At 40.2% G+C, this 72,089-nt stretch overlaps 1 protein-coding gene across 1 annotated transcript; it reads left to right on the top strand.

Annotated features, from left to right (window-relative positions):
• Window positions 1-17,494: 17,494 nt before the first annotated feature.
• On the top strand, window positions 17,495-62,535 carry tmtopsa (teleost multiple tissue opsin a; the record flags this gene model as incomplete). Its single annotated transcript, XM_083668186.1, has 4 exons — window positions 17,495-17,864; window positions 30,165-30,493; window positions 49,346-49,579; window positions 62,275-62,535. The coding sequence occupies 4 exons, from the start codon at window positions 17,495-17,497 to the stop codon at window positions 62,533-62,535; spliced, it is 1,194 nt and encodes a 397-aa protein (XP_083524312.1).
• Between the last annotated feature and the right edge of the window lie 9,554 nt (window positions 62,536-72,089).

Raw genomic sequence — 72,089 nt, 5'->3', positions numbered from 1 at the left:
CAGTAGATAGCAACACGTTCTTATATGCTAGCACCAGTGTTTCAGTCTTCATGGTTACCGCATCATGCTGTAGGACTTGAGGGTCATGTGACTTTAACTATGTTTCGGCAACATTGACCAATCATCAATCTTTCATTTAATGTGTGTTGTAGGTTATTAGGTTTAGAATGGCTTAATGTTCCTGTACCTCAGGAGCTGTCTGACTCAATGGCATGGACTGTATACTGTAGGTCTACTCTACATTTTCACATTGGGATGTTTTAAAGTTACTGTAAATAGTTAGTCATAGGTATCAGATTCAAGTTGAATTTGGTTTGCACTAGTTGGGATGCTTGCATTGGTCACCTCAGCAGCCCTATGGTACCTTTCCTCTCAAGTGGTTAGGAGTTAAGGAATACCATATATTATAAATAAATACATGAAGTTCACAGCTCTACCGTTCCTGCATTGAATAATGAAATTGGAGATGGGATTATGATTCAGTCTCTGTCCTCTCATACATTACAAGCTTTTCTCTGACACCACTGGGACAATTGTGATGAAACTTGGGTGTATGATTTTTAGCTACGGAGCTACGGTGAAAGATGCGCCTCGCCATACAGATGGTTTAGGAGTTTCAATGTGACGTCATCAAACACATCTTAATAGGGCGCAAAGTGGAGAGCTAGGAGTGTAGCCTAATGCTGTAGGCATGTAGCCTAACAAATTCGGGAATCATTTGAGAAATCAAAGCAAGCTGTAAGAAGCAAGACTGATAATAACTCAATAAGCACTACAGGTTCCAGCAGCTGTGAGAAGAGGCTTGAAAAGGAATGGAAATGGCTTGCCTATTCTCCATTAGTAATATGGTATGTGGTAATATGATATGGTGGTATACTACAGTATTGTATTGTGTGATATGATATGGTATAGTATGGTAAGGTTGAATAAATTCAAACTTGCATCACTGCAAAACAAGTTAACCACAGCTCATGTAGCCCAATTGACCTATTAACCATCTAACCCATCTCATTAACCCATCTTTGTTCAGTAACATTGTGATGTGCAGTTGGCTCACTAACCATATCTATGCACCTTTTTGCCACCTTGACAGATGGGATAGAGAACTTTTGTGTAACTTAATTTAATTCCCTTGGGTGTTTGAACAAAAGGTATTGGAATACATCTATGACCAAAAGTGTGCTATGTAAAATTAAAACTTTCCTGGGTGTTCTGTCTCAGTTAAATTATCTGGACACCCTTTAATATGGACTTTAATTTCACTGTGGGGAGTGGAGAGGAATGGAGGAGGAAGCAGAGGGAGAGTTGTTGATCTTAGCTAGATGGAAATCATTTCCCACTCCATCTTTGTCTTTGGACTCAACATTCCCGTCTGCCCTTTGGTTGGTGTTCACCGCAATGGACCATGTGTTTATTGTAGCATTTGGGCTAAATCTGATGCTTATCACATCAATGAAGCCTGTAGATTCATTGTGTGATGGAGGTTTGGCGTTAGTTAATCTTAACAGCTTGACTAACATTCATAATCATGTAAAGTGCTCAAACACTAGACCGGACTAGAGAGGAATCGCCCAGGTCTATGTGTAAACCAGGCCAGCTTTATGACTGGCATTCTTTGGGAAAGAAAGGGCAATACCTACACCATCGACAAATCATTCATTATAATTAAGTCTTTAAGCAGTATGTGGGTTTTCCCTTTTTCTTTTCATATAATATTTCATATTGCACGTACCTTCAACTGGGATTCATTAGGGGTCATATTTTCCTGCCACCAGGCGTGTTGACCCTGTCTGCCAGGACCTAAGCATCCCGCTCACGATCCACTTCTCTGTGGCAGCTGCCAGTCTGAATCTTTACCCATCACTACACCTGACGATCTCAGTGCCTTCTAGAACCTGCATTCTGCTGAGCTATTACAGTATGATGTTCAGTTAATCAATTGGGTGGAGCGACAGCAAGTAGTGAGAGGAGACAAAAGGATCAGATAGTACATTCAACTACTGGTGGCATTCATCTTGGTCACCGTCTGTCTGTTTAATGGTCCATTATGGTCTGTGTTTGCAATTGTATATGATTGCAATTAACATTCCAGCCCCCTTAGTGAACAATTAAATACAGTACAATATGATTACATAACAACAGTTTAATGTTAGCAATAACAGTGAGAAAAGGAACAAGTATGACAGTCCTTTTACTGGGCTCGTTATTATTTATTCCTTCTCTGCCCTTTTCTGAAATTAGGCAAACTGAAGGCAGATTAATTAAAACCAGAATTATCCAGAATATTTGTAATTGTTCCAATGTTCCCCTCTCTTATGATCTGTGGACATGTAGCTCTGAGTCACTATTCTATGGTCAGAGTAAACTGATTCTGACTGCATTGTTTAGATTGCATCTGCCATTTTGGTACTCTTGGGTTATTACGAATATTCCGCTTTTGAAATTCGCTATTGATTTTGTAGCTTTTGCTTTTCCCCCAATGTAACTCTGCCATTAGGGACGTGTTTTTAACTCTGCCTTGATGGACGTACCAAAGACAAGGGGTAGTAAATGTCTTCCAGTTCCCAGAATGATCGATGTGTCGATTAATGCATTGCGTAATAACCACCCCATCCTTATCATAGCAGAATCAATAATACAGCAGCTGTCAAAAATGAAATCTCATCTCTGAAACATGACGGGTCCGTTATTGATCCCAAAAAACAAAAGGCCTGTAGGGACCATTAGCATTGAATGCGAGGAGCGCAAAACGATTATGATTTATCCTTTTGCCCTTCGCTAAACCCGTTTATGTTTCCTTATGTTTATTACACTCTGATGGATGGCTGTGAACCACTGTTCTGTTATCTGTCCCTGATCTAGTGAGGTGTCAGGGCGGCTTCCATTCAGAGAATATGGAAGCATAGACTCCTTGTGTAACTTTTCTGTGTAGGTCAATTTACATGTGGTAAGTGAGAGTATGATGAATGGCTGTGTGGTACTCTGATGACCTAGAGAGATGTCTGTACCAACTGTTCTGCCCCTATTATATTCAAAGTAGAATGGTCTGCATATGGACCTGTCACCCTGGGCGAATCAGTCTGAGTTGAAAAAAGGAATCAAAGGGAAAACATCCTTAAAATGTGACCTGGTTTTACTTATTTGAATACCAGATATCTTTTATTTTCTTTTTTACTATGAAATCATTATCTGATAGTACTGTATGTGTCTTGCTAGTTTTCAACCGATGTGATAAATTGGATCAGGGGAGCACATTTCCAATTCTCTGTCTGTGGTGTCTGTTTGGCTTTATCATAGTTTAGTTTATGACTGATTGACATGTGAGTCTGAGTCTGATCTAGTTTCCAAGGGTCTAAATCAGCTGCTCAATGTAACAAAGAAAGCCAGCAAAAACTGCCTTAGCAAGTGGAGTCTCTGTATTTAGACAGAAGCAGGTAGTAAGAATAAACCTTACAAATATAATTTTGTATTATTTCTAATTTTTGTTTCCCAATTCCATGGGATAAACCAACTTTTAGTGAAAGTGCACATCCACCTCTCTGCATTGTGGTAGCCAAGTTAGCTACTCTGTTTTTGCTGGCTTTCTGAAGCTGTATTGTATATCGAGTTTAGAATGCATGTCACACACACGCACAGGCTCACCACCTTTCACCCCTTGTTCTGCCTTGGAATTTGACATAGTGACTATAGCCTCTTCTCTGTCTTATATTCTCATATTCTACACACTCATCCATAACAGATGCAGAGCCTGGCCCAGCTCAACCGATGTAGCCCCCAAAAAGTTGCACTATCACTGCCACATCAACTTCACTGCAATTCTGGAGAATAAGGATAGACAGACTTCACAAACAGTTTTATAAGCTGTCTATAAAGCACCATTTAGGCTGGATGACTTTGACTAATTGTCTTCATTTTGTTAAACTCTGGAAGTAGTTGGATGCCATTTTGCCAACTCTGGAGGCAGCAGTTAATGAAAATAAGCAACAGTTGTTGACGTGAAAAAGCTTCTTTTATTTTTTTAAATTTTTTTTTTACAAACATAGCTTAGAAAGTACAAAGTAACAAGACGGTTGCTATAGAAATGCTTTGAAGACCAGTGAGGGTATTGTAATCCCATGACCTCTTATTCCACCAAGTCACAATGATCATTCACAAACTCCTCCCAACTTGAGTGCATCATTCATAAACTCAGTCAGACACTTGTCTGAGATATCATACACTCAGACACTCAGAGTTATCATATGGATCTCAAATAGAAATGATAGGCTAAACTGGTGTGGATGTAGCTGATCCAAAAGACAAAGTAGCTTATATTTGTTCTCTTCCCTTACCTCCATTTGTGAGCTCCTATCTGAAGGACTTTTCAAACTGCATTGTCTTTAACCCCAACCTTTTAGGTTCAACTAGCCCAGGCTTAACTGGGCAATATCAAAGGCAAACCTAAAAGGTTGTTTCTAATCGTGCACCTGAGGTTGGGTTATCCCAACAGTACAAGTTTTAAACGTCGATCAGCCTAGCTAGGTCTTACTGTACCTGGCCCTGATCCAGAGCAAAGCCGGAAACTGTGCAGTGTGAAAAGTTAATGAAGTTCACACACAATCCTTCAACAGCACAATCTCATGCCTGTCATGGCAGGAGAGGTCACGTCATCTCTCAATCAGAAAATACACCCTGTGTCCTCTCCCATCACTCTGTCATGTCTTGGCTGATTGGACCAAGTTCATTTGCGTTGTCCCTTCATCTATCAAGGTGAAAAAAAGGTTGTTGCAAAGGTTGTGCCCTCCAAAGTATTCTCAACGTCTCATATGGAGGCATAACCAGCGCTGGGACAAGAGTTGCCCTTCGATCCATGTAACTCTGATTTAGATTTTGAGGTACTTGTTCAATGTTATCCACATTTGACTTTGGATTGCTAGTGGAAGTACTAGTGGAAGAGTAAGATTGAATCTTACCATGTGTCACTGTCAATGGAAGACGTGTCAGGATTCGGCCTACATTGAGGAGTAACACAAGTTTGATCCCATTTGTTGAATATGGAATAACAAGCTATGATATATGTTTTATCTAAAATAAGTACAGTACAAGTGATAAGCTGAGACCCTTTCAACCAATCAATCCCTGTACTTGTAGAAATCATATTGTTAAAGTCATCTGTGGTGTGGAGAGTACCTTCTGTTATCTTAATCAGGGGCTTTGACCGTATCTAAGCTTTGACCGTCTTCCCTCTTCTCTTTTTTTGCTATTTGTCTGTTATTCCGCCTGCTATGTTGCCCTTTTTCCCTTCCACTGTCCCTGAGGACATGATTAAAAGTGTCGGCCGTCCCAGTGGGAAATCATCCGTGTCATCTCTGGTGTGTCGGTGGTGGACAGTTTCTCTTGCTCACCACTGTGAGCACTGTGCAGACAGGCGGAGTAGGAGGACTGATGCTATTTTAAAGAGCTCAGAGTAAGCACTGCTCTAAACCCCTATCACAGTCTGTTCCAAGTCCCCCTGAAAGAGGCTCTTACAGAACTTCCAGTATATAGACCTGTGCCTGCCAGAAATGCTTACCCTAGCAGTTCTAAACTCAATTCCTTGAGGGCTTTGCATGTGTGTGCGCTATTGTTTAATGCGCATTGTTCCATGAACAGAAGTGATTTGTGGTTGTGCAACGATACACAAAATAATCCCCAGGTATATAATGTATAGAACTTCCATATAGCCAGGGGCAGTAATCTGGGCGACTTGATTATTGTAGTCCAACATTAGACACCTGATTCCAATTACCAACTATGACGGATCATTTTGATCTCATGGATGGTTAGTCCTTGCATCCATAGCTCAGTCCATGAATTTGAAAGTGGTTACATTTCTCCAGTCCCATCCTTCAGCTGTATACCAAAAAAGGTGGGGAGACCGGCAGAGAAAAAAACAAGTGCCATCCAATGAAGTCTGGAGGCAATTGCAGACAAGATGTTTCTGTACACTTAAGAATACATTCTGCTGCTGCCGTCAGCGGTTACATAATCAATTAAGACAAATTAGCCAGTTCTTGTGGCAGCTATACATGCCCAAAGCATAACACCCCCTCCACCATGTTTCACAGATGAGGTGGTATGCTGTCGATATTGGGCAGGTCCTTTCTCCACACTTAACTCTTTCCATCACTCCGGCACATGTTAGTCTTTGTCTAATCTGTCCACAAGACATTTTGCCAGAGCTCTGCAGGCTCTTTTAGGTATTTTTAGCAAACTGTAACCTGGCCATCCAGTTTTTTGTGGTTTGCACCTTACTGTGCATCCTCTGTAGTTCTGACATAATAGGGTATTTGTGTAGGTCAGTGACAAAACAATCTATTCAATCTATTTTAAAGTCAGGTTGTAACACAAAATGTGGAAAAAGTCCAGGGGGGGGTGAATATTTACTGAAGGCAGCATTTCTGGTTCAATGCATTGATCATATCAACTTGTGGATGTCACATCATTTCTTGCAATTGAACAAACATAAGACAGAGGTTTTAATTATTGGAGCAAAGGTGCAGAGAGAGATACTGTGCCCTAACACAAACGCCAAACCCCTAGCAAAAAAACTTGCCGTGCTTCTAGACCCTGATTTGAATTTTGAATCTCACATCAGTAATCTCACTGAAACCGCCTTTTATCACCTTAGAAATATTCCTAAAGTGCAACCGTTTCTCCCCCAGGCAGATACTGAGAGACTTATGCATGCTTTTATCACTAGCAGGCTTGATTACTGCAATGCTCTCCTTTCTGGTCTACCTAAAAAAGCTATACATAAGTTACAGATCATTCAGGATGCAGCAGCACGTGTACTAACCAAGACCAGGAGAGCACACATCTCACCTGTCCTAAGGTCCCTTCATTGGTTGCCTGTCAGTTTTAGAATAGATTTTACGATCCTTTTATTGGTGTTCAAATCACTCAATGGACTAGTGCCTGAATACTTGTCAGACATGCTTTTAATATATACTCCCTCTAGATCACTCGGGTCCTCTGTCTCTGGCCTTTTAGCTGTTCCCTGGGTGAGGACAAAGAACTACGGGGAGGCAGCATTTAGTGTCTATGGTCCTCACCTCTGGAATAGCCTGCCAGACGAGCTGAGGGCGTCACAATCTGTAAACACTTTTAAAAGAAATCTTAAGACATACCTTTTATCTTAGCATTCTCTTAATTCATCTTATTTTAATCTACCCTCTTCTACTGTGCTGCACTGGTCTCTCTGTTCTGCCATGTCTCGTATTTCCTATACTATCATTTCCTTATATTACAGTTTATTTTCACTGTGTTGTTGTATTTTCATTGTATTGTTAAGCACCTTGTATTGCAATTTTGCACGAAAGGCGCTATATAAATAAAGTCTGATTTGATTTGATTCTGCAGAGACAGTGCACTGAGGAAATGTATATTTGTATTGTTTATTGAGGGCCTTTGACCGGGTTATGGTTGCCATGAGCCCTAATGTTGTTAAATAGGTAAAAGTGACTTCAGACACATTGAGCAGAGTTTACGCTGCGAGACAATAACAATATACTGTGTCGTCTATGAGGCTACTATAGGGAAATTGCACAATTTAATAATTACACAATTTACTGTGAATCAGTTAAACACCTGATTGATTTGACAAAGCAATCACGGTTAACTACTGTACAGGTGTAGTTTAAACTAGGCAAATCTCAATTTTTGGAGAATGTGGCCCTTAATGTTTGAATGGCACCATGCCATTGTCATTTCACTTCTCCTCCAAAGACCATTTTGGGTTTATAAAATGGAAGTATATCCCTGAGGGTAAAGGAAAAGAAACTTCCTGCCTTAATTCCCGTCTTAACGAGATGCCAAAATGCCAAACTGTACATTTCTGCCTGCTCAGCTTTCACAAGCTTTGACATTGATGTTCAAGGTTATTGAGGCTTTAATGGTGCATTGTTAACTAATTTTCAGTTCCGTTGACAAAGAGTAATGACTATGAGTTGGAAAGATAATGTTCACTACTCATCGCACCATATTTATCATTAGTATACTTCAGTTCATTTTTATTTCAAAAGGCTCACGTACACACACTCATGCATGCGTACACACGAATGCACACACAAACACACACACACACACACACACACACACACACACACACACACACACACACACACACACACACACACACACACACACATGATACAATGGTAATGAATCTGTTTGTCAGAAGCTTGTTGAGATTATTCAAAGTAAATACAATCTGTAATAACCCTGATAGATTTGTATGCATCAGGTCTTTCCTCTTTTCACGACTGAATGATTCTTCGGTCTTGTATTTTGTGTAGGAGCTGGGAGGTGTACATTGGCTTACAGTAACATCTCATCATAATTTGATTTCTTTCGTGATAGGCGATAGCTGTCTTTATTAAAAGCCAGGCAGAGTGATTTTCTGCACTGATACACAATAACTGTCTGCTTGCTCACCTTTGTCATGAAGAAATGGCTGTCGGCGTTGGGCCCCGATTGCTTGATTCCATTGATTGATGGATTATGTTCATTTCTTTATTGTGTGGCAACTTCATACATGCTTTCTACCTCAAAAGTCTAATGTCTAAAGTTTCCACGCAATCTAACAGCTACAGACATAGTATGATGCTCTTTGGTCCCTATACTGTAGGACATAAAAGAGGTCAAGCGTTGTCGATGCTGTGACCTTGTACTGGATTAGTTTGTGTGCCTCAAAGACCCTGGACTAAATCCTGACTTGAGATTCATCTTCCTGACACAAATTGTTGTGTAAATCATGCATTGACAGACAAACGTCTCACACTTATTTGAGATTTTGCCCTTTGAGGCCCCCCATTTTGTGAACATAAACAAGCCACATTGTCATCAAAATAGACTTTAAAGAAGCTATTTATGTCAAACAGGGTTTGTAAAACATAGGAACATGACTTCAGTACATAACAAATGTGTTCAATACATTCCAAATCTGCTTAAAATTATCCCAGCTTTTACAAGGAAGATGCAAAATTGGAGGTTTAGAAATAACTGATGAAACAGGTGCACAAAGTCAGACATTGTATTTTTATATCAGTGCGACTTGTTGGTGTTCAAAATGTTACCCTGTGACCTATGCCTGAGGGGCTTAGGCCTTCCAGTTTCATGGAAGGAGTCAGATATAGAAAAGGTCTGATGCTATGTTAAGATTTAAAGAAACAGACAGTTATACAATAACTATAACTATAATAACAACAGACATGATTTTGAATTTACAAATAACCATTTACAATTGTATACAGACATCTATGTAGACAAGATGAGCACACACAAGGAGATTTATGTAGGAGATGATAACATTGGAGACAGAGGGATCAATTCTTCCTCCAGTTTGTTTTTGTTTGTACCCTTCCCTGAGATTACATTCATACATTAGTAGGGCTGCACTGGGGGTGTGGTAAAACATTGCAATTGACTGGTTATCAATTATCAGGTTTTTCTTAATTATGTTGAGCATTCTTTGGTCACTTGTAGAAGTCTTCCATTGCCTACCAGGCCTTTTGCGATTGCTGAGTTCACCAGTATTTTTCTTCTTTTGGATGATACTCCAAACTGCTGTTGTTGGCAAGCCTAAGGTTTTGGATTTGTTTATCTATATGAAATCTTTCTGATTTCTCAGCCCAATAATAGCTTCCTTGACTTGCAGTGACAACTCTTGGGTCCTCATGTTGACAAATACCAATAGTAGACTTGAAAGGAAAATATAAAGGCTAGAATCAATACTAGACATTGACAGCTCTCTTATGCCTGCACAAATGATATGACGAAACACACCTGACGAACCAGAAACACCTGTCATACTACTGGTTCCCTGAAGTAGGGGGACTATGTATAAAAAGGGTTGTAATTTCTAAATGGTGAAACCAATCTGAAAAAAGAAAACAATGAATTAAAGCTGAGAATCTCTACTTTAACCTCATACTTTTAATTAAATAGATAATTGTTCGATTTCAAAGCCAAGCCGAACTGTATGGAGTATACGCAGAGCTAAAAGAAGACAAAATGCTTCCTCTTTCCAATACTTATGGAGGGCACTGTATGTAGAAGTACCATTTATCTTTAAATATAACCATACTGTATATCTAGATACTGGAATGTAACGTCAGGCAGACAAAGTTGTGTATTTTTGAGTGCTGAGCTAAGCCACTTGCACTTTAGATGCCATAAGTTGTTAAGACGGTACTGGTATGAGGTATGTAGTATGTCATGTTGCTAACTCTGAGAAAAACAACTTCAGTAGTTGTGCCTGTTTGCACATGCAAATGCAACATGACAACCATTGATACTGGTGTACTCCTGAATATATCCCAATCCAGTCCAAGCATTATAATAAAACTCATTATTACATATCTCGGCTACTGTATGTGGCTAATGCTGCAGATCTTTGATACGTAGAGTCGCTTCTTAGCTACCATCAGTTTTAATATAAAAAACATACAGTGCCCTATGTAAAGATTGGGACAGTAAAACATTTATTAAAAAATGTGGTGGAGGGGGTGTTGGGTGTGTATGGCAGCCACTGGAACTGGCTCATTTGTCTTCATTGATGATTTAACTGCTGATGGCAGTGGCTGAATAAATTCAGTGTACAGAAATAATAAACAAATATTTTGTACTGTACCTACTGTATCATACTTCCTATGCTTTTTTAAATATGCCTTTGTTTTTCTCTTTTATTTTATTGTTGAAGAATACAGCTGAAATGTCAAAAGATTTCAGATTTCAACCTCTAGCACTTGTAACAACAGGAGCTGCAACAGGCACATCAAAACAGTCATATTTGTCAGTTGGCTCAAGAGTTAACACATACGAGTCCAGATAAATTGTGTGCCATGCCTGTCTCATTTATTAGAAGGTGAACATTAAATCCATATTATCATGTGTATTTTGGCCCCCCAGGCATATTAGGTTGCAGCACAACAGCTACTCGCTCAAGGTCGTTGTCAGAAAGAGTGGCGATGATTTTTCAACAGAGGGAGAAAGGTGAGGAGGTCAGGCCAACCCAGCAGGACTCTGGGCTACTTCCTCCCTTTCCCCCCTACTCCCTCCCATAATGTACATGCACAGCACAGTATTCCTCACACACACCATCTCTAGTCTGTGTGGTGTCCTTGTTTTCATTTTGTGCTTATGTAACTTACTGGATTTGAAACGTGGCCATCTGCACGCCTCAAGACTGTGTTATCCAAATAAGATAAAGCCAAGGCATTTGCTCTGGAAAATAACAAAAGTTGTTTGGTGTCAAGCAAGGTTATCAAACCACCTCTGTTCCACTAATACACACAGACATACAGTAGGAAGACACCTCTTTATTGAGTTGTTAATGTGTAGCCTCTACCTGAGTCAGTTATGGACTCTGACTTCCTTCCTTCTGTCAGACCCTTCACAAACCTTTCTTTCCTTTTTTTCTCCCTCTATTTTTTTCACCTCTCTCCTTGCTTTTGTTAAGTGACATGTATTCTGTCTCTGACAATATGGCAATGGTTTTCCCACATGCATACAGATATCCAAAGTTTTTATATGAGGGTTATTTTAATGAGGTGCACCATTACTGGGTGATAGCTTAAATTGTGTATATCGTAAGGCCTACATTATGCTAGCTCGAACATGACATCAAGGCAGTCATAATGTTTCTTAATCATGCCAAACAAATCAATTGTCATGATACAGGCAATGATTAAAGGTAAAACATGTATTTTTGCATTTTGCTGCCCTCGTGGCCACACTGAAGATTTGAAAACATACATACAACGTCTGTGTTTAATATATGAACCGTCAACAAAGGCAGAGCACGGTTACCGTGACAGCTGTAGTTATTTGCCTTTTTCTTGAGGGTATTACACCTCAGCAATTTCAACCACCAGGGGTCATCTTCGAGCAATTCTAATGGCTTACTGTAGCCCACCTCAAGGACACACGCTTTGAAGTCGTTAATATTGTGTTTGAGGGGAAATGTAGGCATACTATGTGGGAAAGTTATTATAAAACAATAACATTTCTGCACATAATGTGATTAAAGGCCTAATCAAAGTGAGTACTTTATTCTCACAGTAAACTGAGGTGTTTATTCTCACAGCAATCATATTGCATTTGTCTCCTTTACCAACGTCATTTGCAAGATAGGCTACCACAGACAATATATTTAAATTAAAGATTACATGTATTGCAGCTAAACTTCCCCAAAAGTAAATTGAAATAAATGTCAAAATCATATAATTACATCCTTGTAGTTTACTGCTACATCTCGTGCAACTGCTTGCAGTGGACGCAATTTGGCTGTCTGACTTTCCAGATGACTATAGATACAGGGGGACATTTCTCAATTAAGATTAGGCTACATGTATTGCAAAGGGGAGCGCGAGTGTCTGCAATTATCTTTGGTTTTCAGGATTGAAACCTTTCTGTTTTCGGGGGTTGGCCTTGGGCCATGGTGCAATACCCAAATTATGCGCCTCCCCATCTCGGCCAGGCAGCTGCACTGATCGCTTTGGTCCGTATTCATTCTAAGACATAAGAAGAGTCCCGTTGGATTCAAGCTGAATTAAAGCTCTACAGCAGGAGCCCAGCCTCCCTCTACACGTCAAATAACAAACCCCAGCCCATGGAGACAGTCAGATGGTCAAAATGCACACAGAACAAATAGTAATGTAAAATGTAGGTCTATTGCATAAAAATGTGTTTCCAATAGACCTAATTTTGCTCTGTTGTATTTAATGGATTATAATTGTATAGCCTATTGCATGAAATGCGTTTCTAATAGGCCATATTGTGTTTAATTCATGGAGTTTAATAATTAATAATATAATGCCACAATGGCCAATGATTACTGATGTATTTAATTTAATCATTACCAAGGCACTCATCATTACCAAGGCATGAGTTTTTTCTGTTTTTCATTCTAGATCCATGTTTCCATTCTTTGTAGCCAAATTTCTGCATCTCCCGGAGATCCACTTATTGTCTGTTTCAAAAGTAAAAGTAATGCTATAGACTATGTTGGACATGTGGTGAAGGACTGAGGACAAATGAGGAAAGATTTAGACCTATTAGATAAATAGAGCTACTGTACATGTTGTCTCTATTGTGTGGTTTGTAACCTCCATGCCAAGGAGAAAGGGACCAAGGGTTCCATGATACAGTAATAGAGGTGGGCTATATCACTAGTACATCTATACTTTTCGTTAAAACATGGAACCAATAACAGCATTTAGCGGCATATAGCAAAAAACTGCCAAAGACTAGGTATGTAAAGCCATAGTGCAAGCTCCTTCTGCTAAATGACTTAAATGTAAGTGTAAATGTCTTAACATTCTGCATCTTTTCTATAAACCCCCCCAAATTCCCTCTATGGAATGGGTCTGTAATGGGCAGTGATCTAGCTTACAATGTGGTGCGGTGGTGGGGGAGGGTATGATTCTGTTTCTGAGTGAATTTATCATATTTTCTATGTTACTGATGATCCATTCTTAAGAGATAACAAGAGAAGAGATGAAAAGAGGTTAGATTCAGTTTAAAAGGGCATTTCACAGACGACAAAAACATGCACATAAAGCAATGGTGAAAGACATGACAAAGTGTATACTGTTAGGGGTTGCTGCCTCTTGGCCCATTTGTATTTGATTCATCAGCAGCCATCGGACAGTACTATTTGAAAGAAATCAATCAATGTACATTTTATGAGGCACAAATGTGGACATTTGCTTTGTAAATAAGTCGCACATTCCAAATATCGGAAATTAATCGTCATTGAGCTTGAAAGTGACAGTGGGTTCAGTTTTGAATCATCCAATAGGGCCTATACAAATTATTTAGAAACATGAGCAATTATCCACAACCAGGTGGTTGTGTGGTAGACTATAAAAAATCCACATCCATGATTTCCCCTGCTTCAACCCACCCAAATGGGCTAGGTGGTGAAAACGTGAAGCGAGTCGTTATAGGCTACTGCTTGCACCCCATTGTTAACAAATGGGTGGGGGAAGGTGAATTCAACATTGCAAAACACGTTTTGCGCACTATGCACAATGCACTACATAGGCATCTCTGTCATGACCATTAAGTAGACCCATGGGAGAGAAAAGAACAATCTTCTCTGTTCAGCCTATCTTTTCTATTCATTCACAATCCCACTCTAACCCGAAATCCTTAAATCTATCTTGCATGAACATTCCTAACTTTATTCTGTAATCCTTTGAATCAAATCAAAGTTTATTTGTAGTTATTTATTTTGGTTGCATTATCAAAGCCAACTCATGCATTCACTCATTATTCATGTCAAATTTTCCCCCGCTTCTCACGCTGTTGCGTGCTACGCATATGAGAGAATACGTGATGACTACAACAAACAGTATGAAAGTAGACATGGATATTATAAAAACACAAGTTGGTCCCTCTTAAGATAACTTCATATTTAAACAATTTCCACTCTTCATGTCCCTGTAATTCATGACCTCATCTGCTAATCTACTCTGTTTGGCCAAATATAGAGATATTATGGAATTTGTGCAAGGAGTTAATCTATCTTGCAAGCTGATTAAGCAAGGCTTTGCAATCCTAAACTATTCTCTCAATCATGTTCATTTTCGTGATTATTTTGTTACAAGGAAGGAACACAAATGTTTGCGCTGTCAGTCATTTCTACCACAGGAGGATGGATCTTTTCAAACATCCTTCACAGCTCTTGCCTCCACCGGGTGGTGGTTTTGGCAACACTTCACATGTCTTCACAACTACTATCTGCTGCAGAGAGGGCATTGATGTAGTCCACTGCCGCCATGACAACATGCATATTTTAAACAGTGACCTATTGTACTGTAGCATCATATGCAGGATTGCGTCCTCTTTTCACTCCAATGGGAATTGCAATGACAATTCAAAATAGTGTCTCCTCCTCTCTCCCTCCCCTTGTGCAAACTACTAGCTAAATTAATCTATAATTTTCTAATTTTTATCTAGCGAATGTCTTAGTTACATGACCCAGAAACTAGCAAAGGACCTCTGTGGTTGAAATGCAGTCATTATTTAGTTGGAAATGTTTGCGGAAACATGAACACGGAAATGAACCAGCCAGCGGAGACTCACATTTCACATGAAAGTTCTTTACCAGCAACTGTGTATTCCTACTGTGACAGATCTCCCTAAACTATCCACCAGCTCTGCATTGTGAAGCCGTGTCTGTCACAGAGGGTGAGGGTGCACACTTAGTTGTGTGACTGGCTTTACATAGTACAAACTTCTCCTGCTAAACCCAAAGTAACAAACAAATCCCCTCAATTAGAATTGCTCATAGATGCCTCCTGGTGGTTGTTTTACCAAGGTGTCATACCCCGCAAAAAATGTGTGAAAATGGCCAGTAGACTCTCTACCACTGCTGTGTTAAACGTGATCTGCTGTTGTTGCCAAATTCATATGTTACACAGTGACAAAATACAAGTTCATAAAATCCCCTGTGTCGTAAAGTTTCCTCTCACTATGGCAGACATGTTCTGAAAATTACAGAGGAAGCCTGTACCAGAGATTTTTGGGGGGGGATTTATACATTTGGCTTGGACCCCTAATAATAATAATAATAATAATAATAATAATAATAATAATAATAATAATAATAATAGATTTCTCAGACTAAAGACTTTACAATAAGATGGCATGATGAAAAAAGAAAACTAGACAGGGGGACAAAGAGAACAAACAGGGTGGGAGGTGAGTACTACAGGAGGGAAGGGGGACAGTGCAGTGCAGGGAGGGGAAAGGAAGTGGAGGTTATAAAAAGGCCAGGGAGAACAGGTGGGTTCTGAAGCGGGATGAAAAATGGTTTTGGATTCAGAGTTATCTGATTAGTTCTACAATCTGTCAGTAATTCTATTTAGAACATCAATGGCCCATCCACATTTTGCTGCTTTATAACCATTAAAACCACAAAGTTAGCAGACTATTTGATTAGAAGAAGGTCTATGTCATTATCAGTTTTTTTTTGTTTATAAAGGAATTTTAAGTTTACGTTTCTTGGAATTTATGCAATTGGGTGGAATCTTCAGGATGATTCAGTACAAAAGCTAATAATATGACATACTATTCCACAAGAAAGTGGTTTCTATTCTATACATGGTATTTCTTCAAAGAGTGTTACTAGACTCTGAGTGTTCCTTAATGAATGTGCATATACAGAGTATTTGATTAGGCATAGTTAATGTTGTCTATTGGAACACAACCTGCTATCTATTGATTTTGATTTTCTACTAATTTTGGCCCCAAATGTCACTTACAACCCTTCCTCACCTAGCCATCATGACAACGCCAAGTAAAGGTCTAAAGAATACCTCTATTAGGGACATGTTTTACAGAACTCTTCCTTGACCTTTGACTTTACAATATCCTATGCCAGATGGGACGGGACAGGAGGGAAAATGCCTGATAGCAAGGCTTTACTTTGGAAGCAAACCATATCTGTCATATTCTTGCATGGCATCTTTGGAGGGTTGTTCATGCCACGGTCTCCTTCCATCTTTGGATGGTTGTTCATGCCACTGTCTCCTTCCCCACTTTGTGACAAAGCCCCATTACCGGGAACTGACTGTTAACAAGACTAGGTCTGGAGCAGGACAAACCAGATACAACAGTACCACTAAATGACAAATAATGCCTCTATGTAAATGGGTTTTTGTCCTCGTAACACATCCGATATGTGTAATCCGGTTACGGTTGTGAAAGTATTAATAAACTGTCCTCTCTTTCAGATAATTTCATCACTCATTGAGAAAAACCCACTATTGGCTGATAGACTAATGAATAATAGTGATATCTAGGCTAGGAACATAATGTAATTCAATGTGTGATGATTTCAGAACCATGGACAGCATTATGCATCCAGAATGCGCGCACTTGCTCATCATAGCACAGAGTGGCAAATCACTGAGGTTTTAGACCCTATTCAGTCCCTCCCAGTCTTGAAGTTAATTTAAGTCATATAGCAAATGTTGATTGTCGCTGCCTATTAATTAACAAGTGAAATAGGTGTATTCATAGCTGAAAGGGCAGTGTGAATAATTGTGGCGGCCTAGTGGACTCCGGTCCTTGTGCGTTGTCCCGCACTGCATCTTCAGGTCCATTGTCAGTAAGGACATGCCCAACTCACCGGCGCAGACGTCAGCGAAGAAAGTGGTGGGCTACAGTAATATAAACACTGCCGGTCTAGTCCAGCGACGTGTGTTTTGGATTTTAACTACCACACGGTGGAGCACAGCCTCGCCAAACTTTCTGATTTATACCAACAACTGAGAAACAAAGTTATTCCCAACGAGCACGTAACGATGTACTTCATTCCAATCTTGAAAAAAAAAAAAGTGACTGTCATAAACTTTTAAGGATTGTAACCTCTCTGACAATTCTTCGGTTCTCAAAAATTCCCAAAACACATTAGCTCTTGTTCAATGCACTGTGCGCGCTTGAGCGACGAAAACAGATTGCAATGATCGTATCCAACGTGAGCCTCAGCGGCTGCATAGGGGGCAATAGCACGCTGTGTGCCGGAGACGGAGAAGGACACCTGGAAGCAAACTCATATCGTACCCTCAGCCCGACTGGACATCTGGTCGTCGCAGTGTGTTTGGGTTTTATTGGCACCTTCGGATTCCTCAACAACCTCCTGGTTCTTCTCCTGTTCTGCCGTTACAAGGTGTTGCGGTCGCCTATCAACCTGCTGCTGATGAACATTTCCTTCAGTGATCTGCTGGTTTGTGTGCTTGGAACTCCGTTCAGTTTCGCGGCCAGCACGCAGGGAAGGTGGCTCATCGGAAGAAATGGATGCGTATGGTATGGCTTTGCCAATTCACTATTAGGTAAGAGTACAGTAAGTTTCTAATGACCACTTAGTTTCAAATGGAGTTGCAAAATGAGTGCGAATATTCATGGTATTCTAGTTTTTCATAGTTCAATTTTAAATATCAAAATAAAATGACAAAGACATCGGGTGTCTGCGTGAAGTGGATGATGCGTCTTAGACTGTCCATATTCAAACTTTCAAACAATAGTCCCTAAAACGTATGGATATTATAATAATAATAATAATAATAATAATAATAATAATAATAATAATAATTAAAAAACACATAGGCAACCAGTTGTCATTGTGCTACTTTGTTGAACCTCATTATTGCACGTCCCTTGATGTGGTCTAGTGAAAAGCGTCTATGGGGTAACACGTCTCACCATATTAGGTATTTTCTGAGTTATTTAGTCTAAACATGTTAGAGAAATGTAGATTGTTTAGTCTGATAACATTACTAACTATTCGCATTCGGGGTGATTGTGTCGGCTAAAATATTCAGAAAAAGCTGTTTAGAGCTGTAGGGGTCTACCATGTAATTCCATTTTTGAAAATAATATGTCACGTTTTTTGTAGCCAGTTCTGTAGCCTACTATATCTAAGTGATTGTTTGAAAGTCAAAGATCGACCCTCACACCCATCAAGAGAATAAGTATAAATCGTTATTGCTCACTGGAGATTCTGTCAAACATCTAACCCCAATCAACTACGTTACGTTATAATGAGTTATATATTGCTATTGTATTGTAATCGATTAACATGCCCAATGCACATGACGCACAAACGTGGCTATTGCGTCCTCTTGTCAAGATTGCTAAGTGCTGAATGCCTGTTGAGTCAGTTTCCTGTGACTGTACATTTGATTGAATTTTGAATATTATCAGGTAGCTTGGAAATTGTTTTAGAAATTTACCTTTAATGCTGTTTTACTCTTTCACCTACGTTTGACATTTCCCTTAACTATTTGATTGGGAAATGTCTCATGATATGTCTCATGGGATTAATTGTCTGTGTTAGATGTGGAGTAGCCCCAGTCTGGCTTAACTTGAAGGAGAGCTAAATATGAGCACACTGCTTTGTTGTTATCGTTTGTCCTGTTGCACTTTGGGTTCAAAGTTCAGCACTGTCTTCATTTTGTTCATTCATTGCAACACAGTCTCCTAGCAAAACGTGCAGTACAAGGCCACCATCACCTGCTCATCTGCATGTTACTGTAACACTTAAAGCCTACACGAGGCACTATTAAAGGGTTAAACATCCCCCAAAATGTATTAAGCACAACGTTAGCAACACAACTACGTACTATAGTACTTTGACTTAAATATTTGCATACACTACAGAATTCCAGAAATCTTAACACCGGATAACCTCTCACATTTTGCAACGACCCTTCCCCAAATCTTTGCCTCTTACTGTCACTTTCTCGAAGATGAGGGTTCTCACACTACACAACTGAATTCATACTTGCAATACTTTCAAATCCTGGTTACATGCCCTCCCTCTGCCGATTGCTATTGCCTGATGCGTGTATGCACACATGTTTAGCCGGTAACTATAGTGTGCAGGCGGGTTCCCAAAGTTTTTGCAACTACGGTACCTCTTGTGAACTTTTCTCTCCCACCTTTAGGACCAGAGGGTGTAGTGTAGTGCTATTTTCTTTTTGCCGGTGAGCTCCCCCCAAAGAAATCTTATCATAAGAGCAGGCCCCGTATGCCACCTATATAGGGTTCAGTTCATCAAGGGTCTCAGCTCACATGGAATGTGTTTCTCACCACTGTCAATGAACTAGTTAATTGTGGGAGCGCACGGAAGGTCATTAATTGTATTTAGACTGTGGTGAGCCGTCATTTAAAAACTATCAATGGGAATTTTTAACATTAATATGTATAAGAGCTCCGTTCACCACCCATACGATAAAAGCTTGTGCCGTCACTTTACAGAGCAGATGTTGTCAATGTCTCAAACTCTAAGTCCAGCCTGACCTCATCAATCATTTTGTTTGGTATTCTACGTAAAATAATGTCCCAGAATCAGTAAAGATGTTTACGTGTTTGGGCAGGAAGCTATAAATGGAAGATTGCTTTGCTAGGAGGTAGGTTGGGCATGAGGGAGGGTGTATAACATGTCACCATCACGACTTTGGGGCAATTTTGACAAAATAGCTTTTAGTGTTTTTGTTAACAGAATTAGCTATGTTAGCCTATGCCTTCACCTGACAACTTACCATTACCCTAACCACTCAAAGTTAATGGCTAACCCTAACCCGAACCACCCAGAAGTTAATGCCTAACCCTTACCTTAAAGACTCAAAGTTAATGCCTAATACTGCCTAACTGCCATGTATGTTCATATGGAGGTCACACGTAAACATCTTTGCGATTTCATATAGAGATCACATGTAAAGATTTTTACACATTCTGGGATATTACTTCACGTACAATATTGTATAAATGATAATGAGATAACGTTGGCACGCCAACTCTTACACACAAACATTGTTTCTTCATCCCTCAGGCTAGATTATTGTGACATGTGTAAAACGTTATGCACTTGTCAAGTCATCTGTAGTTTCTCTCTCTTCAACTCCCCTTGAATTTTTCAATCTTCAATCTGAAAGGAAGCTCACAGTATCATACTCCTTTCTCAGGGACGCTTTTACAATTTCGGCAGGAACATTTCATTGCAAGCTTTTTCTCTTTCACTTACTGCTTACTTAGTTATCCACTATGTCTCAGAGACATTAAGCTGTTGCGCATTACTTAAATTAGGTCCTGAAGTGGTACCACAGTGCGATCTACAATGAGCCAATTTGCTAAAACCCCTTTGGCAAATTTTGGCATCAAAATCTGAAACTTGATGGGCTGTAGCAGGGCACCGTTGCTCCCCAGACACCAACAGAGATCTTTTTTCATTGGCTGTAGATGAGAAATTGCTCAAACGGAGTCAGTGTTAAAGAGAATAATCTCACTGTGTCAGTGTTATACACTCAGGCAGGATTCTTTATGATAGTTTGTCACAAAAATATGATGAAGATCAATAAATGTTTCCTCCATCATGTGCCTATTAAAGTTTATCACTGTCTGCAACAAAAACATATTATAGGAATACACTTCACTTTTTTAGTATGTGAATATTTCTTTGTTAATTACTGTAGTATGAGTAAGATTTTGTCTTATAGTTTCACCAGATTCAGCTAATCAACCTATCATCAAGACCTTGATTAGCAAAGGCTTATGTATTAAATCTGAATCTCAAGTTCGAAAGAGATATCATGTTAGAGTTAACCAAGCCATCTTGAACTTAAGTACACCAACTTACCCTCAAAAAGTCCCTCAAGAAGCTTATGATATCAGGGCAATTTGCTCTGGAAGGATTGTTTTTATTTTCAAAGCTATCGTATGTATGTAGTATTTTTATCCCTATCTCACTGATTTTTATGGCTTTTCTACAGCAGGGTTAGTTTGCTTGGGGTTCTTGGCTAACTAGAAACTAGCAGCAAGTTGTAGTTTCCTTTGGTAATGGAGATGATCAGGAACCAACAGAACTAGTTTGTGCTGGTTATGGCTCGGCCTGGCACGGCCTGGTTCCTCTAGTGGAATTGCGCCGTTAGTGTCCTCCAAATAAATAGGGCTGCAACTAATGACAATATTTTTTTTGTGTTGTATTTTTGTAGTCCCATCCAATATTCCAATATTGTTTTTGTTTTTTTCTTTGAAAATTCTACTGAATAATCACTTTCAATGACTAGGGACAGATTTCAGTGGGGGCTAGAGGTCTTGAGGTTAGAGATGCAGGCCAGTAACCAGTTGGCAACCAGCTGCAATATGTGTCTTGGGTTGGGGTTTGTAAAAAAAAAAAAGTATCATAAAGATTGTATTGTATTCTCAATACCACCATAATACACCATAATTAAGACCCATAATAATGTTAATTGTGTATGGTGGGTGGAGGGAGTGAAGCATATTAGTAATGAACATAGTGTAGATTCCTAATGTCCCAAATGCTTCCTGTCTCTGTCATGTCTGTGGAATGTGACACAACATCTAATGAGACCAATGAGATCAATCAGGGAATGGAAGTGTATTGTTTGATGGGGAGAATTGTCAGAATCACATCGACATTATTAAACAGTTCAGAAGAAAAAAAAAAAAAAAAGTCCCAAGCACAATTGTGATATGAAAATATACCAAGCAGTGATTGAACATGTAGGGTTCATTCCTTTCTGTTTTCTCTCCATATTGTGTTAGTAGAACAGTACTGTAGCATTTACGTGATCACACACTATATGAAAGACAAACAGCAAATGAATAAGAGACTACCGTGAAACAGAAATGGCTCTAGTGAATTTCACTTTATTCAGAGTGTTTATTTTGAGGTTCTCAGATTAGGCTGCACTCTGTGATCACACCAGGGGAGTGGGGGGTGGTGAAGCCAAGATGTGATGTCAATGTCCCAGTCCATAAGGTCCTGCTTTTAATAACAAGTCCCATGTCAATTGCATGTCTGAGAGCTTGCCCATTATTGGACCGAGGCATCTGCCGGGTTAGCCAAAATAACCTAGTTTCCAAGTCCAAATTAACATTAAATCAGATATGCATTATGTCCTAAGGCTGAGCACTGATTGGTTCCGCAACATAATGATGGAATATTAGATTTAATATTTGCTGCCACTCTGTGGGAGTCATGGAAGAAAGGCTATGTAATTGTATTTTAATTTCAGTCATTATTTGGCTGTGTAGAGTGGAGCATCAGCTGCATTGGAGGGTTTACTGGACATTTTTGAGTCAGTGCACAAGCAGACTGGGCACTGAGTTAAATAAAGTCAACAATCACAAAAATGTTTGAAGTTTAAAGCCACATGGACCAAAAGAACTAGAAAAAGAAGGTGAGAGGTCAGGTTCTAGCAGCAGTGACTGGATTTGAAATACTCCTCTCACAGATACTGCAGAGCAGGTGGTGTGTGCATTGAGAGGTTACAAAATAATAGGATGCTCTATGAAAGCTTTCGTGTCATCTATTCATCATATAATTGGGCCCTTTCGTGACTGCTGAATGCTGCATGCCATGAAACGATAAACAAATACAGTTTACAGTTGTTCTCGATCTCTTACACCTATATTACACATATATGAGCACAAGAGTAAACATTTTTGCAAAACAGTTAGTAATTTCTCATTGGTTTCACACAAAGTACAAACCTATTGCAAAAACCTTAAACACAACAGTAAACACAACACTCTACATAAGAAACACATTAATAATAAGAAAATAATACAAAACTGAATTATTTTCCTACGGCACATACTTCCTGCAGAAGTAATGGGAGAGTGAAACTTGTTTTCTTCTTTTGGCTCGATAGTCAAAAATGTTGGATTTTAAATCAAACAATTACAATGTGCTTTTATTTGAGGGTATTTGTGTACATATTTATTTCACCATTTATACATGACGAGAAACACTTTCTATACATAGTGCCCCTATTTCAGGGCACCACAAGTAATGGGACAAGTAAATCAGGTTGTGTCCCGTCACATAACTTGTGCAGACTTAAGTTAGCTTTCAACATCTAGTATTGATTGCGTTTGACTTTGGAGTCTGCTATTGGTGTCTGTCAACATGAGGTCCAAAGAGGTGTGGAGAAAAGTTTGGAGAAAAAAGTATCTGCCCAAGACTTACAGCACACCACCTAATCTGTAAAACATGTTGGAGGGGGTATGGTTTGGGAATGTATAGCTGCCACTAGAACTGGTTAACTTATTTTAATTGATGATGTAACTGCTGGCAGCAGCAGAATGTATTCTGAAGTGTACATCCTTGTCTGCTCAAGTACAAGCAAATGCCTCCAAATTAATTGGATGGCGCTTCATCATACAGTAAGACAATGATCCAAAACATACTGCCATAGCAACTAGGGAGTTTTTCAAAGCCAAAGTTCTTCAGATTTAAAACCAATTGAACATGCATTTAATAAAGATTTTAGGCAAAAAGACAAACATCTGAACATGGCTGCAGTACAGACCTGGCAGAGCGTCACCAGAGAAGATACCCAGCATCTGGTGGGATGAATCAGGCAATTATTGCATACAAAGGATTGTGGACCAAATATTAAACATGAGTGCTTAATTTGGACATTTTATGAATCTGTCCTGTTACTTTTGGTGCCCTGAAATAAGTCTAAAATGGTGAAACCAATATCTACATTAATACCATCAAATACTGTATGGTCTATATTGTATGGTCTATACCATAATGTGATAGTAATTGTTTCATTTCGATTCCAAATGTTTGAAAAATGCTTGACTGGTTTTCCTGCTGAATGAAATTCTTATATTCTCTATAACTAACTGGTTATAGCTACTATTTTATGTGTCATAATGAAATTAATGGTGGAACATTTATTAATACACAGGACAAGATGTTATAATCCCTTGTGCCATGATCCAAGGTAAAACAGATGTAGAAGGCCAAATCAAACCAACAAAGCGAGTGATATATCCACCATTCGATGCAACACCATAGCAAACATCAGGCTACGCCGTCATAGGTCTACGGAGTCATTCCTCAGGTGGTACCATTCACCGGTTACCTACTCTAGCCAACTGAGGTAAGCAGCATGTCATTGGGGTTATCAAGTGGGCACCTTCTGTCACCGGTGTTTCGTTAAGTTAGGCCCACGACACCTCGAGAAGGCTTAACTGTGTAGTCCAGCGTCCTGGAAACACCCCCCTCAACACCACTACCTCAATACTATCTTTAACTTAAACCCTACAACCAACCTATCAGCCTACCCACCCCATCAGTGTGTGTGTGTGATGCCCTATCTAGGGTAAATGTTTTCTGTAAGGTAAGGGAACGGTGTATGTGGGGGCCTAAATAGTGTGTGCATGTGTTTATGTTTATGTCTTTATATAAGTGTAGATGCAGGGATTCAAACCCTAATTTAGGGTAGAGGGAAGGGTTAGAGGTGGGGAAGCCCCCGGGTGGATACGGTCCCGGATTAGGGAAAGGAGGGGTGAGTGTGCCCTTTATTTATGTTGTGGGGGAATGTTTGTGTCCGTGCAACTTCATGGCTAGCCTACACTGGCTAGCAGTACTAACCCCCCCCACCACACTATGACACGATATCCTCTCATAAATATAGCCAAACAATGGCAGTACAAAACCCCTCACCACCACAATATGACACGATGCCTTCTCATTAATATAGCCAAACAATGCCAAGCTATGCTACCTCATGCTCTAGTCAAGTCGCTGTTGCATCTTACCTTTAACGGGAACCCCAGCTACTGATCTTCCGCCTCAGCCACAGCCACTGGCTAGCGCTCTCCGCTGCTACCGACATATTCTTTATCGCCAGTTTCAATTCTCGTCCGCGAATACCCAGCTCCGTTAGCAGTGCATAGGTTGTCTTGGCCACAAATCCTCGACAACCAATTTCCACTGGGCGAACAAAAGCGGTCCACCCACGCTGTGTCGCGTCTGCCGCTAATTCTGCATATTTAGCTTTCTTTCGTTCATAAGCCTCGTCAACCCGGTCTTCCCAAGGGACCGTGAGTTCGATAATATAAACTAGCTTCTGTGCTTCAGACCACAGCAGCATGTCTGGCCGCAAATTAGTGCTAGCAATTTCAACCGGTACGATTAGCTGTTCAATTAAATCTACCTTTAACTTCCAATCTGCGCCAGTTCGCAACTGTCCCTGCGCGCAGCTGCGCCCTGGCCTCCTTACGCCAGTCTCTCCCTCTCTTATAAATGCAATGTCTTTCCGCTGGCCACTACTAGCTAGCGAGTTTACTTCTAGCCGTTTTCCCTCAACTGCAGCAGCTAAACATTTCAACACTTGATTGTGACGCCACGTGTATCGCCCTTGAGAAAGACTGATTCTACACCCAGTCATTATATGCCTAAGTGTGCATACGCTGGAACATAACGGGCAGGCAGCATCCTCACCCAACCATTGATTAAGATTTTGGGGAGATGGCAGTACGTCATAAGTAGCCCCTACGATAAATTTAATTCTGCTTGCCTCCATGCTCCACAAATCCTTCCACTTCAAGCTTCTCTTCACTACACTCTCCCAGTTTACCCACTGGCCTTGTTTTGCCTGTGCCACCGCCCTTGTACATCTTATCATCTCCTCCTGTCTGTGTATTTCTTCCACTACCAGTTTCCTCCTTTCTACTGCTGTTGCCTTACTCCACACAGGTTTTCCTGCACACAGCCCTAGACCTCCACGTCCATGCTGAACCTGCCCAATGATATCCCTATGGCTAAGGGCTGCCTGTGCCTGTTGCACTGCCTCTTTAGGCTTCCACTTCCTTCCAGTTTTAACTATGGGCGCTGCACTTCTAACAACTGGGTCCTTTGACTGGGTTAGAGTCATTTCCAGTCTAGCCTTGGCACATTTAAATTCCTCTGTCAGACTAGAAATCGGCAGCTCTAGCATGCCCTTTCCATACAGGGCCACACTGGTCAGACAGCGCGGGGCTCCAAGCCACTTTCTAATATTAGAGTTAATCAACCTTTCCATTTTTTCAACCTTCGATATGGGAACCTCGTAAACTGTCAGTGGCCACATCAGCCGAGGCAACAATCCAAACTGTAGGCACCACAACTTTAGCTTGCCTGGGAGCCCTGACTTATCTATACCTTTGATGCCTTGAATCATCTCCTGCCTCAACTCCTCACATTGACTCTTGTCATTGAGGCTTGCGTCATACCATCTTCCTAAGCTTTTAACCGGTTTCTCTAACACTGTTGGAACCACTTCCCCACCAATGAAAAACTTTTTATCAGCTATCTTCCCTTTGACAATGGAGATACTCCTAGACTTGCTTGGCTTCACTTTCATCCTAGCCCATTCTAGGTTGCTATTTAGTTTATCCAGTAGCCTCCTAGTACAAGGGGCTGTTGATGTCATAGTTGTCATGTCATCCATGTAAGCCCTGATTGGTGGGAGGCGCAGCCCTCCCTGCAACCTTTCCCCACCCACTACCCATTTCGAGGCTCTGATTATGACTTCCATTGCCATGGTAAAGGCCAAAGGGGAAATTGTACAGCCTGCCATAATGCCTATCTCTAGCTGTTGCCAAGCTGTAGTGTACTCTGCTGTAGTAAAACAGAGTTGAATGTCACAAAAGTAAGCTTTAACTAACCTCTTTATACTGTCTGGCACTTTAAAAAAGTCAAACGCCTCCCATAACAGACTATGCGGTACTGACCCAAAAGCATTCGCCAGATCCAAAAATACCACATGAAGGTCTTTCTTCTCATGTCTAGCTGTCTGAATTTGATTCCAAATCATGCTGGTGTGTTCCAAGCACCCGGAGAAGCCTGGAATTCCAGCCTTTTGCACCGTAGTGTCAATTAAGCTATTCTTTACTAAGTAACTAGACAACCTCTGTGCCACCACACTAAAGAAAACCTTCCCTTCCACATTAAGAAGGCTTATAGGCCTAAACTGACTAATGTCTACAGAGTCTCTTTCTTTGGGAATAAAAATTCCCCCTGCTCTACGCCATGCCCTAGGAATAACCTGTTTCTTCCAGACTACCTTCATCAATGTCCATAAGAACCTCAGCACATCTGGCGCACTCTTGTACAGCCTGTAAGGGACTCCATTGGGCCCTGGGGCTGAAGACGCCCTAGCCCGCCTTACTATCTCTTGTACCTCTTTCCACCTAGGTGGGCTATCGTCACACTGACTGGTTATCTCTCCAATAGGTGGAATGTCAGGGGGGAGGGGTAGCTGTCTAGACCTTTCTCTGTCTCTATGCACTTCCTCCAGATGTCCCTCAAGCTCCTGTTTTGGAGCCCTAAGGCTACCATTTTTCCCCTTACTAAATAACGATTTCACAAATCTAAATGGATCTTTGTAAAATGCTGTTCTAGCTCGCTCTCTCTTTTTCCTGTTTTTCCTAATGCTCTCTGCTCTTCTTAACACTGCCAGTCTCTCCTTCACATCTACCTGCAGCCTATTTAACCCTTCCTTCTCAGCCTCTGTAGCTTTCCTCCACTGTTTCCTGAGCTGTCTTCTCTCCCTGATAAGTCTATCCATTTCCTGTTGGCGCCTAGATTTAATTACCTCAGTACCTGTCTTCTTCTTTTTCTCGGACACGCCAAATCTTTCTGCTCCATAATCATAGATAATATCGCCCATTTTCTCCAGTTTACTCTCGGCAGTACCTTTCAACTTGTCTAAAATCCTACTCAAGTCACTGTTGATACCTTCCCATACCCTGTTTTCTGAAGCCCCTGGCCATTTAACTCTCGGCTTCTGGGCACTAATCTTTTCCCTTTTGGGCTGGCTGGTCTCTCTGTCTTCTTCAGTGCTAGGACCTACTTCAGGGGTGCTGATGTCCTGCGAACTGTGGTTTACTTCCTGCCGCTGGACTTCAACCGACTGACTTGACATACTTCTGAGGAAATAATTGTCAATGCGGGATCCCTGTGTTCCCTCTACCAAGCACTTCCTCCTCCCTTGATGGATTCTAAGACCCTTCAAAGTTGTTACCTTTTGCCAGCCGCATGAACAAGTTTGGAGCTTCTTCCCACCCATCTCTGATCTAGTGCCTTCCACAGCCATGTTTTCCCTACTCGTAGTCAGGTCCGTTCCAGAGTCAATAACCATGTTAGCCATAGATGAGTCATCTTCCGCCCCCGCTCTCGCAGACTCTAGGGGTGTTTTTCTCAAAGTCGTTTCTGTAGCTAGGTAGGGTGTAACCACTAGGTTTATACAACCTTGGTTACTGCAGCATTGAGTTGCTAACCCAATGCCGCCCCGGTGGGGTCTATTTCCTCCTGTCAGCTGTCTTTCCATTCTGTCACAAGGTCTTTCCCTAGTTGTCAGCTGCTCTATTCACAACAGTCACTAGCCTAAGCTAGCTTTAGCATTTATTAATACACAGGACAAGATGTTATAATCCCTTGTGCCATGATCCAAGGTAAAACAGATGTAGAAGGCCAAATCAAACCAACAAAGCGAGTGATATATCCACCATTCGATGCAACACCATAGCAAACATCAGGCTACGCCGTCATAGGTCTACGGAGTCATTCCTCAGGTGGTACCATTCACCGGTTACCTACTCTAGCCAACTGAGGTAAGCAGCATGTCATTGGGGTTATCAAGTGGGCACCTTCTGTCACCGGTGTTTCGTTAAGTTAGGCCCACGACACCTCGAGAAGGCTTAACTGTGTAGTCCAGCGTCCTGGAAACACCCCCCTCAACACCACTACCTCAATACTATCTTTAACTTAAACCCTACAACCAACCTATCAGCCTACCCACCCCATCAGTGTGTGTGTGTGATGCCCTATCTAGGGTAAATGTTTTCTGTAAGGTAAGGGAACGGTGTATGTGGGGGCCTAAATAGTGTGTGCATGTGTTTATGTTTATGTCTTTATATAAGTGTAGATGCAGGGATTCAAACCCTAATTTAGGGTAGAGGGAAGGGTTAGAGGTGGGGAAGCCCCCGGGTGGATACGGTCCCGGATTAGGGAAAGGAGGGGTGAGTGTGCCCTTTATTTATGTTGTGGGGGAATGTTTGTGTCCGTGCAACTTCATGGCTAGCCTACACTGGCTAGCAGTACTAACCCCCCCCACCACACTATGACACGATATCCTCTCATAAATATAGCCAAACAATGGCAGTACAAAACCCCTCACCACCACAATATGACACGATGCCTTCTCATTAATATAGCCAAACAATGCCAAGCTATGCTACCTCATGCTCTAGTCAAGTCGCTGTTGCATCTTACCTTTAACGGGAACCCCAGCTACTGATCTTCCGCCTCAGCCACAGCCACTGGCTAGCGCTCTCCGCTGCTACCGACATATTCTTTATCGCCAGTTTCAATTCTCGTCCGCGAATACCCAGCTCCGTTAGCAGTGCATAGGTTGTTAATTACATTACATGATACTGTTTTGATGCCCTGATTTGCTTTTATAAAATGTATTTTGAAAGTTGTAGTGCAAGAATTATGGTGTTTTGGCAAATGTGTTAATTGTTTTGAAAAAGTTGAATACCGTTTCAAGTAATGTGCTCAAACAATCAAGGAAAAACGGTAACTTTGGAATTTCTAGTTCTTCTTTCTCTAAGTCAGGTCTAGTAAATGGATGACTTACTCACCCAGCTAACAACAATAGACAACAATGCACACCTCACGCACGCACGCACGCACGCACGCACGCACGCACGCAAGCACACACACCCACACATGCACACACAGTCTAATGTATATGAGTCAATGAGCCTATTGAATCTGCGCTGTGTAGTCTGAGTATGTGTGTCTCTGCTCTCGTTCCCAGGCATAGTTTCTCTCATCTCCCTGGCGGTGCTCTCCTATGAGCGCTACAGCACCATGATGGGCCCCACTGAGGCAGACTCCACCAACTACAGGAAGGTAGCCTTGGGCATCGCTCTCTCCTGGGTCTACTCCTTGATGTGGACCCTGCCGCCACTGTTCGGCTGGAGCCGTTACGGCCCTGAGGGGCCCGGGACCACCTGCTCCGTGGACTGGACATCCAAGAGCACCAACAATATCTCTTACATCATCTGTTTCTTTGTCTTCTGCTTCATCATCCCCTTCTTCGTCATAGTTTACTGCTATGGTAAACTGCTGCATGTCGTCAAACAGGTGAGTAGAACAACTTTTAAAATTGTTCTCATTCAAGTCATCCCGGGTCCCAGAATCTCATCTCTTGGTTGAGATTCTGAGGGCGGGGTAAGTAAAAAGTGGGCACGGAAGTCCACACCCCTCAAAACTTTTCACTGTAGTGAGTTGCTCGCCATGGCCTCCTCTGCCCGTGCTCTTGTTTACAAACTAATTTGCACGCATTGCACAAAATGTTAGCTGAAGAAGTATTTTGATGCCAGCATTTCCCAGGTGAGCAGTATGCATTCGATTATCTATTTGAAAGATTTGTTGAAATCTGAAATTTGTTGAAATGAGTAGTGAGACTACTCATTCAGTAATATGTTTTAACTTTCACTGTATGAGTTAGCTGACAGTCATTGTATTGTTGACTCTAAGTCAAAACTAAGGTGGTTATTATTACTATGTTGACTAGCCTGCAGCAATTTCTGTATCTACATATTAACTAATACTGCTCCAAATTTTTACAATGTTCAAGGGCTGTAGCCCCTTTAAACTGTCATGAACTCTGAAGTGAGATAACTTTTGTTTTCCTCACTTATCTCTGACTGAAGCAATTTGAGTAGACTATAAGGCTGCCTTCTCTCTCCTGGGAGGTTTCTCTCAATGCATCCACACATTGATTCGTCGAAGACAGACCCAGAGCAATCTTTTGAAGATTACAGCTTACTCAACTCTTAGGGCATCATGTCTTCTATGATAAACACATAATAAACCAATATTTCGATTATTTTAATGAGTAGTTCTTTCCTTTCTTGTGTTGTTCTGGAGAGGCAAAGTAATGTGGTTCTCTTGTTGGGTGAGTGCTTCACCAATAAAGCAGAGAAGCTGACAGCATTGAATTCCCCAATCTAATAAAGTGCTCGTCTTTGGGCTGTGCCACATGAGGATAACAAAATCGATTCATCTCTTTTAAGCTGTGAGAGGCTCTGCCATCTCCACTTTAGCATTGATAAATAGCCAATCAACAAAGGGGAGGGGATGGGGGGACGTTTTGGATGATGCAGCTTCCCTGTTGTGCGTGTATGGAAAATGCAAGCGTTTATCAGCTGAGAGGAGTAGATCGTGGAAGAGACTTTCTCAGTCCTGTGGTGGATGTCTAGGATTTACCACTCTGTACTTCAGCTTTTCGGCGAGAGAGAGAGAACAATGGGGAGACTTTCTTATTGATCAATCGGCGTTCAACATTTCACACTTATCCACCTTCCTGTCGGCAAGATGTGTCTGTACCTTTATTGTCGCTCTCCCCCACCACTCCCTCCGAAACCACCGCTATCCATATGGTAATTATACAGCGTTTCTCAGAACAATGGCTATAGAACTTTAGAGGTGTGGCAAGAGAAAATGTAATCACAGTATCAATGTATTTTCCATAACAGTCCTCACACAAGGAACACTTCTTCCCTGCATCTTGTAACCCTGACATGGGACCTATAGGGGAACCAGAAGACCCTATGCAACCATCTTGTTTTAGTTTTTAAGCAGGGCCTTGGTTACTTTTGCAGAGTTAAAGGGGAGTCATTCTACCCTGATGTCATTCTGCATCCTTTTTTAATGTATTATTTGAATTAGCCATGGAAACCTTGTAATGTTCTGTAACACGCTTGTTCCTGTGGGCAATACTCACAGGGCTGAGATACGTATACAGCCAACACTTCCAATGGAGAGAGTACTTACATTTGACATTTATCTGTTATCTGAAACACTCATTGGCAAGGTCATGAGACAGAAGTTATTGGACTGCTCTTGTACTGTTTGTGGGCCAGGCTCTCCTGCTCTCTCTCTCTCTCGTTTTCATCTATCATCACTTCATCTAAAGCCAGTTATTGTGTACTTGTGTGGGTTATTGACGAGGGATACCCAAGGGGCTTTACTCAAAAAGGAAATCAAAGACTAAATCAAAGTCTTTACAGGTTCCCTTGGGTTGCTCACCGGGTGGCTACTCCCTTACTGGCGTATCTTCTTTACTTGCTTATTCAGATGGCTAGCCTACTTGCCAGTAACTTGCTCTTCCGTCCCCTTGTATACTTCTGCCACCAGCCGGCGCACACAGAGAGAGCCTCTCTCTGGGAGCTCCTTTATTCACACGGTATGCTCATCAGCCCTAATCGCTCACAACTGAGTGTTCCCGGCCTGAACCCATTTTATGTAACCAGTGTGCTGATCTTCCTCTGTATCTGCCTCTCAAACACAATGTTGTACTTTGTGGCAACCAAGCCAGGTGTGTATGTTGGTGGACTGTCCAGGAAAATGTACCTGTAATATGTGATCAGTGGCCGGTCTAAGGGGAGAAGCCGGCCTCAGGAAAAGAGATGGGGCTTTGATTATTTAATTTAATTTGGATTTACAGCTGTTTCGTAATCGTGACATAGAATTATGCTCCCAGTGGCACCTTAAATTGGCCCACAGTCCCCCATAAAAGGTCTTCAACAAAGACACATACTAGAGACTCAATATAACACAATAGCCTGTGTGTGTGTGTGTGTGTGTGTGTGTGTGTTTGCAATGATTACACTGTATAAGAGGACAACCAGTGAAACCAAGAATGTGAGCTTTGAGTGTGCTTAAGTGTGTGCATACTCGGAAAAATAGTACCTGCCTTGGGTAATTGAGGGGAATTGCCCAGCCAGATGCCATTTGCAAGCTGCAAATGTAGGCAGAAGAACTGTCCTAAGCACCATTCACACTGGAGCACCGATCCGGATTATTCCCAGGTAACACCAGGGTCAAGTTCAGTGTGAATGGGTGTACACACCCAGGTACAACATACCTTGGCACCTCATAAAATACCTGTGTAATTCCCAGGTTCTTACCTCTGTGTAATACAATACACATACTTCACCACTCTCTGTAATTATGCAAATGAATAAATGAATATAGTATTGGATTGATTCGTGCGGTTCTAATTTGCATTCCTTACATTACAACTAACAAACTAACAAGACAATGTACAGATATTTAGTTACCTTTTCCAACAGTTGTGGAACTGGAAACAAAATATTTGTATTATTATCCAACTACAGTATTTCTAGGGAATGCTACAATCTATGGACAAGACTGCCATTTTATCCAAAGCAAACTCTGTATTCCTTTTTCTTCACAATAAAAGAAAAGTTTAAGGGAAGGCTTTGTCAATGTTCTTGTGTGCGGAACTGCCTGACATTTAACTGTCTGTGCCTTCAATCTGACATCCCAGATGTAATGTGGCTGCACAAGAACTTTATGACAAGTAACATGTTTCCGAAGCACGTCCCTTCAAGTCAATCACAATAATGAAATTTGGTGTTCCGGCATCTGTAATCTGTGTAATCTACATTTAATTATCCTTTATCTTAGGTCCATATTTGCTCAAAAGAAATTGCTGCCCTTAAAATATTGACACAGGCCATCGGTTCAGTAATTTGGTCAGAGGTATCTAATTATTTTTGTTAAAACATACTGTACAAAGTAAGGTGATGTATCATGTGAAACCTTATCAGTGTTGAAATAATCTTTTACCAAGGGACATTGTGTTATTTTGCGGTAGGATTTGGTATTATTCTTTAAAGGAGCTACACATTACATGTTCACAGTATTACAGCATATAATGGCCTTAAAAATCAGCAGGATTTTGCGAAGCAGTAGTTTTTAAAACTAATAGCTCCCCACCAATGTTTCGGTTGGGTATGGTATTAGCATACACATATGCCAATCTGTTGTCAAGTCGTAGCTTGTTACAGAAAGTAGGCAAATCAAAACTGTCTGTAGCAAACATTTATTATTACCTGTTCACCTTTTGTCAAACACATCACAGTAGAACAGCCAATAAGACAGCATAGTATTGACAGAGACATAGGAGATGGTTTCAGAACTGTCAAGAGAGTTCCAAGATAATAACACCTAAGTGGTCATTTTGACTGTAAATCATTTCAGAGGGAAACTGGTACCTGCCAATGCTGCATAGTGAAAGTGCATAATGTATGTCATATTTAAATAGAAATTCTCTTAATTATACTTTTAAAATGTCAGTGTGTTTTTGTGTGTGGTATGTTACTTTGATTGTGTGTGCTTGTGTACTACTTTTGGTTATGGTAAAAGCTTTTTCAATCACCCCTCATCCACATGGATGATGCACACTACAAATGGCAATTGCTCACTTCATCACAGTACAGTTAGCTATGGAGTGGGGTGCAGCAACTGGGTGACAGACATTTATCCCTCAGTTGTCAGTATTACCCTCTCTCGTCTAACCATCTACGTATATCTATATCTCTAACCTTCTCTTACCTATATAACCTTCTATCTATCTATCTATCTATCTATCTATCTATCTATCTATCTATCTATCTAACCTTCTCTCATTTATCTAACCTTCTGTCATCTATCTATCTATAGATCTATATACTGTATCTATCAATTCAAGCCATCCAACCATCCAACCAACAAACCAACCAACCATTCATCCATCATGCCAACCCACCAATCAAACCATCTTTAACTGTATCTGCTACTAAAATAAGACTCTCACTTTCTTTCAACTTCCCTGCAAATCTCTCTATCTATTGTCCAAACCATCTTTAAACTACCAAAATAAGACTTTTCAAGCCCACAAAGTTTCTTCTGGAACTTATTTTTCTAGTTCTCTTTATTCTAATTCTTCAAATTTTTCGGTATGCTACTCCTCCTACAGCTTTTAAGCCCTTCACACCAATCCAACTTTAAAACGTGCAGGGAGGTCTAACTTGAGTTGCTTCCATTTATATTTTTCAAACTCATTATACTTTTTTAAACTATTCAGCTTTTTACTCCAAAACCTCTATGTTTTAACATGGTGGAATGTTGATTTTCTGAGAACCCCATTGTTACTACAAATGCTATGGAATTTGTTCTTTCAGAACTCTTGAATAAAAACAACAGGTGACCTGCAGAACACATTCTTAGAATGATTACACAACAACTCTTGGCTACCAGTTCTACCCCACTGAAAGCACTCTCAACCACTAAACCAATCAATTCTCTACCCACTCCACTGAACTACCCCAGACTCATCTTATCTATCTATCTATCTATCTATCTATCCTATCTCTGTCTATCTAACCTTCTATCTATAATCTTCTCATTGTCTTACATCAGGTATTGTCATTCTGCTATCTGTCGTAAGGCAATGATGATCTTTTAACATACTATCTATTTAACCTTCTAACCATCTATCTTTCCAACCGTATATCTATATAACCTTTCAACAGCTACCTAGCCATAATACTTTCACCAGTCACTACTGCTTCACTATATATATATAACGCATACTGATTAGCCTCTCAATTATTGATCAGTCTATACCTTCCCACTCTCATCTATCCATCCTCTCTTTCATCTATCCAACCAACCAACTAATCATCCATCCATCCATCCATCCATCTTTAACTTTATCTGCTACCATAATACTCCTTATCTATCTATCTATCTATCTATCTATCTATCTATCTATCTATCTATCTATCTATCTATCTATCTATCTATCTATCTATCTATCTATCTGTCTATCTATCTATCTATCTACAGTGCCCTGCATAATTAATGGGACAGTGAAGCATTTTCTATTCTTTTGGCCCTACACTGCAAACATTTGGATTTGAAATGAAACAATTACTGTGAGGTTAAAATAGAGATTCTCAACTTTTACTCTATGGTATTTGTGTACATATCGGTTTCACCATTCAGAAATTACAACACTTTTTATGCATAGTCCCCCCTTTTTCAGGGTACCCAAAAGTAATGAGACAATTGGCTTGAGAGGTGTTTCTGGTAAGTCAGGTGTGTTCTGTCACATAATTTGTACAGACATAAGAGAGCTGTCAATGTCTATTATTCAACAGCTTTCTATGTAAGTAAAGAGAATTGTTTGATCTGATAGAGTGCTGGAAACATGTTCTATATGTCCGCATGTTAGTCAATGTGGTCTTATTAGTACACTATGCTACTATTTAGCACACTACCTCACCGGGCAGCCAAAACTAAAGCCAGCTAGCGTAACAATAGCCACAAAGTATGTCATCTGGTGTTGTAAAAACAACAATAACCATACCATAACCCAAAATAGGACATAATATAATTTGATTGCAAAACCGTGCATACATTAGGTGAAATCCTTATCAAAGCATGAGATGTGCATGATGCAGCAGATAAATCATATGTGTTTGCCTTTACAACATGATGCCTTTATGGTGATCTTCGTCCTGCTTGTTTGATCTGCTGGTTTTGATAGTTCGTAGACCCATTGATTCCAGATGTTATTGTTTCAATGAATGTTATTGTTTCAATGAAAACTTCACTGAGTTTGGATTGACTTGAGGATTGACTGTGTATGGTGTGTTGATGCAAATGTGTATGGCGGTGGAGTACAGATAGAAGAGTAGTAGTATATTAGATTACATAAATATGGTAGAAAGGGGGCGGGGTGTTAAAATTAGATTAAAAATTCATATAATGTTAATAATATGTTGAAATAGGTTTGAAATGGGTTTGAAATATGACTGTTGAAACAACGACCTCAACGGACATCATCAAACTTTCACTTTGGGCACTTTATTGGCCTGTCATAATAATAATAATAAAATAATAATAAATATAGATAACATACAGTGATGGACACAGACGTCAGAGATGGACACAATTTCAGCGGCCAATCAATGTTTTAAATGTTTGCTGGTCATGATTAAGCAGCAGTAGGATGAATTGTACAGAAACCAGCCCAAGTACAACCAAATGCCTCCAAACTCATTGGACGGCGCTTCATCATACAGTGGGACAATGACCCAAAACATACTGCCATCGCAACGAGGGAGGTTTTCAGGGCCAAACAGTGGAAAGTTGTTGACTGGCCAAGTCAATCTCTAGATTTAAATCCTATTGAACAGGAGATATAAGGCAAAAAACATCCTCAAAATAAATGACAACTGAAAATGGCTGCAGTACAGGCCTGGCAGAACATCACCAGTCTTTTTAGGTATATGTATGTTTGGTTTATGTATGTTATCTATATTTACTATCATTATTATATGTTATTATATTTTATCAATGGTTCTACATCTGAATTACAGCAGTGGCCTCTCTGATCAGATTTTTCATGTGTCCACTCATCCACTCCCTCTAATACATACTGTACGTTCATTTCTACAGCTGTCTACATTCATTCCTTCCAACTTCAGTCCACTTCTTAGACTTGAGTGACATTTTCCATTGTTTCAATGCTTTTGCCTTATTTAGACTTGAAGAGTGGATACAGCAAGCTTTTCGCTTGAGGCCATAAGGGCACTCTGATATGTTTTTTGAGTATTGCTTACCTTAGGAAGATTGTATTCTTCAACCATGTTTCCTCTTCAGTTTGTACATTTGACTTCACAATATGTTATTAAGAAGTGCACACCCAAGGGACATTGTTGAGTGGACAGATGAACCCTAACCCTAACCCTAACCCTAACCCTGACCAATGAACATTGTGTTATGGATATGCTACTATCAGAAATAGCAATAGCATTATGCATAATAACACCAGTGTTTGGGTTATTTAAGATGATTACTCTGGACCACATCCAAACTTGAAATATGCATGTGTAAATCTCCCATTGACATCATGACATGCCAAAGTTTGTGTTGCATGCACATCTCAAGATAGGACTTGTTCCCATGCTGATAATGCATGGATGTTTTGGTATCATAATGCAGTAACTGTTCAATTATGGCATGGGTTTGATCGCCTCTTGGCCACAGTTCATCATCAATAAAAGTATCAATAATAAATTGAGTGTGAGCGTGTTTGCGCATGCATGCGTACAATTAGAGAACACAAGTGATGGACTGTTAACCCCTAAGCATTAATTAAGGCGGTATTAAGGCCTCACTGTGTAATTGGCTCAAATAATATCTAATAACACAAATGATTTGTGTTAACTGGAAACAGGTTTATGTCCTTCAACGCTCTTAATAGCACACTGCAGGACCAGTTTATCCTTGCAATCTCACCATATTATTCTAAATAGCTAATCTCCTGAACAAGGGAGCAATTAGTTACTTGACCTTGGTCATGACTTCTTCAAATGAATTATTTTGTGTCTCCTTGGAATGAAGGCATGCAGACACTAGGGCTCTTTAGGGTTCTGTAAACCATCCAGATATTTGGGTGGGATGACAGAAGAGAGGCTTATCCAAAATTAAGAATTTGAGGCAACTCATGAAAGAGATTACACATAATCTGTGGAACACCAATATCCCAGATTTTTTGTTTCAAGGTAATTTTGTTTCAGTTCTTTTTATATGGGTGGTTTTTTAGAGCCGGCACCATTTGCTGCTGATCTGAAGCACTCCATGTGTTAAAGATGTCACATCTTTGTGAGAGCTAGTGTTCGTGGTGCCTGGAAATATCTAAGCCATACCACTAGCAGGAGTGGGATAGCTCTGTTTACCTGAGCATTTTACATTCCTCCTGCCCCCAGGGCAACATAACTGTCCATACAAATTTGTTTCAGTTCCTATAGCTCATTCAATTTAAATTTCAATAGTTGTATTTATTGTAACTTAATGTTTTATTTACAAGATTGTCAGTTCAAACCTCCTCCTGTTTTCAAAAGATGTGCATCTGTTAAACTCAGCCCACTGACTTTTTATGAACCAATTGGACGTGTTCTTCCCTTAACCAATCAGATTGCTTGCTCTGAATTATGCCACCCCAACTGATTCCCTCCAGACATCCACTCTCACAAGTTGTTTATGTATAAACATAATGCTTTAGAAAGCAGCTGGTGATTTCTATTCTCCAGCCTTTGATGGATTTACATGCCCCTCTTTCAATAAAAGCAACAATCATTCTCTTGTGTCTGACCTCCCAGAGGGAGTACACCTTGATAGTGTGACAGAGAGGGATGGAGGGAGAGAAGGCGGATGGGAATGGATTGTGAGTGTTTGTGGTGGGGCTCAGTCAAGCATTACGGCTTCTTGCTGAGAGAGCCCTTTACCGGCGACAAGTGAGTCTTGGCAGGCCACTGGAGCTTCATGTAGGCTAACGTGGGAGACACAAAGCGTAGAATCAATCACATTTAACTGTTACAGCTGATCTGGCAGAACTCTGTGTGGATTCAGGAATTTAAATGCTACAGTGAAAGCTGGAACTCAAAATGACTGTTTGTGTCTTTGTGAGTTTGTTCAAGTTCTAGTTCAAGTTTATTTGTTACGTCTCATACACGAGTACAGGGAGTACAATTCTTGGGCTCGGTTCCTTGACAATGCAGCAAACAATACAAATAATACAAATATGCAGTAGTGCAATGCGGCAGGACAAGACAATAAGTGACGTAGTGCAAGATAAGTGAGACGGTTGGACAGTGACAATTGTTGGGGACACAAGACAATAGACGTGACACAATTCAAGCATAAATAGTAGAGTTTGTGTGTGTCTGGGTGTGCACAAGCATATACTGTAACTGAGTGGGTGTAAGTGTGAGCCTGCTTTGGAGTGTGTGTGTGTGTGTGTGTGTGTGTGTGTGTGTATGTGTGTGCGTGCGTGTGTGTGTATGCGTGTGTGTGTTTGTGTGTGTACATTTCTTTGTTTGGTGGGGTGTGTGCAAGTTTAGTGCCGTGTCGGCGGCCTATGTGTGCGTTTTTGTTCTGAGCTTATTGAAGATGCTGCACAACACAGAGAGCCAATTTTAGATCAATTTTGAGGTGTGAAGCATTCTGAATTGTAGACATGTTTTTGTATGACACTTAGCATTTGTGGAATGTCTCTGACTGTTAGTTTTCTCCTGCGGAATAGAGAGAAGATGAGACAGTAGAGTTAGATCTGATTGGTGAGGATGTAGCTTTCTGTGGCATTTATGTCCTGGCGTGAGATATCGACTTTACTTTGATATCATACACAGCTGTCAAACCATGCTAAAAGAAATCACAAAAACTATTTCACAAGAATCTACAAGGGATTACTTTATTCTCCTTTTTAATAATGTTAATAGCCTAGATCAGGCCAGTAAATCACCACAATCACGTCTTTATGTTCCGTATTAGTGACTTTAAATTATGTATTTTGGCTCACAGCAAGATGAATCTGACTTACATGAAAATGAAAAAGGTAAAATATACAATATCAAAGATATGAAGTTCAGTCTGCACTGAATGTTTTTATCTTTTTCCGGAACTTTCAGTTCCATCTCATCTCTCCCAGGGGTTTTGCAGGCGTTGACAGTACTTTCTAGAAATGTCCCAGACCAGACCCCATTTATTTGGCAGATGTTAAATCACATTTTGAACAGTCTTAGAGGACAGCCTTGCAGTGGTGTGGGTGGGAGGTTTCTGGGTTGTTTAGTGAGGTGCGTCGCCAATGACCACGTCCCTTTAGGTGGACGAGGCCTGTTTGTCTTTCCTCTGTAAACAGTGTGGTGTCATTTGGCTCTCTGGTCAACACAGCGTTGTTCAGCTGTTCGGACATGTGTCATTTATCACCCAACTCCCAGCATCCCCACGTGTGTGACATCGATGTGACATAAGTGGCCACAAGGGGGCACATATATCCAGCACCCTCTGCACTTCGAGCACCTTTTGGGAAATTCATTGCTGTTGCCTGTGCATTACACCAAAGGCCCAGATTACTCTTTCCACCAGGGTATTCTGACCCTGCCTTACACTCATCCAGTATAATTACCAGCAGGTCCATGTTGTCCCTGGCGCTGAGGAAAGAAGAGTGCTCAGGCTGGTGTGGTATCGACTGCAGATGTGATTTTCACAGACCAGCACAGAGTCATCTGCAGTCATTTAATCCATTTAGGTTGTCTACTGCTTTAAATTGATTGATTATGTGGATTAATTAGGCACATTAGAGCACTCTAATCTGCGGTTTGGTGGTGTCCTCTAGCTAAATTGCTGGCTGGCTGAGGGAAACACTGGATAGACTCTCAGGCTCAATTCCTATTCTCTGAGAATGAGAAGTCAACTTCACTTGCAAACTTCACTTGGGGAAATCCCCCAAAAGCCTGGATGAGGCAACAGCCTAGACACAAATACTATTCCTATTCTTGTGGATTATAAGTGAAGCTTGTGTTGCTATGTCCTCAACCTTTGCTTTTACTCCCTCCAAGTGAGTCTGCATGGATGTTGACTCGCTGGGCTTGAATCTCCCACAAAGCAATGCAATTATTTCTGCACCCCATTACGAAAAATATAAAAGCAATGCCTGCTGTCTACTGCCAACATCCCGGGTGTTCTGGCAGGAGAAAAACACCTCATTACAATAATAGGCTTTGCAATATGATTAATCTCAACGATTCCATGATATTATGTTGTAGCTTTAATTTCATCCAATATTTAATTCTGCCTATTAAATACTATTTAATTCCGCCACTCTACATGGTATCATTTTAGATCCTTCCGTTTGTATAACAAATCTAAATTAAAAAAAAAAAAAAAAAGTAATGGGACAGTGAAGCATTTTTTCTTCTTTTGGCATTTAGGTAGACCACTATTGCGATGCCAGTATGAACCTTTTAAACACTGGCCCACTGTATATAACTAGGGCCGGGGGCATTCCAGTAACACTCTCCCTCTTCCCTGTTTCCCCTCTCTACTTTCCAACTGTCTAAATAAAAATCAATGCATGATGATTGTTCAACACGTGGATTAAGAAGGTTCTACAGTCCCCTGAATAAGTAACGGGACAGTGAAGCATTCTTTCTTCTTTTGGCTCTGCACACCAAACATCAAATTAAATTAATATGAGGTTAAAGTAGAGATTCTCAGCTTTTATTTGAAGGTATTTGTGTACATATTGGTTTCTCCATTCAGAAATTACACCACTTTTTATGTGTATTCCCCCTATTTCAGAGTACCCTAACGTAATGGGGCATATTTATCAAATGTCGAAATTAAGCACTCATGTTTAATATTTGGTGGACAACCGTTTGCATGCTGCCTGAAGTCTGTGACCCACTGACCCCACCAGATGCTGGGTATCTTCTCTGGTGATGCTCTTTTGATCAGCTTTTGTTTTAGGGTATTTGTGTACATATTGGTTTCACCATTTAGAAATTACAACACTCTGTATACACAGTCCCCCTATTTCAGGGCACCAAAAGTAATGGGACAATTAGCTTGACAGGTGTTTCTGGTAAGTCAGTGTTCCCCCAAGTGAAAAAAAGTATATTTAAGTATAAATAATATGCTTAAAATATAAGTATAAATACTTAGAGACTGCTGTACTGTTAAAGTAAAGTTGTACTGACTCTGTACTACGGTGTACTTACTCGAAGTGTACAGAGACGTACCATAGAAGACAGGAGGTGGGCGTGGTTTATACTGGAAGTCACATTAAATCGGGCAAATGTTGTATTTTCTAACCTAATATTCATTGGCAATGCAATTGTTATGCCTTCAAAGCATCAAATTGATTTAATATTGGCATATAATTAATTATGAAATATATTTCCACATCCTCATACTGTACTTTTCATCACTTTTCTTTTTAACTATACTAAGTTTTATGAACTGTCTGAACACCTTTAACAGGGAGACATTGAACAAACAGAAACTGAAAAAAATGTTTTATAAATCAAAATATTCTGTTTTGCATTGGAAATAGAAACTATTTACTGGAATTTAATAATCTTAAATTCCAATGATGCTGCGTTCACGTTTCTTGATGTGTTAACTTTACTGCAGTTCGCTAGGGAAAACGTGAATTACTACTTTACAACAGTAATTACATAACAGTAATACATTAACTTTTTGCCTTTTTTATATATATATATATATATATATATATATATATATATATATATTTATTATTTTTTTTCCCCCTACTGAACTAAGTTTGGATAGACTGCAAACCATCTGAACCCCCCCCTAAACTAGCTGGGGGACACTGACCAGTCAGTTTGAACTAGGAAAATTAAGCTTTATAAATCAAAACAGTCTTTTAAACATTTTCTCACTGAGCACTTTCTGTAAGGCTATACCTCCCTAACATGGGAATAATCAGTTTGGACTAGGAAACAAAACAAAAAGAAAAACAGCTTTACAAATCAAAACATTGTTTCGTATTGGAAATGAAAACTACTTACAGTACATTAACTTTTTTTTTGCTTATTCTATTTTTTTCTTTCTTTCAAAGACCCTTCAGACTTTTTCTTGAACTATAACCTTCCTTTGATAAATGAAATAAATGACAAACTGAAAGAGCACCCACCTTAATGTATGGGTACAAATAGTAGTCTGGAGCGATGGGGAGACACAACATCTCCTGCTGTGCTAAATAGTCTCTCTGATGAGACGCTTGTTGTGGGACAGGTCAAATACTTCATAGCCACGTTTGCCAGTGCTAGAGTGCTGTATGTGACTAGTGGACCTGAGGACAGTGACTCTGTGTTGCACTCTGCTAGGTAATTATCTACTACACTACTGAAGGACAGGTGAGTTGACACTGATGTCTCAGATTTCTTTGACATACTTTGCATAGCCCCTCAAAAGAGGCTTTTGCTGAGTGCCCTCTCCTTGGGACAGACAATAGCAGCTGCAGCGGCAGTGGCAGGTTCTCCAGTTAGCTGAGTCAACTTGTGATCCACCTCAGATAAAAGCCTATTAAAGTCTGACTCACTGAGAAGTGACTTGGGCATTATTTTGAATTTGGGATCCAAGAGGGTGGCCTTAAAGTAGGGGCTAGTGGGGTCATCAAAGATTGTCTGGAAGCGTTCAACCAACAGTGTCTCCATGGATGTTGCAAGCCTGCGAGCCTCTGACAGAGCTTGCCTTGCTTCATTTGCCATCAAGTTAAACAAGCAAGCTTTGAGAGCCTGCACACACGGGATAACTGAGGACAGAGATGTAACATCCTCACAGACATTGCGGGTTGCTTCCTCAAAAGGCTGCAATATCTTTACTATGGCCTCCATTATGCACCATTGGTGGTGCAAGAATGAGCCCCCTAAATCCATCTGTGTCTCCATGGCAATGATTGCCCTTTTCTGCTCTAGCAGCTGCTGGAGCATATGGAATGTGGAATTCCACCTGGTGGACAAGCCTGGTGGACACGTCATGCACCAGGGCATTCACAGGGAGGCCAATCTCCTCCTGGATTTCGTGGAGTTTCACAGTGGCCTTGTTTGAGCGATGCACAAACGCTGTCATTTTCCTGCTGATGGTAATGGCATGGCTCACTCCTTGGCACTGTTTCAGAGCATTTGAAACTACCAAGTGCAGGGAGTGAGGCATGCACCTGATGTGCACAAAGCCACCATCAGCGATGGCCTTCACCATGTTTGAGGCATTGTCTGTTACAAAAACCTGCACAGAAAACTGACCATTGACCTCATTTTGAGCATTTGGAGCTGATCCAGTATATTCATTGCAGTGTGATCCACATTGATCACGGCCATGTTGAGTAGATCCAGTGATCTCACGTCCAGTGATCTCACGTCCTACCCAATGCCCTGTGAGTGACATGTAGGCATTAGTGGAAAACTTGCTCGTCCAAATGTCTGTGGTACAGTGTATGCTTAACAGGGATTCTATGCTTAACAGGGTTACGGTTAACCTGTGTTTTCCACAATTGAGTAGGGCAAGAGGTCCTGGCAAATCATTTTACCCAGTTTCTGTAATTTGGTAAAACAAGTAACAAGGTAAAACGTAGTTGTTTTTCAATATTTCGACTGGATTTTTTTTGCAGGAAATTAACACATACAGCTAAAAACTACAGGCTCTAAGCTTCATTTTGATGTATAGGTTGTGGGGCTTTGAAAGAAATCCAGCTGCCACATGTGAAAACGTGTTCTTTATTTGAAGGAGAAGACAAACTACTTCTTACTTTTAGCTATTTATTTATATGTCAGAATTCCAAACTTGTACAAGGACCACTTTTGGCGAAGAAAATCACAGTCAGCAAGCTGTTAATCTGTACCAACCTTCCAAAAATGGATACATTCAAAATGTCACACAAAGCATTTACGGTAAAACAAAGTGATTGTGATTGGCTATTTGGTTGGGGAGGAGCCGCGGTTTAGACTTGGCTCTTCTCTCGTTGGTGTATGGGCTAGTCCTAGCCCCTGACACTCGATCCGTTCCAGGTAGAGATATCGCCGGTCCGTTCCCTCTGGGGAACGAGTTGACCTGCTGAAGAAAACATATACCTACTCTGATTTGTCCTTTCCTAGCCTAGTATTTTTCCATTACATCATTCTTATGTTATGTGTGTGTTGTAGCATCTATCTTGATGACCTGACCCTTACCTCTTCATGTATTAATCCAACGTACCATGGAACTAATGCTTGATTCATGTCTCATTTATCAACAGGCCATCACATTAGTAAATTTAGCACACTGCAGTAATGTATTTTTCTTATAACAATAATAAACAGTTTTTTATAATAATGATTTCCAACACTTCTCAATCAAAAGTTAATGATTACCAAAGATAAATGTTTCCTGAATCAGATGATTAAAAAACAAGTTAATTCATTTGATTTGGAGCATCAAATACAATTATTTTAATCACCCTAAATAAAGAACTGAATAGCTTTATTTACTCGTCTGCTATTGAGCATTATAATGCAACTGTTTTTATAAAAATAATTTCTAACACACATCAGGCTTTTGTCTCGCTAGCTCCCGCACATGACGCCTCCTCCTTCTCGAGGCGACAGTTTCCCTGAGTGACAGCCGGGAACGGTCAGCTCTCAGCCCGCGGCCTGCTTTGCGCTGACTCGGTGGGGGCGACTACAGAATATAGCCATCACTATGGGCATTTTTATCTTGTGTCCATTCACAATGATTTGAAGAAACATAATAGCTTTCCCCCCCGAATAATAACGAGCAACTTCGGGTAGAAGAAATATCTTTTTTCCATCGCACTATTTGTGCTTTCCCGAATAACGTATTCGGATTCGGGTACATCCCTAGTACTTACTCAAATCATACTATAAGTTTATGTACTTTAAATTGTACTTTAGTATACTTACAGTGCCCTGCGTACAGTAAGTACACTCCAAAAGTTGGATTTTAAATCAAATAATTACTAGGAGGTTAAAGTACAGATTATCAGCTTTTATTTGATGGTATTTGTGTACATATTGATTTCACCATTCAGAAATTACACTTTTTATGCATAGTCCCCCTATTTTAGGGTACCCAAAAGTCATGGGACAAGTGGCTTGACAGGTGTTTCTGGGAAGTCAGTTGTGTTCCGTCACATAATTTGTGCAGGCATAAGAGAGCTGTCAATGTTTAGTATTGATTATAGGCTTTGTGTGTGCCTTTGGAGTGCTATTGGTGTCTGTCAACATGAGGACCAATGAGGGTCAATGGAAGTCAAGGAAGCCATTATTAGGCAGAAAAATAAAATAAAAAACAGAAATATAGCCAAAACCTTCGGCTTGCCAAAATCAAGTTTGGAACATCATTAAAAAGAAAAAAAAAACACTGGTGAGCTCAGCAATCGCAAACGGGCTGGTAGGCCAAGGAAGACTTCTAGAGTGGATGACTAAAGAATGCTCACCATAATTAAGAAAAACCCCAAAACAACTGTCCCACAGATCAGGAACACTTTCCAGGAGGTAGGCTACCATCCTCAGTGATGGCTGCAGTAGTTGATATCAGTGTTATTTGATATCTCAAATAATATTTTGTAAGTATACTTAAGTATGAATTAAGAGGGGTCAATTTAACATATTTCAAATATATTTAATATGCTAAAAACTACATCATTTTAGCATAATAAATACAACTTTAGGACAGTTTAAGCTGGGTCATTTTAGAATCCTTATATATATTTAGGTATATTTAAATACTGTATATTTAATTGACTGATTATGGAAAAATAGACAACTGGTCTCTGGCACTAAGGTTTGGTACCTCAGTTGGGGAGTTTAAACCATGAGAAAAGACTTCAGTAGGGGAAGTAAAACCTCTTTTGAGACAAGGCCTCATCTAAAGACAGCTGCAAGGCTCCATCTGTTCTGATCCTAAAGCTCACTCACTCTCCATTTTGGCCCCTATAGAGCTTTGGTACAGCAGGGTTTCTGTTTGCATCTCCATGACCCTTTCACTCTGTTAGCATTAGGCAACGGAAGCTTACTGGGTTCAATCTAAACACTGAATGCATAAATCAAGAGGCTGAGCTTGTTGACTAATTGGAGACAGACAAAAACCTGTCGTTTATACAATAGCATCCAAGGACCAAAGTAGCCTTACACGCTACCCTGGCTTGATATAGCGGGCGAACAGCATTCACATCTTATATAGCTCTGGTGCAAACGATTCAAAAGCCTTGACCATTGTGGCAGATACTGTATCATGCACATTCATCAGTTGGTTCACCAATCCCAACCAACCTGTTGAGAGTCAAAATGTTCAAGAGCATATTCAAACCTTAGTTAGCATGTGCAAACCATAGTCTGTGTCCAAGTTGTCCCTGTCTGGACGTTATATTGCATATAACATGTATTAGAACTAAAGTAAATGGCTCAGTGAACAGAAATCCTGACTTTTGCACCTAGACGAACATTTTATATATGGATAAATGATCTGAGAGCAGTGTAGCAATACTTCACAGCATAGGCCACTTTAATTGAAAATCAATGGCAAAACCTCTCAAACATGGTGGACAGAAAGACCATTGTCTTTCGCAATTCCCTCGGCAGCTACAACAGTTTTTTTCACTTAGTTGCTCAGTTGGTTCAAAAATGTTGTGCAGTGCTAAAAATAGTTTGGGAGAAAACTTTCCTTCCGATAATGACTCATCTGAAAATGTTCCAGCTTTGAATATCACCCAGATGCATTTGCTGAAGATGGAATAGTGTGTGTGAGTGTGTGTGTGCGTGTGCACGCGTGTTTGTGTTGAGTGTAGGGGATCCCTCAGACTGACACTGTAATGGCATTAATAATTAGCATGTATCTCTCTCTGGGAACAAAACACTTTGAAAGCTTGTGGCTCGCAGTGTCACATTGACAGTGGTAATTTCCCCATCTGTGGTCGAGAGAGGCATTTTAACTGCAACATGTTAGATTATGATGGACCCTGTAGTCAATGAAATAGTGATCATCAAGGGAAGTCAGAGTTGTACTGTAAGATTGATCAAATAATCAAGGGTTGCCTTTGAGAGAGAAACATAGACTGAGGGTGAATCTCACTGCCATGATGAGCTGCCATGAGAATAATGATTGACTGACGTTTTTTCAATGTTTTAATAGTGTTATTTTTTTGGTTGTGTGTCTCGAACCGCTCCAATCCCCTAAATCATGTCAGCACAGTAGTCTTTTGAACCAGGTTTCCGCCAAACTGTCTGTCTCCTTGGTAACTTGAGTGACAGGGGCTGATGGTGGCCATTGAGAAGACAATGCAGACAGTCAAATATAAACAGATCGTGTTTGCAGAGAGCAAGTGGCCCAGCTGGGGGTGTGTGTGTGTGTGTGTGTGTGTGTGTGTGTGTGTGTGTGTTTTTGTGTGTGTGTGTGTGTGTGTGTGTGTGTGTTTGTTGTGGGGGCCTTAGAATCCAGCCACAATAATATGTGCCTGCTGGCTCTGTGTGCCTCCCCACAGGGGAGATACTGACACTGTTTACATTTACAAAAAAACTATAAATGAGGAACCCTGTCACACACCAGGAGCTAAACAGACAATGTATTTGTTAGAACGTGACTGTCTGGGAACAAGTGGTTGGTGATGGACCATTTTCTTTCTCTGCACCACTGTAATATTGATTGATGGATTTCCTGTGTCTGTGGAGCAAGAGTGACACTCTAGACTTAAGTCTCTCTCTCTCTCTCTCTCTCTCTCTCTTTCTTTCTCTCTCTCATTCCCTACTCCTTCTCTTCATGCCTCTAAAGGTTAGTGGCATCAATACGACCATGAGTCGGAAGAGGGAGCAGCGCATTCTCTTCATGGTGGTCATCATGGTAATCTGCTACCTGACGTGCTGGTTGCCGTACGCGGTCATGGCCTTGCTGGCCACCTTCGGTCGACCAGGCCTGGTGAGCCCTGAGGCCAGCATTGTGCCATCAGTCTTGGCGAAGACCAGCACAGTCATCAACCCTATCATCTACATCTTAATGAACAAGCAGGTGAGAAAAACATGGTCAAACAGTCATGAAAGTATTATTCATGTTGTCTGTTGTGTAGCATGATATACACACTGAATCTTTAATACTTATATGATGTGGAAACCAGTGAGAGCTATATATGGGAATATATCTACTGTATATCTAGTAGTAATACACATATTCATCATGAACAAACAACCATGTACACTGTGTTTGGAAAAAGTCATGTATGTAGCATCATAAAAAATCCACAAAATTCACATTTGACGGTTAGGGTTTACAAGTGACAAGTTTAAGCATGTGAGTGTAAGTAGTTTTAAGGTGTGGTTTAGGAGTTAGGGTTACTTTTGCCAGCAGCTTGCCAGTCATAGTAGATCCATCCCCTAGCAGACAGAGGTTGATACAGGTACAGTGCCCAATTATTGTTACAGAAGCTTTTTCCTATTCTTTTGGCTCTACACTCCAAAAGTTGCTTACACTCCAAAATCAAACAATTACTGTGAGGTTAAAGTAGAGATTTTCAGCTTTTATTTGATGGAATTTGTGTACATATTGGTTTCACCATTCAGAAATTACACCACTTTTTATGCATAGTCCCCCTTTTTAAGAGTACCCTAAAGTAATGGGGCATATTTATCAAATGTCGAAATTAAGCACTCATGTTTAATATTTGGTGGACAACCGTTTGCATGCTGCCTGAAGTCTGCGACCCACTGATCCCACCAGATGCTGGGTATCTTCTCTGGTGATGCTCTGCCAGGCCTGTATTTCAGGGTACCCAAAAGTAATGTGACAATTGGCTTGACAGGTGTTTCTGGTAAGTTAGGTGTGTTCCGTCACATCATTTGTGCAGTCATAAGAGAGCTATCAATGTCTAGTATTGATTATAGGCTTTGCATTTGCCTGCTATTGATGTCTGACAACTTAAGGATAAACGTGGTGTTAATGAAAGTCAAGGAAGCCTTTATCAGGCTGAAAAAGTCAGAAATCAGAAACAGCCAAAACATTAGGCTTGCCAAAATCAACAGTTTGGAACATCATTAAAAAGGGAAAAAAAAGCACTTGTGAGCTCGGCAATCGCAATCGGGCTGGTAGGCCAAGGCAGACTTCTACAGTGGATAACAGAAGAATGCTCACCATAATTAAGAAAAACCCCAAAACAGCTGTCTCTCTGATAAGGAACACGCTCCAGGGGGTAGGTGTGAATGTGTCGGAGACTACCAACCTCAGAATACATCACCAGCCGAACTACAGATGCAAGGTGCAAACCACTAGTTATCCTCAAAAGGGATGGTCACTTACAGTTTGCTAAAAAGTACCTAAAAAGCCTGCAGAGGTCTGGAAAAAGGTCTTGTGGGAGAGATAAGATGAATATCAAGTGGAAAGTTTCTGCCCACGATTTACAACATACCACTTCATCTGTGAAACATAGTGGAGGGAATGTTAATGTTAAGGCATATATAGCTGCCACTAGAACTGGCTAACTTGTCTGAATTGATGATGTAACTGCTCACGGAATCAGCAGAATGTATTCTGAAGTGTACAGAAACATTTTGTCAACTGAACATGCATTGATAATATTTGAGGCAAAAGACCTCAAAACACACAACATCTGAAGATGGCTGCAGTACATGCCTGGCAGAGCATCACCAGAGAAGACACCCAGCATCTGGTGGGGTCAGCGTGTCGCAGACTTCAGGCAGCATGCAAACGGTTGTCCACCAAATATTAAACATGAGTGCTTAATTTCGACATTTGATAAATATGCCCCATTACGTTAGGGTACTCTGAAATAGGGGGAATACACATAAAAAGTGGTGTAATTTCTGAATGGAGAAACCAATATGTACACAAATACCTTCAAATAAAAGCTGAGAATCTTTACTTTAACCACATATTAATTAAATTAAATTTAAAGTTTGGTGTGCAGAGCCAAAAGAAGAACAAATGTTTCACTGTCCCATTACTTACGCAGGGGACTGTAGAACCTTCTTAATCCACGTGTTGAACAATCATCATGCATTGACTTTTATTTAGACAGTTGGAAAGTAGAGAGGGGAAACAGGGAAGAGGGAGAGTGTTACCGGAATGCCCCCGGCCCTAGTTATATACAGTGGGCCAGTGTTTAAAAGGTTCATACTGGCATCGCAATAGTGGTCTACCTAAATGCCACTGCCGCAGCAGACACAAGATGTGAAGATGTGTGATGTGCTGCTGAAAGCCACCACAAGGTGAAGGGGGAAAACATATTTTGACCCTATCTTCAAATGACCCTTCCCCCAATGGGACACATGGCTGTGAGCTCTCTGGGATGTTTCACAAGTACTCTGGAAGTGTCAAAGCTGTGATTTCATCAGTATATAATTGATAGATTCTGATTGGTTCTCTTGCAAACAGCTCCTAATTTAAATACTATGGTTGGAAGTAAGGGTATAAAACAGTATGTTTAGAGTCAGATTCTCTCTTTTTGTCCTGGTGTGTGGTTCTCATCTGAGCTGTACTATAGGAGTGACCATGTGGTCATCTCTCTCTATCAATCATTTACCACTGAGGGTAGAATGTAATGGGTTTTTTTTACCATTGAGGGTAGAATGTAATAGTATTTGCCTTGTAATAATTGTATAAGTATACAGTATTATTAAAGCCTCATTTGAATACATTTAAATCATATAGCTGGAGCCAACAAATCTGCCTACAAAGGTGGTGACAAGCTGTGAAGAATGTTTGAAAAGAGAATGGTTTGCCTTATCAGCTTGCCTCATCAGATACATTTGATTTTGCCAATCTATTATAGCAGCTCATGAATTACAGAGATAAAGAGTGGAAATGGTCTAAATGTCAGGTTATTTTAACAAGGACCAAGCAATGGGACTACTCTCTACTCTCATTCTCTCACAGCGCAGAGAAGTGGGGGGAATGAATGAAGTGAGGGATTATCATGCGAGACAGGAGTAAGGAAAAAAAGGTTTGGTCTTGTATAGCTTAACTTGGATATCCGACGAATTTGTTCAGCCCAAGACACCGACAGTCGCCACTTGTATCAATAACAAAATCACTGACAGGTTTCTGTCGTTATTTTTTGTTATTTTATTTACGGATTCACATGTTTTCAATTACTAACTTATTTCAGATTCATGCATACATTGTATCGGACACATGTGATGTGTGTAAAATACTTTTTTGGTTGTACCATCATAATAAGATAGCCTTTAGCAGTCGTTTGCTTGATCGTTTCAGATTAACAGTCAAAGCAGAGCAGTTGAGGTATAGTTACAATGTGAGGGGGGGGGAGAGGAGACTTGCTCACACAGTCACCATCAAGCAAGAGAACGGGAGAGAGAACGGGAGGGGGACACAGCAGAGCGTGTCCAAAACCAGGGGTGCATTTCTTTTGTATGCCGGTGCGCTCCTCCCAAATAGGCAATGGCATTATTATAAATAATGTGTGATCAAAACAAGATTACATTTTATTTGTTCCATGTTTTAACGATAATCAAGATTTAGCCGACTGTAGTTGTCTATGACAACTGTAGCATGACAACTGGAGCAAACAGACCCGTGTCAACAAATTTACATTTTTGCGCGTTTCTATTTACAGACTAAAACCTAAAATCCAGTGTGACTGGAGCGAGATGTTGCCGAGCCTGCCAGGTTAACGTTTATAGTGATATACTGTATGGTTGATGGGAGAGGGTAATCTCTTTCTCATCTTGTTCTTGATCATTTCCATTAACAAACAAAGCCGTGACAATTTATCCAACACGCTCTCCCCCTTCAAACGATCCACCAAAAAGTGCTCTACAAAATAAATGCATTATTATCCAACTGAAACCCAAAACCTCTTTACTCCTGTCTCGCATGAAAATTCGTTGCATTATTAAAGCCGACTCATGCTTATTCATGTCAGACTGCGCTAAACATTTCCCCCGCTTCTCTGTGCATATGAACGTATTTATGTCCATGTGGCTGAAATGCGCGGAATCAACTGAGATAATATCCTATGAGTTAATTAATATGCATTTTCGCGGACACACTGCCACATATATTCCATGTCTGACATCATTTTATGAAGTGTCCATGAAGACATTAATTTATTCTAAATTAAAGTTCATCCAAAGACATCATCACCCCCCTCACAGCATTTCTCTGCGCTGTGAGAGAATGCTTGATGACGGTATGAGAGTAGATAGGACTTGGTCCCATTGCTTGGTCCTCGTTAAAATAACTTGATATTTAAACCATTTCCACTCTTCATCTCTGCAATTCTTGAGCTGCTATAATAAACTTGATTTTGACAATCTATCTCATAAGGCAAGCTGATAAGGTAAACCATTCAAACCATTCATAGCTCTTGTCACCACCTTGTGGTGGCTTTCAGCAGCACTTCACACCGTGTGTCTGCTGCAGCAGCGGCATTGAGGTATACCCCACAGCGATGTCGGTGTGCTCGTATTAAACACAGACCTACTGTATATAACATAGTTTGTGTAGTGAACACAACAAACATGTAACTTCTTGTTGGAAACTCAACACGTTGTGTAGACTTTGTTTAGCAAACTTGAGCATGACGTGAGAACATCTTGGCTTTGCATAACATATTCAGCAGACCAAAGTAGTTTGTCAGCACGTTATGGCTGGCATAATCAATATAAAGTGTTCATGTTTACTTTATATATGCAGCACCTTATATACTGTATAAAGTATAAGTTGAGAATAATGCTCTATAGAAACTTTAGATTGTGTGTGTTTGAAAAGTACTGTAACTTTAATACCTTTAATGAGATAAGATGACATTCATTTTCATCCTTATTGGCTTTATCTGTTTATCTGACTTAATTGACACAAGTAACAACCAGATATGGGGAAACATATATGAAACCTTGTTATGTTGTCAACCGTCCAGCCTTTTGACTGTCCGGTATTCAAGTTTTCTAAAAGTTTTCTAATGGTTGTAATGACTATGTTTATTGGTAGCGATCAGGGAATGAGATCCCTTGAAAGAAATATGTCCTGTGTCCTACCGATATTCTGCCTTTCTGTCTCTGGTGGCTTCCTCTTCGAATCGTGCGTTCATGCAGAAGACAACAGCTAATGTCCCACACTGCAAGTTCATTTTGGGGTTATACTGTTATTAGGGATTGCTGTTTGGAACTTCAAACTGAATTTTGCCATGGTAGCCAGAGGTGGCAGATTTCTGCCAATTTACACCCTGCTCCTTTAAGTGAACTTTATAAAACTTGCGGTCATAGTTGAAGGATTGAGTAATCTATCCTCACTGTTTGTGTAGCCCACACAAGTCAGATATGAATACAATGTATATTTACATATAATGCTACAGTATGTAATGACAGGATGAGTGCTATGAATCACATCTTCTACATTCTCCTCCTCCGCATATCTGACGAATGTATGACCTTCAGGAAGTTTTTAGCCCCCTCATCATCGAAGACACATCTGTCCTGTATGTCATTTTCAGTCTTTAATTCGTCCCAGACCGTTACTATGGAAACTATGAGTTGAGGCGAGTTGAAGACTAAAAATGCTGTACAGATACAAGTAACAGTATGTATTTGTCCCACCGAAGACCAACCCTATCAGCAGAGAGGACTGATAATGGCCCTATAGATGGGGGTCAGGGGACAGCATATGGTAAGTAGAATTTGCTTATTTTCTCCCTCTCAGTACATACTACACTGCAGTACATTAGTCATAGAGAGGGGTTGTTAAAATGCTGGAAAAAACCCCATTTATAAACTGAGAGGGCCAGATGAGGACAGATAAAGCTATATTACTGCATTATAAACTGGTTGATTTTGATTCCTCCAGAAGAGTTTTCCAGACCATCGGCACCCCCTTTAGCATTGGGGATCGGGACCAGCTTTTCCAGTGCTTTGCATTCAATCAACTGCTTGTCATCTATAGCATTATGTTTTATAGCAATCTTTGATGCGGTAAAATTTGCTTTTGGTTTTGAGACAGTTGGCAATGGAGCACACTGGTGCACTCAGTAGTTGGTGGAGGTTCATCTTAAAAACAAAAGAACATATTAAGCCTATAATCAGCTAAAGGGTCCAAGCCATATGATGTTGAATGAAAACGAGCTGTAAAGCCTTTCACAATGGTTCAGGGTTTCACTCATCCCCGGTCCCGCTTTCATGGGAACATATTGAATCTTTAGCTCTTTGTTTTGAATCAGCAACCTTTCTTTTTTATTTGTTGTTCATAGGAGATTCTTTGCCAGATATTCTCTTTTGATGATGCACAAATCTCCCCACTTTGAAGTAAATCTTTCTTTGCAATTGTTAAGTCTAGCAAATGCGTGATTTCATTTGAGGTTACATTTTCTGACGTGGATTTTGCCCTTCCAAGTGACAGTCCATTGTAAAACGATATGAGTGAGGTGCACAGGTTATTTAAATAAGGCTCTTTTTGCACTTACCTCACACAAGTGCAGCATAGAAAGATCTTTGAAAATAGCTTCTCTGGAAAATGCACATGTACTTCAGCTAAGTCTCTTTGAAAATCACCCTGATAGAGTCTTGGATTTTGGCCCTTGAACTATAAAGTTTATAGTGCCGAAATGTCCCATTTAACTTAGCTTGATGTATTTAATTCAATTTGACATTTGACAAAATGACCATGAAGCACAACTCTTTCCACAATTAAATCCAGGTGACTGACACATAAATTGTTATCCAGGGAGAAAGAGGAATATGTCCTTATCGAAGTTCAGGAGTGAGTAACGCTGGAAGGCCACACACACACACACACACACACACACACACACACACACACACACACACACACACACACACACACACACACACACACACACACACACACACACATTGTTGTTGTTTTCATTGCTCACCTTTTGCTCATCTTTGCTTTGCAGGTAAAAGTAATGCTGTTTAATATGCCAATAACCTCCCCCTCTATGTAGGAAGCTTGTTTGTTAGGGTATTGGTTATAGCCAATAACCTCCCCCTCTATGTAGGAAGCTTGATTGTTAGGGTAGAGGTTATAGCCAATAACCTCCCCCTCTTTGTAGGAAGCTTGTTTGTTAGGGTAGAGGTTATAGCCAATAACCTCCCCCTCTTTGTAGGAAGCTTGTTTGTTAGGGTTGTGGTTATAGCCAATAACCTCCCCCTCTATGTAGGAAGCTTGTTTGAACTCCTGTTAGCACTTTATTTAAATCAGAAAACGCTGTTGAGACAAATCTTTGAGGCTTGCTTCATACTATAAAAAGTCGCTGACCTGCTAATGCATTGCATACTTGCAGATGCCGTCACACTATTCTTGCTGAACAAGTAACAAAAACGTAAGTCACAAGGCAAGGAGTGGGAGTTGCTCAGACAAATCTTGTGCAACGTTGCAGCTTGGCACCCATGAAGCACATCCCTGCTTGTCTCATGTCAGCCTTGTGTGCAAATTATTTTACACAAATGATGACTTTAATGAATCAATTTAGTACTGAGGCACATTAGAAAGCAGTCAACACTGCAGTAGACCACATATATGGAGCCCACATCCCATGGCCCTGAGGAGCATGATATTTAAGAGATAATGAATGTGTAAGATGGGTGCTGTGTTAGTGGGGCAGGGAAAGCTACATGTAATATGTAATATGTAATGTAATGTAATATATGTAATGTAAAATAGGTAACTCTCTATGTAAAATAGGTAACTCTCTATGTAAAATAGGTAACTCTCTGGCTGTGCAAGTATTTTGTATTTTGTTCTCTGGCTTAGAGCATGAGTTTACTGTACTATTGACTGATACTGGCAGGGATGTGAGTTACTTTAAGAAATCCATGTCTGATGGGCATGTAGAGTCTTAGACTCATTCCTCAAACACACTGATCACACCTGAGACACATACACAATGAATGGCGAAACCAATATGTACACAAATGCCATCAAATAAAAGCTGAGAATCTTTACTAACCTCTTAGTAATTGTTAGATTTACTCTAAACTTTCGGTGTGTAGAGCCAAAAGAAGGAAATTATTAACAGTCCCATTACTTGTGCAGGTCACTGTAATTATTTACCTATGTGAGATGATTTTGATTCATTGGATAATCTGTTTAACTATCAGAAACCGCATGTAATCAGCCCCGGCGCCAGAACCAATACGTTTGACGGGCCTTTGAGTGGGGGGGTTAATACCCCTATGTGATGATATGGTGACATCACAAAATCATCTTAACTCACCCTACACTGTTGTTGCTTGGAACCGCCAATTTTGCCACGACGGGACCTTACTAACTCTGCCCTTTTTAATTAATTAATTATTATTTTGTTTGGGAATTATAATTTCTGCAATATTGTTCCGCTTATATGGAATTAATTTGCAACATTTCAGTGTTACAAAATGTTATGGCATGTAATTATGAGGACAAATATACATATACTGCATATACTGTAATCTACAGTATAATCACCTGATTTCTTACAGTGGAGGTCATGTGTAGGCTATGCATACAATAATTATGTTTTTTTTCCAACAGATCACATACAGTGCCCTGTGTAAGTAATGGGACAGTGAAGCATTTTGTCTCATTTTCGCTCTACACTCAAACATTTTTGATTTTAAATCAAACAATTACTATGAGATTATAGCAGAGATTATCGGCTTTTATTTGAGGGTATTTGTGGACAATATTGGTTTCACCATTAAGAAATTATTACACTTTGTATATTACAGGGCACCAAAAGTAATTGGTGGTAAGTCAGGTAAGTCAGGTAACTGGTAAGTCAGGTGTGTTCCGTCACATAATTTGTACAGGCATAAGAGCTGTCAATGTATAGTATTGATTATAAGATTTGCATTTGGAGTCGGCTATCTGCCAAATATTTTCAGCATACCACCTCATCTGTGAAACATGGTGGAGGGGGTGTTATGGTTTGGGCATGTAAAGCTGCCACGAGAACTGGTTAACTTGTCTTGATGTAACTGCTGTATTCTGAAGTGTACAGAAACATCTTGTCTGCTCCAGTACAAGTGAAAGCCTTCAAATTCATTGGGTGGCGCTTTATCATACAGTAAGACAATGACCCAAAACATACTGCCATATCATCTAAGGAGGGCATAGTTGCTTTTTCAGGGCCAAAAAGTGAAAAGTTCTTGACTGGCCAAGTCAATCTTCAGATTTGATTTAAATTCAATTGAAAGTGCATTTCATTTCCTGACAATAAGATTGTAGGCAAAAAGACCTGAAAACAAACAACAACTGAAGATGGCTGCAGTACAGACCTGGCAGAGCATCACCAGAGAAGATACCCAGCGTCTGGTGGGGTCAATGGGTCACAGAGGCCGGGCAGTTATTGCATGCAAAGGATTGTCCACCAAATACTAAATTACATTATATGAATTTGGACATTATATGAATCTGTCCCATGACTTTTGGTTGCCTAAAATAGGGGGACTATGTATGAAAAGTGTTGTAAGTTAAAAATGGTGGAAAAAAATAAATAATTGAATTAGTAGGTCTAATGTGTTGTATAACATATGCAACCGCGAGAACAGGTGAATGGTACAGAGCACGCACGATTAAACAGTGAGCACTGCTTAGCAGATGCATCTAATTAAAGCTGGTTTAAACCCAGGCAACTTGATATTGAAATTGAGTTTACACACTACCTGGGTAATAAACTGGGGAAGTTGTAGCAATTTGACATTGCAAAAGTTGTGTTCTTTTCCCACTTGATTTAATAGAACTTTTGACCCATTGTTTACATCTAGTACCCATGGAGCATCTTGATCCAAGAGGAAACACTACACCTGATACGAAGAGTCAGTGCTGACCCTCTCTGACCTCTCTCTTCATCTATCTGTCACTTCATCTTGACCCTGGTATTGTATGTCTCTGCATTTCAGCAAAATGTGTTTTCTCCTCTCAGTGGTCTCTCCCATCCTGTTTCAGCTCCAGAGTAAAGTCTGTATTTAGACAGCTAAGAAAAGCCAGGGGGATGCACATCAAGATCAGAGGTTCTACACACCTCATGCTTTTTCCCAATATGACATTAGGAGAGGGAGAATGTGTATTCGCTATCATACTCAGGATCATCACTAGACGGCTGCTGTGGTGTCTTTGTTTCACTTGGATGTGTTGTTGTGACAGGTTGTGTGTGTGTGTGTGTGTGTGTGTGTGTGTGTGTGTGTGTGTGTGTGTGTGTGTGTGTGTGTGTGTGTGTGTGTGTGTGTGTGTGTGTGTGTGTGTGTGTATGCGCGCGGTGGAGCCAGAATTGTTTATTTCTGGGCTTGTACAAATCTTTTCATTCAATAAATTAGTTTGTGGACAAAACTGAGTAAGTAAAAGTAATTTGACGGCTGTAGTTGTAATGCTGGAATGTCTGTGTTTGTGTGTGATCCCTCTGTGGAGAGGGTGTGAGGGAAGTGGCATAGAAATCCAAGCGACCTCAGTTCTTTTACCTCTCTTGATGAAATGTAGTAGACTATAAGTATACATGAAACATGCAGAGTATACTAAGTACACTACGTTTTCTCAAGGGAGGTGATGTCAGAGTGTTTAAGACAGACTCTAAGTACAGAGTCTGGCCCGTACCCCTTTCTGTCAAGGTGTCCATCTATGTGTGTGTATGCCTGGAATTGAAACTAATCCAATACCCTCATTGCATTGTTATGCTTTCAGACTGGTTCAGATGCCCTAAATTATTCAGTATGCGTGTTTGTGTCTGTCCTAAATTAAAAATCAGAACTTTGAGCTCTTGATATTGAGTTCTATTGTAGAGGTCTTCTCGGGTCCAAAAATGTGGACTTGTTCTGAAATGAAGCTCCATCTCACATTACGTTGCTCTCTCTCTCACGATATGCGATCACTTTGTGTGGTGGTGCGCGTGGACAGAGGCGGGTCCGCTAAGGTATCAGCTGTAGTGTCATTTACCTGACACCCGTGGCAATCGAACAATACTTGACCCGGACCCCCCACTTGGGTCCCGGGTCGGGTCTGGGGATTTCGGGTTCAGGTGGACCCGTGAAGACCCTCTATACCATTATGTTGGAGTGGAAAGTGAGACCAGTGTGAAACAAGGAATCTGGGACTTCCTGATAAGTTTGTGTGTGTTAAAAATATATGTGGTCCTGATACAGAATTCATTCTGCTTGACTCCTTGTATTTTGATGCTACTGCAGAAAGCACCTGGCTTTTATTGTAAGCAATGTTATTTTGTCTAGACAGTCTTGTGTATCTTTAACAAACATAGTATATGCATGAAGTCTGTCTCTTCATTGGTAGATTAGAAATATGAAATCATATTATGAGTTACTTTTGTTCAGGTTCTGAGAATGGGAGCTAAAGAGCCCCTTGAGTCTTTAAATCTAGTCCATAATTGCAATCATTATTAATCCTTAAGGTACAATAGTGTGGTGTCGTGCCTGGATGGAAACATCTGGATCTGTTGAGCTCTTAGCCACTGCCAGCCAGCCTTGGTTCGCACAGCCTCACGCCAGCACAAACACACGTCCAATTGAAAATTGATTGAGAACGTAATTAGTTCACATTTAAAACCATTTGGGAAATGTATAAATAATTAGTGGCTCTTAGCATTGTTCCACATGAAAAGGCAGGTGAGACAACAAGCTTGATTAGAGCAGGGGGTCAGGAAAGGAGGACTCCAATCAGATGGTTTTAAATTACTTGTAATTATCTACCATGATTTTTTCACTTCTCAGAGAGAGGGAGGAAGAGAGAAGGGAGGGCATATTATTATGCAAATTAATTCCCCTTGTGAGATAGGGCTCAACTTGGATGACCCCTTGTTTGTCAGCAGTCATAAGCACACATAGGTGATTGCTCTTGTGGAGTTCAGATGGGGGATAACTTGCCTCACTTAATCTTTTTTTTATTTTTTAAACAGACTTGAGCTTCAAGGACATTACGGTACAGTATATTGTAGTGTTTAAGCAACATAGAACCAGATGGACTTAAATAAAAAAATTTCAAGGCTTAGCTAGTCTCCTTTACAAGGTAAAAAGGTAAGAACACAGGCAAACTACAAAGGAAAAAGGGCCTGTGGGTGCTGTTCAAATCAAACAAACAAATATAACCAAAAGAGAGCTCCTACAAGGCGAGCTATAACTAAACTCTTTGTTTAAGCAAAACCAAAATGAAAATAAAACCTCACTGTCTAACTTCAGCAGTCAAAACCAAAATACATTAAAAACAGCCACCCCTGCTCCTAGTGTGACTAAACAAAAGGTACTTCTAAGTGTGTGTATAACAGTAACAGCGAAATGACGAATATCTATACCTGGCCCAGTTTCCAGATAATAGGCTAGTGCCTTGTTCAAGTCACACCACAACAAATCGAATCATCCAACATCGGATGTCTAGCAATAACGAGAGGCACAGTGGCGAACAGCTCAACAGAACACAACCCTCGACTGTTGGCCAAACCTTGGAGCACACCGCCTGCTTGACAAACAAACACTGAAAGAGATAGACACGGGGCAGGCGTCGGCTGCGGCCGTAACAGTAGTCTGTCATTTATCAAGACTTAAGTGGAATATTTAATTAATTGTTATATTTCACCTCATTTTAGTGGGCCTTTAATGAGGTAACTCACTAAATATGAGGTTAAATGCTGTTGAAGTGTAAAGCTTTTCTCCAATTTGACTTACACTTATTTGTGTCTCCCCCTGTTGGTGATGTGTTTGTATGTGTATCTGTGTGTGGGTGCCCTGGTGTAACAGTTCTACAGGTGCTTCCAAGCCCTGCTGTGGTGTGAGACTCCCCAGACAGGCTCCAGCTTCAAGAGCTCCTCTAAGGCAGTGCCCAAACCCATCCGGGAAGCCCGACACACGAACGACATCAACCTTACCGTTGTGGTGGCCTCCCTCGGCCAGCCCACCACGGCCATACCCCAGCTAGGTGACGCTGTGGAGGCGGCACCCCCTTCTTCAGACGGTGTCAAGCCCACCGTGATGGCGCTGGTGGCTCACTACAATGGTTGAGGCTCAGTACAGATAGTGGTTGTGACCCACAGGAACCAATTAAAGGGAGAGGAGGTGATACAAGAACGGAGCTGTAGGAGCTGCTAGTGGGTCTTCAGGGGAGGCATACATCTCTCTGACTCTGCACAAGCATACATTCTTTGCTGTTCATCACAAATACATCTATGGAGTGAGAGAACTGAGAAGGGGGTGCAAACACTCAATTATTTTGAGCAATTTCTAATGTCTTGTAGGATATTCAGTTGTTCATTCAGTGTATTCGTGTATTGGTCTGTGACTGATTGAGGAAACTCAAGGTAAGTATTTTCAGGAGAAACCTTTCAGGTGTCAAGATGACAGTGATAATGTCAACAAGATAAACACTGAAAGTAAAAACAAGATTGTACTGTAAATTAATATTGAGCATTGATCTCTGCATGTTATGAAATATTTGTCATTGAACACATTAAAGTGATTTAACAGTACTCAACTTTACTACATGTAGTTTATGTCAGAAACCAAGGTAGCATCTTTAGCATGTCATGTCCAAATCTGCATGACATACATTTCATTACTCTTACTTGTGTTGTCAGGTCTTGTGCCTAGGGGCTTCAAGTGTAGTGTTAATACAGGGGTGCTCAACCGATGTCACCCATCAGTGACTCATTTACACCATTGAAACTAGGACTACCTGGTCTCCAAATGCTAAGCAACCCAGTAAGCACTTCAAGACTTGAGTGACTTGAGTTGAGCTCCATTATGTCATGACTTTGCTAGGTTATGGGCCGTAATTATTTTTTGTTCAAGTACTGTATCATAAACATGCAGGGCTACTTGACATGTTGCTAGAATGTTGGCAGCTACATTTCTGTAACTTCCTCTGAATAAACGTTTTGTTAACGGTCCAAGTATATATCACCGCCTTGGTAACAATGTATCCCACTTGCAACAAAGATATAAGGGCTAGAGTTTGGTTAACCAGAGTATGTTGCAGAGTGAGTTTGCTCAATTCGATGTCTAGACAGCTGTCTGAATGTGCACACATCCAATCAAGAAATGTTCACTTTGATGCAAGTTGGACATTTAATTTGAAAGAAGTGCTGTAGGTTAATGAACGCGTACAACATAAGCCAATCAATGAATTTAAAAGGGACAGCTGTGGATTTGTCTGCATTTTGGCTTAATACAAGTTTCTAAAGCCATTAAACAAGCAAAGATTTATTGAAGTAAATTAAACTTGGTTGCTACACACCTCCAAAACAGTTGTTTTGTATTTTCCAAAGTTCGAGCTGTAGTCTACTGTATGCTTCACTAACTATCAGAAACCTCATATAATATTTCTAATCACTGCATTTCTCACAGCTGAGATCATGTTTATTGATTTCAGTGAATAAACTTTCACGTAGTGTCAGTGTTTTAATGAACCTACAGTTATTGCGTGCAAAACAATAGCATTGCCCTGTATATTCAGCTACACTGAGTAGTCACTACGAATGAAAATAACACAGAAAAAAAACAGCCTAAATAACAAAGCCTGTTGCCAAATATTGACACATGGAAATATTTAATAGCGAATTGATGTAGACAGAATGCGCTTTCGATTTCCTGGCCAAAACAATATAGCACTCTGGTAGACTACACTGTCGCACACTCATTAAACCTTGAATTCATAGTTCTAACGACGGCCACCAACACTTCTAATTTGTACGCAGCAGTTGAGATTAAACCTTGGACACTTCTGCACAGGTGATTCCAATTACAGTTGAATTAAACCCTTGAAAAATTATATTGCAAGTGCACTTATACTTAAACTTTTCAGAACACACAGCCGTGGTAATAAACCCAGGAAGTTGTGGAAAAACATGTATGCTGCAAGTGGGCCGCAACTGAAGTAGACCTTATTATTGGTTCATGATTTAAAGCGATTAAAGGGATGGTTAACTATTTAGACAAAACATAATATATATCTCTAATGTGACGATCGACCAAGATGGTTTTTAAGTGCTTATGTGCATGTGATATTTTCTATTATGCACTTGAAGTGCATGGCATTTGAATGTAGTCTTCTTGACACATTTTGTCACAATGTAGGGTATACAGTAGTATGAGCTGAATACAGTTATAGTACTAAAGAGAAACAACTTAAAAGGTACAAAATAAGTCAGGAGTCCCTGATAGCCACACCCCACACAGGCCAGAACTAGACATCTTGTAAGAAAAAGTGACAGTGCTGTTATAGCAAGCACTCGGTTATTTCACATGTTACATTGCAACTATCTTCTCTAAATAGGTTTAATTGTTCTTAATTCTGACTATTAACATACATTAACAGCAACAACAGAAATCATCAGTTTGCATAGATACAGTTTGCAATGTGCTTGTTTGCATCTTCAATTGGAAAAGTTGCATGCTTCTTTGTTAACAATGCAATGGTATGTGTATGCTGTATTAAAACTTAAATTGTGTGTTAAGTGTTATTATTGTAATGTTATTTCACTGAGCTAATGTAAATGTTAAAGAGTGTACATACAGTAGGTCAGTGTTTCATGGTTGAGCGACGGTCATGCCAGGGTACCGCGTTGGCTGTAGCATGTCAACGTTCCTTTTTCACGTTTTATTTGAGGTATTTCACCTCTGCAAAACAACCACCAAGGCTTGATCAATTCTAATAGAATGGCTTAAATCACATAGGCTTACAATGTGTTGTACCTCGTATCTGCATCTCCACTTGCCCCATTTGTGAGCTGATATTAATATTTATATTATAATTTTTGGTGGGGGATTTGTATTTTTGTAATTCATGTTTTATTTTCCATCCTGAATTAACCTTAATGGCAGCCTGGATGAATTATATGAGGAGTATTGTTTTAATTGTTTTAGTTGTTTTAATTTAGAAAAGGACACTTGTCAGGTCTGAGAAATTCTAAATTATGTCCTTGGATAAACCTTCATTCATTTAGAACAAATCTGTAATTCATTTCTGCTCGGCCCGAGTATAAACCACTGCCCTGGTAACAATTTATCCCACTTGCAACGAAGATATTTAAACCAAGAAAGTTAAACATAGTATGTTTCAATGTTTGCTCAATTTGATGATAGACGTCTCAGTACATCTAGTTTACGTGCGGATCAAGGCACTTGTTTGTAATCAAACAAGTGTTTCATGCCAAGCCCCGTAAAGTAGCTGCCTGAGTTTGTACCATATACTTAATTATCATTCCGTGCACACACATCCGATCAATATATGTTCCCTTGCAAGATAGACATTTAATTTTAATGATGTGCTTCACGTAGCCTACTAAAGGTGAAGTACTTGGAATTTCAGATATCTTAACTTATAGTAGTGCATAACGGAGTGAGTGTATGTCTACTGTATGTATAGCCTACTGTTATTAGCCTACTGCATATATAGCCTACTGTATGCTTATCAGAAATCACATACTTTTTATAATCACTACATTTCTAACAGTGGAGATGTGTATGAGTGCATTGCAAAAATTAAGATTTCAGAGAATAACGGTCAGCGTCCTAATGAATTTTATAATTGATTTATTGTGTGCAAAACAACGCCATTCAGCTACGCACTACGAATGAAAATATCACAGCCTAAAATAACAACACGTTGTCCAATATGGGCACAGATGTGGGAATATTGAATAGCATATTGATGTAGTCTAGAAATACAGCATGTGCGCTTTTGTGCTTTTGTAGCACAGCATGTCTCCCTCCTGTAGAAACCTTGAATTCCTAGGTCTAACGTGTTGTGCAAGTTAGGGGATCATATCCCTCCACCATAACCTGAAAGTGGTTTGTTGCAAGTCATTTTATACCTTCACCATTGCTGCACATGTGCATCCAATTACACCTAAGCTAGAACCTGACATATTTTCATTGCAAGTGGGTTTAGTCTTAAAGTCATAATCAAACATTTTAAGATGTAAATAGACGTTTTAAGTAGAAGCATTTGTTCCATATTTTAACAGCTAAGGTGATTTAGTAAATTCCTATGAAGACAACCAAATGATTTTGTGAAAAGGCATTGATCAAAAGAACTATGTTTACGCTGTCAAAATGCATTTTCCATAGGGTAACAGGAAATTGCAAATCTGTCTCTGAGAATCAGATTTGTGCTTGGGGGAATATACCAATAATGTCAGCACTTTCAGTAATTTATACCGATAGGTTATGTGGTGGCTTTCTGCAGCACTTCAACTCGTGTCTGCCACAGCAGCGGCGTTGAGGTAGCCCACCGTTGCAATGGCAGTATGAACCTTTTAAACACTGACCTAGTGTATCTGTGTTTCTTACTTTGGTTGTTTACTATGTGCTGATCGGTTATGTACAATATGTAAGTAATGTTATACCATAGCCATTTCATACATTTTAATGGTTGCAGTTCAATAAAGATTTTATGAAATCAATGTATATTGTCTTCAGTTGATGGGATCAGCTTTTGAGGAGCTACACAACTGGAGGGAATTAGTTGCATTAACCTTAACACCTTAACCAGTCATACAGTAGCAGATGTTTGCGTTCAGAAAATCAGAACACCCCATCCAATACAGTACTTTGTGCAACATTGACAAGGAAAAGCTATAAAACAAGAAACATCTTGAAGTACAGATAAACTGTGGTGTTTCCCACTCTGGCTGGTGGTGCAATGCAGTGCTTATAGATTGTACTGCTCATAATATACCTTTGTATGATAATATCTGGACACAAAGAGATGCTATTACATGCTGGGTTTGTATATCTGTTTGGGGCTTCCGACTCCACTGTTCAGTGAGACCCCAAGGGAGCCGAGATAAGAACCACTTTGAAAACACAGTGTGTGAGCATTATTGTGGTCAGTCCACTTTCTCCAGAATGCTCAGGTTCTGAAAAGCATCGCATTGGGAGCAGGACTGAATGAAAAGGGGCCCCTTGTCACGGATCTGTTAACCTTCGGACAAAAATAAGCGCTAGTCAGTTGTTGTGATAAATAGTTGCCCATTATTTATTTATTTTGGCGGGAAAAAAAGAAAGTCAAGGTCTCCTTGATATCATTAAAGGAGAGGAAAACAAACAGAATGAGGAAATGAAAAGCTGCTCTTGAACTTCGACCTAACAGAACAAACAAAATGAGGAAATGAAAAGCTGCTTTTGAGCTTTGCCCTGACAGAAAGTTTACCTCTTTTGAGTAATGGGACAGATTTTTCACTCTGTTTTTTCCCAACATTTGTAGACATGATTTACTTGCCTCCATGTCATTATGTTGGCTTACATAAGAGGCCGCCAGAGGAGAGGCAACAGAGTCACCAGAACAGCAACCTCAGGTGTGACATGGATCTACACCGAACAAATAGACAACAGATTTGTTATAAGTTGAGCTGCGACGAAAAATGTGTAATTTACTGACTTTTCTCGGATGTTGTTTGAAGAGGAACTTTTTCCACATTTTGTTGTGTTATAGACTCAATTTAAAATGGATTAAATTAAAAGAATTTGCCATCAATCCACACACAATACCCCAGAATGACAAAGCGAAAAACAGGTTTTTTGAAATTTCAGTAAATTTATTCAAATTGAAATACAGAAATACCTCATGTACATAAGTATTCAGACCCTTTGCTATGACACCCTTAAAATTAGCTAAAATGCAAAAGTTGAATTGAGTCCATCTTAATGCAAAAATAATAGTTCATATAATTTTGGAATTAATATCTTTGTTTTCATAGGGTCTCTGATTTGCATTTTGCTCCAATAAAATGAAATGTCTATGGCACTGAAGTGCTCTGAATCTGTCTTATATTGCATTGACATGAGAGAAATGTTTAAGACAGGAGAAATGTGTCTTTACTTCATGCTAATACCAGTCACTGCCACTGCGCTTGGCTCCGCTCCCAGTGCCTGTGCTTGGCCAACAGGAACGTGATCAACCACGGTGTGAATAGAGATGGGGCAGGTGGGGGGGTTTATAGCTAATTGATTAATTGTGTGTATCATCCAATTTGGTCTCTCATCTTGTGTATGTGTGCATCAATGCTTGTGTCAGCCCATAATGTGATGATCATTATTTCTCATTGCATTGCAGAGGTGGTGGGGGAGGGTTTTCCAAATAGGATTAATGCACTTAAAGAAGTGCCAGTGTCAGTACTGCTCGTCGTGATAATTACAATGCTAATGTGAACATGCAGCATGTAGAGGTAGCTCATGCCTGGGTCAGAGCGGAGAAGACTCAGAGGAGGACAGCAGCATAGCTGACGACTGCTAGCCCAGCACAAGCAAAGTCAGTGCAGCTCATGAGGAGGGACAGAGAGTTGTTGTAGGAGAAGAGGATAGCATAGCTGACTGTGAGCGTAGTACAAGCAAAGTATAGGTAACAACATCAATATTAGGCTAGCATAGCTAACTGTATGGTAAGATGGATAATGCCAGACAGTTTTTTGCAAATGTTTATTTAGTTATGCCCTACTATTCAGATTACTCACTCAGTTCTCGATATTCACTGTTGCAGCCATATTTTATTTTTTATTTAAATAATTCATAAACAGCCATGAGAAACAATATTATTGTTTCAACTATTTTTTTTAACCTACTCTAAAGAATCCCTTATAACTCCCATATGAAACAGTATAGTTTATGTACAGTATATGAAAGTATATGAAATAGTAAGGAATGAACGTTTAGTCTAGTGTCTACCTTTCTCCAGCCCCATTTTAAAATAAGGGGTGGGGCTGCTGTGTTTTGCATTTTGTCCTAATATTGGGCTGTTATAATTAATATGTTTATTCATTCATTTATATCCAGGTTGCTAGGCTCAGTTCAGCTGCAGTGGAGGATAGAGTCAGGGAGAGCCAGGATGCCATTGCAAGCCCAATCTGTGATTATTTCCTGCAGAGGACCTTAACATCTTTTTAGCTTCCACCCACAACACAAGTCAAATAACTTTGTAGTGCAGAAAGTTTTCTTTTGCAAAGATGGCAACAATTGGAAGTGGCTGTCATACAAAGTCAGGCTTTGTATTGTTCAGTTTGTATGGCATTTGGGAAGCCCACAGACAGCAGTAGTTTCAACATGTAGAGGAGCTCCAGAAGATCATCATGCACAGAAATTGTGCCGAAGCATAGTATTTAAGGCCTTCCAAAGTAGACATAGAGAGTTTACTGAGTGGCAGCCAGATGTCTGCTCACAGAGAGCAGGTCCACAAGAGACATCAGGTGCTGGACTGTGTAGTAGATGTAGTTAAAGTCATTGGCAAGAGGGGACTTAGCTACAGGGGGATGCAGTCAGAGGCTGCATATACTTTAGAGACACCTTCGTTGATCATGGTAACTTTTTGGAGCTTATCATACAACTTGGATTTCTATGTGAAGGAACATCCCATTGCATTGAAAAAAAGCAGGAAACATCATCAGTCTGGGGGAGGAGGATCACTTTGCTCTCTAAAACTACTGTCAACCCTGTCAGAAATACAATTATGCGGATTATCCAGGAATTTCAAGCAAAGTTGGGGAAAAAGGAATGTTCTCATTTCAAATTGACATGACTCAAGATATAACCTACCAAGATCAATGCACTGTCATTCTCGGATACAGTGCCCTGCGTAAGTAACAGTAAAGCATTTTTTCTTCTGTACTCCAAACGTTTGATTTGAAATCAAACAATTACTAAGAGCTTAAAGTAGAGATTCACAGCTTTTATTTGATTCAGTTTCACCATTCAGAAATTGCAACACTTTTTAGACATAATCCCCCTATTTTAGGCCACCAAGAGAGAAAATTGATTAATCAAATGTCCAAATTAAGCACTCATGTTTAGTATTTGGTCGACAATCAATTTCATGCAATAACTGCCTGAAGTCTGTGACGTATTGACTCCACCAGATGCTGGGTGTCTTCTCAAGTGAGAAAAAGTTTATATTTTTCTCATCTGTCTACAAAACTTTCTTCCAGAACTCTGCAGACTATTTTTGTGATTTCTGAGCTCACCAGTGCAATTCATTTTAATGATGTTCTGATTTTGGTAGGTTTAAGTTTTTGGCTGTTTTTTCTGATCTTTCATCCTCATAATGGCTTCCCTGACATTCACTGACGTTTCTTTGGTTTTGCTTTTGGAGTCTGCTATTGTCGTCTGTCAACATGAGAACCAAAGACTAGAATCTAAATACTAGACATTGAGAGCTCCTTGATGACTGCACAAATTATGTGATATAGCACATGTGACCTCTGATGTTCAATAGACCCACCTCCCGTCAATCACAACTGCTCCACAAGAGGCAGCATTGCACATTTGTCAGGAAATGCATGTCCAATTCATTAAAGTCCAAAGTATTTAAGTCGTTAAATACAGAACTGAGCATTTTATTTGGAAACTAAAACTGAACATTTTACATTACGGTTGGCAAAGCATTTCAGAGTTGAATTTGACTGTTTTTAAATTATCTGATTGCTGACAGCAATTGAGAAAATCAAAATATACTGTGAATGCACGTAAAAACTGACCATGATGGGGAACCGCATAGAAAACTAGTGCTAGACAAGTATACATGTACATATAGTGGAGCATCACTATAATGTTATCTTTGGCTGAACAAGATTTTTGGGATTGGCATTCAATAGTGCTAGTGATGCCCTTTATTGAAACCTTCCATAAAAAGTGCAGTAAGTGTATTTGGGTCTCAAATACACCTCTAGCCTATCGACATTCCAGTAAAACACATGTATGAATACTTGATGACTCACTGTGTTCAGATTTCTCTGTTGACAATTGACAATATCTAGTTCTTGCTGTAACCTGTACAAATTACAAATAACCAAAATGTCCAGATATTTCATAACAATGTCATGATGCATTGTAGCAATATGCCATATCGTACAAAACAGAGAAGTCATATCTTCAGTTGCTTTGAGTGTGTTTTTAAAGCCAAGAGAGTCTGACTGGGTATATAAAATTCAGCTCTAAATGCAGGGGAGTGACAGTGAAAGCAGGGGGAGGAGAGTTTATGGAAGTTCAACCAGGGAATGAACTAATCAACCATATGTTTCCAATTAACCTGCAGCCTTTCAGAATTCATGTTTACCATAGAAAATGCTTATGCCAGCCTTCTCTATTGCTGTTTCTGTGTTCTCTGTCTTACAGACTACGTTGCACCCACCACCACTGCTGCACCACCAGGATAAGGCCTTGTTTTCCCTGAGGGGGGTGGACTCTGTCTCCCCTTGCTTGCTTCCAGGCAGATCCGATAGTCCAGGAGAATTCATGATTGGGTTGATGCGAAACTGTAAACATTTTCATAAATCATTGTCCAAGTTGTGTTGCTTGGTTGAACTTTGGCCACAACAAATCCAGAGCAAATGGTTCACTTGGCTCTCTCTCTCTCTCTCTCGCTCTCTCTCATGCACACACACACACACTGTGAAAGAACTATTGTCTTTGCCAAACCTGTGATGGAAGTATCCAATAAATAGAAACTGACTACCCAGTCAGTAGGATGTGTGTGACATATAGGGCTGAAGTTGAATGCACTTGACATACTTACAATCAATTACACAAGTATGCCAGACTTTTCAGTAAGGAGGCCAAGTAGACTCTAT

Source organism: Argentina silus, assembly GCF_951799395.1.
Source record: "Argentina silus genome assembly, chromosome: 1".
NCBI lineage: Eukaryota > Metazoa > Chordata > Actinopteri > Argentiniformes > Argentinidae > Argentina > Argentina silus.
Note: the sequence above shows the minus strand (reverse complement) of the source record. Positions and strands in the feature narration are given on the sequence as shown.